The sequence below is a fragment of the Electrophorus electricus genome, chromosome 9 (assembly GCF_041902795.1).
Source record: "Electrophorus electricus isolate QZ-2024a chromosome 9, ASM4190279v1, whole genome shotgun sequence".
Lineage (NCBI taxonomy): Eukaryota > Metazoa > Chordata > Actinopteri > Gymnotiformes > Gymnotidae > Electrophorus > Electrophorus electricus.
The window spans coordinates 12867931-12940019 of record NC_137505.1 but is presented as its reverse complement, the minus strand read 5'-3'; the positions used below and the strand labels follow the sequence as shown (position 1 = coordinate 12940019).

Here is a 72089-nt window from a genome sequence, read left to right as displayed (position 1 = left end):
GCATGATGTTTTCGGGCTTGAGGTCGGTGTGGATCAGGCCCAGGCTCTTCAGCTTCATGAGCGTCGTGGCGACCTGCTGCAGCACGGGCCAGATGCACTTAAACAGAAGCGGGCTGAACATGCTGTCCTTCAGGAAGTCATAGAGGCTCTGCCCCAGCATCTCGAACACCAGGCACATGTGCTTCTTGTGCTGGAAGCACTCGTACGCGCGCACGAAGTTGAACTCGTCTGCGTTTTCCCTGCTCAGGCGTCTCAGGATTTAATTTTTCTGCATGTTTTTTTTTTTATACACATCCAAACAGGCATGGCAATTGTAGCTAAGCCTTCTTTTTATAGTAAGCTTCAAGCTGTCCATGTGTTATCTGAACTAGTTCCTACTGATGCTTTGAAAATTAGAACTAGTGTGCTGATACCAAACACAAGTGTTTTTGTGCTACCCTGGCTGAATACAGATTCCACAGTGTGAGTTAGCACATCTGATACCAACAAACAGAATCGGGGCTACAGCTGATTCCATATCAAAAGCTCTAAAAAAGCAGGCAAAACTTTCCCACCTCGATCTGACCCTGTCGAGCAAAGAATGGATGGTTTTGCAGGATCTTGATGGCAACCATTTCATTGGTGTCCTTCTTGGAGCATTTGGCCACATGGCCAAAACTTCCACAACCAAGAAAGTGCAGCACCTCGTAGCTGTTGGAGGCAGAGCAGAGGATCCCATTCTGCCCCAGCTGGTATTCGCAATCGCCTACGGATTTTCTATCTGCGGTACAACCGGAGTACGCAATGGACTGGGTGGAAGAGGTGGTTGTTCCGCTCCTGGCCACGCGCTTGGACAACGAAGGAGTGTAGAGATCCTCCAGGATCTGTACGCTGTCGCTGCTGTGTTCCCCTTCTCTCTTCCTCTTCAGGCTGCACCGCTTCTGACGGGCGTCTTCTCCCCGCTGGCTGGACGACGACGCAGCCTTGTCTGAGGCTCCAGAGGGGGAAAAGACCAGGGCAGGTAAGCCATCGGTTGAACTGAACCCTGGATCCGAGGACCAGGACTCCGCAGGTAGTAATTGCTCTCGAATTTTACTTTCTTGGCGATCCCACTGGAGGAATCTGAAGGGGAAGAGAATATACCTTTAGGGAAAGATGAAAACAGGGCCACTAACCAAAGGAATGCTATGCGGATCTAGTTAGGGGCTATATTCAAAATTAAAACTAAAACAGCAGATTAAAACAACAACAAAAACACGATCTATGATTTAGCTAACGCTAGCTAGCTAACGCTAACGCTAACTGCTAGTTAACTTCATAACTTACCCTGAGTGTTGATTATTTTCCCACCTTTAACCTTACGGAAAGAAGGCTCATGAAAACCGAACGGATTTATTTCATGATCATCCATGTTGTTTTGCGGTTCTTAATTTAAATAATTGATATTATTAGCACGCTATATCGACCGGAGTGAGAAGATTTCCACCAAATATCAATTCGCTACTCTACGGACTCTTCGTTCCATGGCAACAAGGTGACATGGACAGGTGTAACGTCATAAAATGGAATTTCAAGTGCACGTATTGAACCTCGCCAGTAGATAAGATAAAAGCTCACATTTATTTTACTCTTTGTCCAGACATAATCAAAACTAGTGTCTGCTTGTCCGCCTGCTGCACCTACGGGCCCAAACTGGCAGGCTCATATAAATCACTTGATAACATCGAATATTAAATACTACATTTATCAACATAACATTTCTTAGGACTAATACATGTACCTGCTTACCGATTTCAGCCGTCTACATGCATCCGTTCTCCAGAATCCCACGCTAAATATTTCGTGCTTTGCTGGTAAATTTCCACAACAATCGTGCCTGTCCTTTTAAATGGCCTTTTAAAACATGCTTCCAGTATAAGATGACCAGATTTTGTCAAAGAAAATTCAATTACATAAAACGTGGGGTGGGTGACTATTATTTACTACATATGTTTCCTGGGCAAGTGGCGTGAAAGGCAGCTGTTTCAACAAATGGAGGAGGTTTAGATGAAAACGTAGACCCTTCACTTGTCTTATTTAGCTCTCCCTTTAACCGTTTAAAGGTCTGCGTGCTGCCAACCAGCTTCCCATTCGTTTGACGCTGTTCGGCGAAACTCATGCAGCCATAAGAATGATTTGAACGCCAATACTTTTGGACATCATGGAAAGGAAGAGGCTTATTTGAGCTGAAGTTTATGTGGAGTTGTTTGGGAGCTTCTAGCATGGACTAGCTACAATGTATAAAGTATACTATTTCTTTACAGTATTATGGTATAGATTCTGTGGATTCCATATATACATTAAATGTAAAATGTTGCCCAGTTATGTCAGAAATAGCAAAGCAAAAACCATATGCTCCAAGTTATTGAAAGAGAAGTATTCAATGAGGTCCTGGTAGAGCATACGTGCAGGTTTGTCAGACATGTTCATGAGGAGTTTAACTGAAGCAAAATCCTCATCACACACCCAAGGAGTCAAAGCCTGCAAAATCCCCAAGTAGCAAGACTGCATCCAGGTAGCACTTGCTGATGGAAAGCAAAAAATAGTGCTGTATCCTGCTCTGTGCCTCATCCACTGTACCAGTCTCTTAGTATTGGACTTAGTGTGGTTAATCAATCTTTGACTGTGCTGATTACATTTATGTCATTTAGCTGACACTTTTATTCAAAGCGACAATTATGACTGAGTATGATTTGAGCAATTGAGGGTTAAGGGTTTTGCGCGGGGGCCCAACGGTGGCAACGTGGCAGTGAACCAGCAACCTTCCGAGAACAAGTCAAGTACCTTAACCGCTGAACTACCACTGCCCATGTTGATATATTGTACTATTTAAAGATTTTGCAGTTACTTGGATTTTGTCAGTATAGCAACATGCCCTCAGTCCAGCAGAACAGGAAATCCAAAACCTGATAAATTACCCGTTTTAATTTTTGTTTTCTATTTTAAACACACACAATCCCAAAAGGTTTTCCCTGTAGTAATACTAGTTCACTACTATAGTTGTAGAATTAGCTCCAATTAGCCCACAATATCCCTTTAAATTAAGCCAAAATTCAAAGTCTGAGGGGAAGATCCTATAAAGGTTACATAAGAGCTTGATGTTGCATGTGTTTTGAACACATACTGCCGCTAAGTGCCAAAGAACTATTTTTTTATAGTTACACCTCCCATGGAATTCAAAATACGACAATCAACTTGTTAAACACATTAATCACACATTGCATTTGAGATACATTTAATACAGTTTGTTAGTCTGTTTGTAAAAAACACTATTTTTAAAAAAAAATGAAGGCATTAAAACAAACAATAAGCCCAGAAACTACAATAATCAAGTTCAATAATCGAGCTGATGTTCAATGTCCGAATCCCTCATGTCTCTCCGTGTTCCTCTTCCTCTCACAGGTAAGGATACAGGCTTTCCTCTGGCCGAGCGAGTAGGCCACGGGCCAATGGTAGGGCTGGTCAGGGAGCTGGTGACGAAGGGAGCTGCTTCCTGATCTATCGTGGGATGACATCACAGACTGCTGGACCTGTAGGAGGAGCCAAAGCAAAAAAAAAGGGCACCAAGATATCGATAGTTTGTCAATATTCCCAGCACCCAGCTGAACTACGGCCCAACATGGGACTGTTGGAAACCTATTATAGCGTGTGATTATTATAAACCTATTATAGGGTCTAGATTCCATTATTACTGCCTTGTAGTAGCAGGGCTCTGCTGTACTATAAATGTGTTTCTGTCTTCTACTAAAAGTCTCTTTTGGCAGTGTAATTTATTTTGGTCAAATGGCTGCATGACCGTTTTCAACACACATTTATAGAGGTGTTGGTGAGGTGATCCTTCCTGAGTTCCCCGGCCAGCAGAGCATGAATGACCTGAGTGGGCGAGCAGCTCTGCACCATGGCACCGAGCGCAAGGTCCTTGTCCTCCCTGATGAAGAGGTTGCTTTCGCCCGCCTTGTGCGGCAGCATGCAGGCAACCAATTCCGCCTTGGCGTCCATGGCCCTCCACAGGTCAGTGGACATGTGCGCCAGGGTTGTCATGGAAGCACGCGACACCATGGAGCTCAGATTCTTCAACTGAGACAGTGGACATGGGGCTCAGGTGTTCAGGCACTCCATGGGGACTCATCCGATATGTGGCAGATTTAGTTGGTGTGTCAGAGAAGGAAAAGCATCAGTTTGTACTACCATGTTTAAGGACAAGATCTTCCTCGCTAGAACATTCCAAATTGACTCTTCATCAGGTTAGAACCATTTTGGTCACAAAACAGAGCAATTCCAGCTCGGACAGCAAAATGCGAAGCTCCTTTTTGGGCCATTGTTTATATGATTTGATTAGAGAATCTTTTGTCCCTGAGAGGGCCCCTCTGGACCACAGTCAGGCACACATCGTGGAGCTTGGGAAGCAGGATGTCGGTGTGGTTCTGGGCCAGAGACTGCACCAGAGTCAAGCTCCCCTTCTTCTTCTCCCTAAAACAGCGTTAGAACATGGTGTACATACCTGGTGTTATGATATCGGTAATGCTAAACAGGTTTCATTAATAAAATCAACTTTTAAAAACACAGAAACAAATGTATTCGCTGTCAGGGTGACCCTCACTAATTTTTATATTTATTTTTCCAAAGCATGCCATTTGTGTATTTTTAGGTATGCTCTGTAATTATAGCTCTTTGCCACCTGCCTGAAGTGGGGCCGCTCTTCTCTGACAGCAGCCTGTGGGCCGCGGATCCTTCGCTCTCTCTGGGGCTCATCCAGTGGTGGGAAATGGCTCACAGAGGAAGCATCTGCCTCAGAGTGGGAGCTACTCTGGCTTTTCCTCAGGGGATCAAATCAAAAATCAAAATCAAAAGTTATTTATATAGCGCTTTTTAGAACAGATGTCACAAAGCACCTTTACAAATGTCCAAGTCCAAGCCACCAGTGAGCAAGCCAAGGCTGACAGTGGCAAGAAAAAACCCCACTAGAGCATGAGGAAGAAACCTTGAGAGGAACTAAAACTAAACGGTGGGCCCATCCTCCTCTGGCCGACAACAGTCACCACAATAATAACAATTTAAAGAGAAAAATATAATTATAAAATGAAAAAACAAGTAAAGTGTCTTGGTACAAGTAAAGAACCTGCACCTTTCGATCTAAGCAGACATGGTGGTTTATAATGAACTAAGAGTTCTCTAAGGAACTGTGGGGCAAGACCATTCAATGCTTTGTAGGTAATTAGAAGTATTTTATAACCAATATGAAATTTTATTGGGAGCCAATGTAAAGTATCTTAGATAGCCGTGATGGATTCAGATTTTGTCGTTCTAGTGAGCACTCTGCCTGCTGCATTTTGAACTAGCTGGAGCTTGTTTAACCACTTAGTAGTACAGCCTAATAGTAGGGCATTACAATAGTCCAATCTTGAAGTAATAAATGCATGGACTAGCTTTTCTGCATCATGTGAGGAGAGCATGTTTCTAATCTTAGAAATGTTCCTAAGGTGGAGAAAGGCCTTCCTAGAAATATTATTTACATGAGCTTCGAACGAGAGACTGGGATCCATGATACCTCCAAGATCTTTATCTGTTAGGGAAGATGTGACTGTGATTTCACTGAGGTTCATTGAGTAATTAGAGGATCTAGCTGTCTCTGTGTCTAATAGAAGCACCTCTGTTTTGTCAGGATTAAGTGAGAGAAAGTTTCTCAACATCCTTTATGCATTCGGTTCTGATTCAGATATGCGCTTAGCTGCTGAACTACAGCTTTTTCTAGGATCTTGGAAATAAATGGTAGGTTTGAGATCGGTCTGTAGTTTGACAGCTGACATGGGTTGAGGTTAGATTTTTTGAGAAGTGGTCTGATTACTTCAAATTTGAATGATTTAGTAACGTAGCCAATATTTAAGGATTAGTTTATTAAATTTAGTAAAGGTTCAATTACTTCAGGTAGAATTTCTTTAAGAAAGTGTGTGGGCAGTGAATCTAGTAAGCACTGGAGGACTTTGAGCGCGACATCAGATATGCAATTTCTGGCTCTTGGATAGGTGTAAAGGATTCAAAAGTCATTTTTGGCTTGGTTGTTCGTGGTTGTACCTAAGTAGTTGCCCGATGTCATATTAATGCTCTTAACGTTATCTGTAATGTGCTTTATTTTCTCATTGTAGAAATTCATGAACTCCTTACTACTATGGTGGTGATGTAATCTGAGCATTGGTGTCAATCTTATTCTTAGTTAGATGGGCAATTGTACTAAAAAGAAATCTAGGATTATTTTTTTCTTTTTCTATTAGGTTTGAGAGATAAGCTGTTCGAGCGGTAATAAGTGCTTTTCTAAACTTGAGAAGGTTCTCCTTCCATGCAAGCCGGAAGACTACAAGCTGTGTGGCGCCATTTACGTTCAATTTTTTATTTAAAATGTGAAAGTGTTTTGATTTAAATTGCAAATGTGGTCATTATACCAAGGTACCAATTTTTTGTCCCTAATGTTTTTATTCTTAAGTGGGGCAACATCATTAAGTGTGCAGCAGAATACTGATTCTAAGCATTCAGTTATTTGACCAAGTTCTGTAGGGTCTGAGGGCATCCTAGTCGCAAATGATATGTCTGGTAGATTGCCAATAAAACCAGGTGCAGTGGCTGATGTGATTGTGCGTACATAGTTCATATGAAATTAAGGAATGGTCTGAGATGGAGTAGTATAACTACATCTACAACATAGCTCAGTACTAAGTCAGGCGTATGTCCACCAGAGTGTATGGGTTCTGTTATACATTGGGTAAAACGAACTGATTCTAATATAGAACTAAAGGCCCATCAGAGGGTCTTGACCACTATCAAAGTGAATATTGTTGAAATCACCAACAAAAATGTAAAGGAAATCTGCAAATTCCTTAATAAATTCTGAGTAGCGTCCTGGTGGCCTGTAGATGCCAATTACTGGAAGAGGCTGGGTGGGCTTTTTATCGCTGGCTACATGATTTATGCTAGTAAAAATAATTTCAAAGGCTTTCTGGTTTATGCTTAATGTGTCAATAGAAATAACTGCAATGTCACCTCCACGGCTAGTTAGACGAGGGTGGTGTACATAGCTGTAGCCAGAAGGACACGCTGCATTTAAAGCTATGTACTCGTTTGGCTTGATCCAGGTTTCTGTTAGGAAAAGTACATTACATCTATGATCTGTTAGTATTTCAGTTATCATGAGCATTTTAGACGCTGATGATCTAACATTTAGTAAACCCAGCTTTAGATAAAAGGAGTTTTCTGTGAATCAGTTACTTTAATACTAATTATGTTATTAAGCGCATACTACAGCATCGGACATCGCCTTCGCTAATTGACACACCTCTTCAATATTATTTTCAGTAATCTCTGACTGACGAAGGCGTATATCGTTAGCTCCTACGTGAATAACTATCTTAGAAAACCCATGCTTGCCTAAAACCTTAACACTACCTGCAACATCCGGCGCCCTGGCACCTGCTATACAGCTAACTGTTGCTGCTGGTCTCCCTAAAGGCCTGCTAATTTCACGTGTCGCAAAATAAAGTCCCCTATAACCAGAGCACTTCTAGCGCTTGAGTCTTCTCCGTCAGACTAGCAATTCAACTACACTTCTCACAGATAAAACTATCGCTAGCGACGAAGAACAAACATGTTGCAAAAAGCAAAATGTTAACGTTACTTACGTTTCTGGTAGTTCCTTAGATGTAGTTTGTGATGATAAAGTAGTTTTCGATGGAAGTTGCCACCATACCTGGTATGGTATTATTCCACAAAATAGCACATCAAATCGAATTATTTGGCCAGTACAGGGTTATGCAATATTCCCTCACCTCAGAAAAATGCAACAGCTTGAATTCCTTAACTGATTAATAATTAAAAAAATATTTTATAACTATAAAAATATAGCTTACCCATTAGAAAGATTAAACATCCAGTGTGTGTACCCTGGCATGTTAATGTAAAAGGCAGCTCCGACTGGAATACGTTTAAGCGGTCTCGGGCGCCATCTGGTGGCGACTTGGAGTCCTTATCACGCTCTCATTTCTTTTATATGGCGGGACAAGTGTTTTGTTATCCTACCTATCGAGCAGTCCTACCTAGATTTAATGCACTTATGTACATTAGTATTCGTCCAGGCTTCTGGTGTTTATTTTGGATGTATATATTATAATTAGGCTACTGTGGACATTTTCTATTTTGTAAAGCTACAGCACCTGTACTTCACACACGTGTAATAATCGGATCTAGAAAGTTGCCAGCCCTGTTAAAATATTAGGTTTATAGTATAATAGTTTAATTAAACAGACAAAGCGTTAATCACAATCATTTGCATGATGATTAATCTTGAACCAAAAATCTCACCGGGAACTGTAGTTCTCTTTCCAGACACACACCCAATAAAACTGTGCTTGATCATTTCTTGTTGATAGCCACTGACTATAGGATCAATAGAATAGTACAACCAAATAATCTTTAATCTTTGGTTTACTGTAATACAATTTAGAATTGCGATGTTACCCTTTCAAGAAGAACTGAACACACTGTAATAAGAGCAACTGGATGTAGCTTTATTGACATGCTGGTCAAGGACTCACATCTAATATGTTTAAAATACATTAATTGAGGCCAAATGCAGCATAAAAACTTTTTTAATTTATACAGAACCAAAACAATCAACATTAAAATATATAAAATATATAATGTATAAAAATATGGGTATTGTTAAAAAAAAAAAAAAAAAAAAAAAAACTACCCTAACCAAACCCTAATCCTAACCCTAAACCAGTAGCACAGACGTGTGTCCCAATTTGTCTGGGACAGCAAGAGAGAGGGAGAATGATAGATAGATAGATAGATAGATAGATAGATAGATAGATAGATAGATAGATAGATAGATAGATAGATAGATAGATAGAGAGATAGAGAGATAGAGAGAGAGATAGAGAGAGAGAGAGCTACTTGAAAAGAAATGTGAGCTATGTCCTATTTTCCTTTCTTTACTGCAACACTGTCATGGGACCCAATGTTAATGCCTTTCTTTTGTTCCACTTTCCCACTGTTCACTTTACTATGTTATGAGATGCTATGAAAGGAAAAATTAAACATGCCACAACTACTGTACGCATAATAAAGCACAAATAGAACATGAAAGTCCAAGCTATTGTGATCTTTGGCGTCCAAGAGCTCGTCTGCGACTGCCTCTTGCCGTAGTTGTGACAAGTCACCACAAGAGGTCTCTGTTAAAGCAAACACACAAAAAAGACAGGTCTTATGTGACCCACGGCATTAATTCTGCTTACTCCAGATACAAAAACAAGTATACAATTTTGCAAAAGGTGCAGTCTTGTATGTGAGATTTGTTTATAGATCTGGGAAATGTCAAAGTATATGTATCCATACCCTGCCTGTTCAGACACAGAACAAATGTGTAAATATAATAGATACATGCATTTATTATAATAATTTTAACAGAATTCAATACATATATTTTGCATAATTGATGAGAGAAACATTATCAAATAAAACCAAGACAAACAGCTGGAAAAGAATCGCGAGGATCCCTTTTTTAAGTGCACACTGTTCAAGTTCAAGTTTGGTTTATTCGTCACATACATAGTCATACACAGTATAACTGTTTGCACAGACAGCAGTGCGAGCCACTGCTAACCAGACTGGATCTGCTTCTCCAGAAAGTTGGTTATTTCATTGATCAGTAACATATCATTTTCTAATTTAAGGCATATGTTTTGAACAGTTTGCATACTTTTAGGGCACGCACACTTTGAAAATTACGTGAACTGGCTTTGATGTGGTATGAATGAACAAACAGAAATAAAATGGATCATTAACAATGGATTGGTCAAGGAATGTGCAGTCATGCAACCCGCAGTCCCTCGCTCGCCCTTGGCCAAAACTAGTCGAGGAATAGCAAACCCATTCCTGATACGGTAGGCTTGAACAAAACTCCAATTGTTTCTGCACAGTCCGAGTTCGCTACGTCTCAGCGCCACCGAACCAGAGACAGTAAATCCCCTGGCACTGCAGGTACACGGGCATCTCGTCGTTCACGGAAAAAGCAGGATGTGGTTACTTTACAAGTTTTATCACACTAGGTTCTTGTCCGTTATCACACTTTGGGCCCTTAACACTTTTCAGTGCATTCCACATCTGAGAGTGGTGTTGGGGAGGGGTGGATTGTAATTTACAGCTTTTATCTGAAAACCATTTCTTTTTTTCCCACCTACACTTCTTTCTTAAAGCCGTGTTTTACGGTACTTCACTCCTTTAGTTCACAGTCGTAATTGTAAGCGATACATCTAAAAACTTTTGTGAACACCTCTGAATGAACATGGACATGGCTCATCCGTTTTGAACAGGTAAGCAATTCAGTAATGCTTAACTAATTCATGCTATACTTTATATTAGTATAAGTTACTAAAAAGGCTAAAGTGTATCTAGTTATTTATTTAGCTAATGGTTGAAATAATTTATCATGCACTGTATGATTTAACTCGGTAGGGCTTAGCGTCATAATTAATTTTTAGGTCTAGATAAAACATACATCTTAACAAACGATCATTACATATTATGTACATTATGTACGTATCTATTCTTTTTGCGAGCTAGGAAAGGATATTATCTTTATTCTGATTATTTTTGATCAATATCAAATATGACCATTGTGTTTTAGAGTACGTGAAACATTTTGATTGACTGAAACTCGATGGCTATTCTTATTCTCATGGCTAGCTATACAGAAAAACTTGAACTTCGAAGTAGGTAATTCTATTTCCTTAAATGAATCATTAAATGATGTAACATCTATTTGTTCTGGTAAAGAAGATACCATCATGATGATCTTTTTATGCTCACGGTTTATAATTCTATTTTATGTATCTCCGTAGGTTCACACGATCACGAGTTCCTTGTTCCTGATAACATTGTATGGTGTTATACATGTTGGCAACCTCTGTATGATGAGCTGATGAACAAAATAAACCCGAGTTACAATTTTTTTTCAGTTTTAAAGGCCACTAAAGTCTTTTGCAGCTCCTCTTCATAAAAGATCCCATCTATATTTTCCCCATCAAAATCCCGTAATTTGTATACAGGAGGGTCTCTCCTTAGACATTCAGAAACAGTAAAATATTCATCCATAAAGTGATTCATCCTGCTCGTGCCCTTTCTCAAAATGTCTTTTTAATCGTGACATTCTGATGGTATCACCGACTCTAAACTTCAATCTTAGTTTTTCCACCTTTTTCAGTTGAAACAACTTCACGGTTTTAAACACCGTGAAGGAATTTCCTTCGTTCACTTCAACGGCTTTCATTTGAATGCTTCTGTGAAAGCTGTTGTTATAAGCATGAACCAAGTCTTGTACCACATCGATGTATTTTCTCGTATTGATAGCTGTGAAGTATCTCCACATTCTGGTTTTCAACATCCTGTTGAACCGTTCACACACTGATGCTTTTTGTCCCGTCCCAGTAGCAAATTGATTGACGTTGTTTTTTTCATTAATGTTTTGAAACTTTTATTAAAAAATTCTTTCCCTTCATCAGTCTGAAGTTTTTTAGGAACTCTGCCTTCTTTTAGAATTGAAACAAAGGCTTTGGTAACCTCAGCACCTGTCTTGTTTTTCATCATGCATACCCAAGCATACTTGGAAAGTATATCTATACACGTTAGCATAAATTTCATGGTCCCATTATGTTGGTCTTGTCCACCAAATCGGCCTGCCATTGTTCATCTGTGTTTTTTTACAATGACTCTGTTTCTTTTAAATTTCACAGAGATTGGTTTATGTAGCATGTATGCATCCTGAGCTGCTAACCAGTTTTTGATTTCCTTATCATCAACCCGTTTACCGATTTCATCCACCACGGACCTTTGCAGACTCTTGACCCCTCCATAGGATCCTGGGTTTGAAGGAGTGTAGTAAATATTTTTCAGCAGACGTTCAGTCATGGCGAAATGATTGAAACACAATGAAAAGAGTGCTAGATTGGATTATGGTTTTATTAGCATCTTTTCAGCAAAAGAGGTTATGTTTATGTTACATTCAATTAAAAATGAAAGCATGCAATCAAAGGTTTTATATACATCAACCTTTTCATCGTTACTTAGTTTCAAAACACATACATCTATTACATATGTGAATATATATATAATATATGCCCGTTTTTACATTCATCGGGTTTTCAAACATATGTGAAATAACATGACATATATATATATACATATACATATGTGTAAAGGATAACATGTATTATTGGCTTCCGATACTAGAGAACTCCACTGACTAGACTCACATACTACACACATCAGCTTTTCCAAATTATATGCGGATTTGATATTATCGGTTTACGGTTCTGACTCTATTTTCAAGGGTTTTACAGAACAGCGTGATCAACTTCGTCCTCAGCACTCTTTTTTTTTTCTCGGTTAAAGGACCAGCGCTGGTGTCCATGCAGATTCCCATTTGGCTCAAGCACCAGGGTTCAGGCTTTTGTGTAGCTTCCAGTAGTACTCGACATCGCCGTGTACCTGCTCCCCGCACGCTATCGTTTTCATTGTTCAGGTTTTCATGCAGCTTCCAGTAGTCCATGACGTCGTCATGTACCTGCTCCATGCACATGCTATCGTTTTTTTCATTCAGGTTTTCGTGCAGCTTCTAATAGTCCACAACGGCGTCTTGTACCTGCTCCCCGCAAACGCTATTGTTTTTTACTATGAACTCTTTGAGAGTGGATTTGATATTCTGTTCTTCCTGCAGGTCGGTTACCACTACCTCAGCGATTGCCTGAATCTTGCTAGAGGATGGAGGTATCTGAATACCGCACAGCTTCAAAGCTCTGGCTAGAGTATGTATGAGCCACGGCTTGAACAGTTTATTGTATCAGCTTAGGTGCGTTGAGGCTGAAATAGGATTCATCCGGAACGTACAGGCATGTGTGCTGACGCTGACTAGGATGGCCAATAGCACACTTTGGGCCCTTAACACTTTTCAGTGCATTCCACATCTGAGAGTGGTGTTGGGGAGGGGTGGATTGTAATTTACAGCTTTTCTTTTTTCCAACTACACTTCTTCCTTAAAGCTGTGTTTTACGGTATTTCACTACTTTAGTTCACAGTCGTAATTGTACTGAGTAGTGTCCTCGTTGCCTGTAGATTGGCAATTAGTGGAAGAGGCTGGGTGGACTACATTATGCTAGTAAAAATAATTTCAAAGGACTCGAAAATCATAACCAGCTTTCTGGTTTTCCTTAGTCACTTAATGGTTTCTACTGCACATGTATGAATAATATCAGATTACTCTCCATGGTCAAGGCTGTCACCTAAATGAGAAACCACAGCCAGGAGTCTGTGGGTGCCGGTGGGTGCACATTCCTGCAACCAACAACTACATCTGTTTTTTTCATACGATTAACTGAAAATGCATCATGGATCGTTGAAACCCCATCTCTGTATTAACAGGCCTCTTTCATTGTCTCTCATTCTGTCTCTGTGTCTCTCTCAGCCTGTATCTCTCTTCTTTTTGGTCTCTCTCTCCTCACCGGTGGGCTTACGTGCTGTCCTCTAGCTCCCTGTCCTTCTCCTCTCTCATTTACTACTGATGGGTTAAAAGAACTTAGTCATTATGGCAGATACTTATACACAGCTGTATTATCACTCCACTGAAAGAAAATGGCACAACTCTACCTGGCTGGGGACTGGAGTTTTCCCCCAGTTTATCGTTTTGCTTTTCTTTTCATTCAGTCAGCATTTTGTAGCTAAAGGGGAATGGGTGGACAGAGAAGTATGTGGGCACGGGTTGATGGTACGAGCTCACCTCGACTGCTGCCTGAGAGAAGCCACCCCAGGAAGGGCAGAGAGATCCAGCTCGGACGGGACGTCCATCACGTCTGAGAGCTTTTGGCCTAGCATGTCAAACCGCTTAATGTGGAGGATGTGAATACTGTTCCAAGAGGAAAAGTGACTTAAGGACTGGAAGTGTGTTTGAGTGGAGGAGGGTGTGTGTGTTGGACTGGTTTAAAACTCATTCTTTAAGGTCATCTACGTCAGACGAGACTCACTGTGGCAGTGTGAAAAACTCCACCTCTTCAGTTGCCTTGCAGCCTACTTCACACACAAAAACGCTCAAGTAGTGTTGGCTGAAAAAAGAAAGAGACCCTTTCATTGAGAGTGATAAAATCAAAATGGCAGCATGTCATAACTGTATTCTCTCCTTTACAACACAGTAATGAAGCGTTATCCAAAGAGGGTGTGTGACGTGACAGACCTTAAAGTAAGTGTGTAGACTGTCGGTCATAGTAGGGCTCAGATTAACAGAGAGGTAGTTGTAGACATCCACTCTGCAGCTCTGCTGTCCACAGCTTTCACAAAATGGAGAACAGAAATATTAAAACATTTGCACAGAAATAACTTGCTGCATCCCTTATACAGTGTGTGAGTTATCACATGCTAATATGCTTGTGTATGTTTTACTAGTAGATAACAGCTTATCTAATGTGGAGCATCAAAACAGTAAACATGTACACTAATGCAAAGCCAGCAGAGCACGTAGAATGCTCAGTCCATGTCAGTTATGTTTTCCCAAACTCACACACTCTGGGATTTGAAAGTTATGTGATGAATAGAAGCTGAACTGGTGAGCATTTTAAATGTTCACATTTAAGTTATGTATGTTATGAAACTTTCATGAACACTTTAAACAGATGTCCGGAGAAAGCGCCTGCTCTCGGTGAGAAAATGTACACTTTAAACAAACACGTTAAGACTGGTTAAGACCAGTCCATTAACACAAATGAGATATGGAACAGTGATACATAATTACCTGGTGCATGTGAGCACAGACTTGATATGAAACTCAAAAGTTTTCCGCAGGGCAGATGTAAGAGAAGAAAGAGGCCCCGAGCCTCTCTTCCTCCTCTTTCAGCTGCAGTAACTCAGGAACTCATGGGCATCCTTTGGAGGACAGCACAGGAGAACATCAGAGGAGGCTTTGCTCCTGGACTTCAACAGCAGTGAAAAAACAAAGGTGCCCGTGTTCAGTTCCTGCAGGGTACTGCGTGAGGTTCTGAGGTGTTCTGAATGGCTGAGGGGGCCGTTTAACTGGACATGATCATAATCTTCTTCAAATGCAGGGCAGCGGGCTGAAACACACTCAAGCAGGGCTCCCAGGAGCTGAACCTTCTGCTTTGTGCTCCGACTGGTGAGGCGGGCCTGCTGCAGATCTGCAAAACATCTACACCCAGCAACAGGGAGACCAAGTGGTTTATATCTCTGAGCTTCACAGCACCTCCTTAAGCACTCATGATTAAACTGTTCATTTAGACCCATGTGAAGCCTCTGGTTCTGAACGGACATGTGTGCTGGTGTGTGTAGACATGCCTGGAAGAGCAGGATGTTCAAATATATGGCACAGAAATCCAACCGGAGGGCTCTCGATTGGAAGAATGTGGTTGGACCAAATCCATATAAGAGTCTGAAAGTGTGTGAGTAAAGCGCACTTTTGCGGCAATTAAAGTGTGTAAGGCTCACTCTAGCAATGATGAAAGTGTGTAAAGTGCACTCTAGTGACGATGGTGCGCTTTAGCAGGCCCGTCCAGAGCGCTCTGTATTTGTCCATGACGTCTGCAGTGTGGATCAGCGCTCAAGGAACAGCTCACATCACACCTAACCTCAGCAGAAAACACCAGACTCCACATGCTGATTGCCTTGCGAAAGCACAGACTGCCTGCATGATCCCAGCAATGTTCCTCTTTAGGACTTTGGGAGCAAGTCCCTCCTACCACACAGTAAGTCCAGTGCTCCCAAATTATATAATCATTTCTGCATTAACCTTTGAGTTTTAATTGGGTTTTTCAGCAAAACATATTTACTGAGCTTTTGCTGAAATTTAGGATATTCTATTAGTCATATAATGCTAATGTTCTTCTTGCTGTCCTGGGTGCCATGCTGGTTGCCATGCTGGTTGCTCTTCTTGTTGCCATGCTGTTGGCCGTTCTTGTTGCCATGCTGGTTGCTTTTCTTGTTGCCATGCTTGGCGCTGTTCTTGTTGCTGTGCTGGTCGATGTGCTGGTTGCCATTCCTGTTGCCGTGCTGGTTGCCATTGTTGTTGCTGTCCTGGTTGGAGTGCTGGTTGCCGTGCTGGTTGTGGTTCTGCAGAACTGAGTCTTTGCTCCTCCATTTCCTGTACCATGTAGGTATGCTCAGAGATTGCCCTGTATGCACTCTCAACATCATTTGGTCTTTGCAGCCTTACAGCTACTTCCAATTCATTCCTCATGATTGGTGTTGTGTATTTTGAATACGCTATGTCTGCTTTTTCCCTGGCAATTTTCTTCATTTCCTGCAACAAAATGCTGTTGGTTGTCTCAGAGAGGAGTGTATCGTAGTGCTGCTTGTAGCTGTTCCATTCACAATTGCATTTAAAGCAAACCTAAAGGCAAAATGAGTCGTGAGTAACACCACAGCTGCTTAAGAGGTACCATAGAAACAATCCACCAGCCATGAGGATCAAGCCATACGTCTACATTTTCTCTTTCATGAGCATCATTTCTTTCTCTGTTTATAAACAGTATAATTACAGGAGGTAAAAGCAGATACAGTACTCCATTTACATGTACACCAGGTTTGCAGGAGCAATGAAATTCCATTTCAAAGATGCTCTGGAGGATGTAGAAACTATGAAGATGAGAAAAGCGTTGGCAGCCGTTGAGAGGAGGCTGAATAGTTTCTGTGGTACATGAGGTTACTTCACTCAATTCACTCAGTTCAACTTCAGATGAAGAAAAATTGTGAGAATAAGTTGATGTCCAGCTGCCCAAAAGCCCTGCATCCCGTCTTTAACTTGTGTGATCGGTTTAGAGGTGTCAGCAGTCCAAACAGAGTCTGATTCCAAAGGCGAATCCCTCGGAATGCTTCAATTATGGAATGTATCATGAGGAGGACATTGGGTATCCACAGGTTCCTCTTGGAAATATTTCCAACCACATTAGCAAGTTTCAGTATAAGTAACATATGTTAGAGACTTATTGTTAATTTCATATTGATGTGTAAAATTTCTTTTTGTTTTCAGTACCTATGAAAGATTTTGTCTGTTTTCTTGCTTTTTTTTTACCAAGTTTATTTTTTTGTATGTCATGTTGTTATTAATTCCATTCTTTTCTAGGCTTATTTACATTTCCATTCACGATATTTAGCAGATTTTTTTTATCCAGAGTGACTTACAAAAGTGCTTTATCATTTACTCAAGGAATGAATACATCCTAGCCAGTGCAGTAAGTTAGAGTCCAAGATACCATTGAACTAGAATACTGTTGAAATACAGGGATCAGTGCTGATGCCTAGAAGTGCAAAATACTCTATAACAGATATCGATAAGTTCGGAAAACAATACTCTAGAATAAGTACCAGAGGTTCAGTTACTCAACATAGGTGTAGGATCAGTGCTCATTTAAATATTCCACAAATAGATGGGTCTTCAGTCTGCATTTGAAGACCACAAGGGACTCTGCTGTCCAGACAGTAAGCAGACATTTGTTCCACCATCTAGGATCCAAGATAGAGAATACTCTCGATACTTGTCTTCCATGAGACTTGAAGCATGGTGTTTCAAGCCAAGCCATACTTGAGGTTCGACGTACTCAAGGTACAGATCGGGCTTTTACCATTGACATCAAATATTGAGGGACATTTTTGGCTTTGTAGGCAAACATTCAGGTTTTAATCTGATGTGTGCAGCTATTGGAAGCCAATAAAGGGAAACCAGTCGAGACCAGTCTTGCTGATGTGTTTTGGACAAATTGTAGAGGTCTGATGTCTCGGAGGAAGACCAGCAAGTAGCGAGTTGCATTAGTCTAGCCTTGAGATTACAAGAGACTGCACAAGCACCTGGGTAGCTTCCTGTGAGAGAACGGGCCGAATCCTTCGTATGTTACAAAGGAGAAATCTGCAAGACCGTGTTAGATTAGAGAAGAATGTCAAAGGCTGCTGAAAGGACTAGAAGAATCAAAACACATGACAGTTTGGCAGCTTTAGCAGCAAGTTTTTCCGTCACATGCTATGAGGGCCATTTCTGTAGAATGTGCCGGTTTGTAGCCAGACCGATTGATCACTTTATGCAAGTGCATGTACAACCAATGTTTCAGGAACTGCTTAAATATTAGGTTTCATACCTCAAATGTTAATCAAAATGAAGATTTTGAGGAAAATAAGTTTAATATGTAACTTTTCTCTGAAATATACCACCACTTTACTGGATAATATTGTTACTGACTTGTTCACAAACAGTAAATGTCATTCTTTGCAGTACAAATCTTTGTAAACTTTGCAGAGAATTAATTTATTATGATTATTCTTTATGTCTTTGGTTTGGACTTTTTGGGGGCAAATATTGTTCGAAACTGGATGTTTGACAAATCACATTATTTTTTGTTACACACAAAAGGGTCTCTATACGAAAAAAAAGTTGAAAGTCATATAAGGCTTCTTTTGAAGAAAGATGTACCCATCTATCAGTACCCATCTATCAGCTACTTACTCGGCTGCTGCTAAAAATAGGGATTTCAAATATTTTTTGAACTATTGACTTATTTTCCCAATAACCAAAATGTCAGTGCAGCATTCTAGAAATGTCACAATTGTCACAATGTCACAATGATTATTCTTTATGTCTTTGGTTTGGCCTTTTTTGGGGCAAATATTGTTTGAAACTGGATGTTTGACAAATCACATTATTTTTTGTTACACACAAAAGGGTCTCTATACGAAAAAAAAGTTGAAAGTCATATAAGGGTTCTTTTGAAGAAAGATGTACCCATCTACCAGTACCCATCTATCAGCTACTTACTCGGCTGCTGCTAAAAATAGGGATTTCAAATATTTTTTGAACTATTGACTTATTTTCCCAATAACCAAAATGTCAGTGCAGCATTCTAGAAATGTCACAATGCATATGACATCACAACAGCTTTGACGTCACTACAAGTATATAAAGGTGAGCGCAAGCATTTATATGTCATTTCACTTGACAGATTTCAGCAGTTATAAAGTTGGAAGACAATAGAGTGAATTAAACCTAATCGTAGGTCAACTTTCCAGAACAAGGTACGGTTGAATAAGTCAATTTTGTAATTACAGAAGGCTATTTTCCATCTAATTGTATGTGTATGTATCTGTCTGTCTGTCTAAATGTCCGCTTAGCTACTATAGCTAGAGCTTTTCTAATTTTATGATGAACGGTCTGTCTGCTGTAGTTTTATATAGTTATGGAATGCATTGACGTTCCACCTGTTTTCTCACACAAGGCTTTATGTCAAGCATAAGCGACTGCTTTTTATGCTATTTAGATTTTGCTGTTTTAAAGGTACAAGACAAGTAATATAAGTGATTAAACCAAATTTCATCACCATACCTGCCCTTTCTCGTCTGCCCACAATTGGTGACGAATTTCGTTGTGATACGTCCACACTGCAGGTGCGGTCTGTCTGCTGTAGTTTTATATAGTTATGGAATGCATTGACGTTCCACCTGTTTTCTCACACAAGGCTTTATGTCAAGCATAAGCGACTGCTTTTTATGCTATTTAGATTTTGCTGTTTTAAAGGTACAAGACAAGTAATATAAGTGATTAAACCAAATTTCATCACCATACCCGCCCTTTCTCGTCTGCCCACAATTGGTGACGTATTTCGATGTGGTACGTCCACGCTGCAGGTGCGTATAACGTTCCTAAGTGCGGGCAGTTTGAGACGAACAGCTCTACTTAGCAGAGAAGAGTCGGTCCACAGTAGCGCCCCTCTCTCTGCGTCTACCTCTGTTCACTCACTAGAGAGAATCTGCTTAATATAAACAATTTAATTTGATAATTTTGACCATTACCACTTTGTGCGCTGTGTGAGCAAAAACAATGTATGTATTCTTTGCTTTCTAACTTTCACAGCAGTTGTCGGTTATGTGTTGATTTTGTCAGATGCCCTCACGGTTATAAAATCATTTTAGCGTGGCCGAGCCACAGGTTGAATATTTGGAAGTGACTGTTGGTTAACACGTAAGCTAGTGTTAATGGGTGCGTTTCAGTCGCTGTCATACTCGTCCCGTTGTCTGAAACGGAAAAAAATATATGTAATAGAATTATCAAAAAAAAAGGACTTATTGCTTGAAGCAGTGAAGCGAAAACGGGTTTTATGTTATGAGCAAATTTTTGGCCCTTAACTCAAAAGAGAGTTCCATTTGAGAGTTCCAAAGTCTAGAGTTTAAAAGTAACTTGTTAATGGCTATAAATGAACAGTTTAAATGCGTAAAAAGAGCAGCTGACCTGTTGCTTGCCATATGGGCTAGTTAGCTCACCTTCATATGTACTGCTAACCTGACTGGTTACTTATCTTAGTTGGCCTTCTCCAACAGTCACCATTACGTGGGGTCAGATATTTGTTAGCTAATAAGTTACTTCCATATACCCACCAACACATTCTACAGGTCAACACATTCCTGCTGCCCCTTTTGTGTATGTGTCATGACTGTTTACTTAATGATGTTTAAGTTGTTTGTGACCTAATTATTAACCACTAATAAAATCAGTTTAAACCATTCATAAACTTTTTGTATTCAATGCAGTAAGATTTAGCCTTTGGAACTAATGGTTTAGGGATATGCATACCCAGCTGCTTGCCTGTTGAAATTTGCCTGTAAAGGTGTGCTGCCATTCTGATTGCTTTCTTGCCTGTTTTCTGTCCTCCATGAGTGTTGGTCTGCATACTGACAGTCTTTCTGAACTGACTGCCATTCACATGTATAACTGTCTGCCTTCTGATCCTCAAGCCTGCCTGCTTACATGTTAGATTGCTGTCTGTCCACCAAACTGTAAAAATGATTTATGCTTTTGACTTCATATTGCCTTTTCAGAACAAAGTATTCCAGGAGAGTCCTAAGAAAACTTGGACCAGGACAAATGGAGAAACAGAAGCGTCTTTTTGGCAGGAAGATGTAAGGCCTTTGCACTACAATGTTAAAAAATCTTAGAATAACAATATTAATTTAAAATGATTCTTATTTATATAGCATATTCCTTATAGAACCCAAAATCTCAAGGTGCTTTACACTGCAATGAACGAACAGTATTCAGTAATAAAACATTGATCAAATAAAACAGTTAAAAGTCACAAAATATAAATGTAGAAAATGAAATTAATTGAAACAGAATTTAAATTAAACCGGCTAAACAAGCTGAACAATTAGATCAAGCTAAACAAGCCACTATTTAATCTGTATTAAACACCAATAGAGCTTGCACTCTAAATACTTTCTGGACTATTCCAAAGTATCGGAACGATGAAACATGAAACAGATGAAACATGTTTCATCAGCCTTGTTATTTTAAAAGATTAGGAAGTAATGTTAAAGGAATTAGTCTTATTTTCCTTATAATGTGCTAAAGTAGAATAAAATAATTTTGATTGTATTGTGCAATTAACAAAATACAACATGGACCTGAGCTCTATGAGTGATTCATCCATTAAATAGAGAATAAGAATAACAATCTATAAACTTAGACACAAGCTCTCTCAAAATAATTTGATCATGGATTTTAGTTCAGGCTGTTGATGTTTGAAGAATGACAAACAAACAACATTTCCTTATATATTTTTTTTGTTTCCATAGTAAAATTCCTTCACCTCCAAAAGTGGCACGGGCTTCTTCAGTATTTAAAAAGGTGAGTTTAAAATGACCAAATTTGTTATTCATCATAAAATCGAATTGTTGCTAATAAGTGAGATGTCAGCACAGTTGTTATGTTATCCTGATATTTAATTTCTTTTTATTCAACCTCTTCTATGGTTCTCAAAACAAGAGCAAGTCAAAAAGCACAAGACAAGACGAGAATAAACCTGTGAGGAATGACAGCAAAATGCTCCTTGATAGAGCCAAAAAAATCATCCCAGACTTGGAGAAGCTCGATATTGCACCAATCTTGACCCATTTTGTGATGGATCTGACTAATGAGTATGCCATTTTTAAACCTTTTCTTCTTCTTCTTCTTCTTCTTCTTCTTCTTCTTCTTCTTCTTCTTCTTCTTCTTCTTCTTCTTCTTCTTCTTCTTCTGCTTTTTCAATTTATCATTTTTATTTTTGGTATACTTTTGAATGTATGAGATTTTTAGAATAAATATTAATTATAGTTCTAAAGAATGCTTTTATTCACATTCTTTTAGGCAGTGGACATCTATCCGGAAAGCAATCCCTAGTCCAGTAAGTCATACTACATTGCTTACACATCAACATATTTTAAATGGGATTCATATTAATTCTAAACCAAACAACCAAAACCATTTTGGAGCAATTTTCAATGTTCGCCTTTCTATGTTATCTCTCCTTTCTTTCACAGGAGACAAAGGTCATGATCTCTCATATGGGTTCATTCATTGCGGACATTGTCACTGAAGTAACTGTGATGGGTCTTCTTTCATCTCTGGAAGAAATGTTAGATGTTGATCTAAAATCAGTGTTGCTTTCAAATTCCAAGAAGGAAACTGCAGATTTGCTGAATGCTTTCCGTACCAGATCTTGTGAGATAAATCATTCAGCTTCAGTCCACGTGAAGGAGGGGACAGCTCATATAGACTCTCTAAGCAGAGATGTTAGGACTGCAGTTATTGATACGCATCGCAGTTGCCTGGATGACCATGAGAGAGACCAAATTGTGATGAAATTCCACTCGACTATGGAAGATACAAATTCAGAAGCAATGAGTGAGCTTCTGATAGGAGATACTGAGAGTTTGACATCGTTATCCTCAGATGTCCATGACGATGGTACATCTAGACCTATAAGTACCATTCCTATAGCTGGCTCTCCGGTTTCGGATATGCTTCAGCGCTTTGATGATGAGATGGAGGAATTTGCTGAACTGTCGCAAGACATCAATCCCCACATAAAAGGAAGGACACATTTTTTGTCCCGTCATTTAATAAATCCTGACCTTGAAGGGGTCTCATCTTGTGAGCTCTGTGGTATGGTCATACCAATCTACCTAGAGCAGGATGACTTGAAATCATCACAGGCATCATCAGAGCTATGCACAGATAGTAGGAACACCTCCTCCGACGTCATGGCAAGCCAAGTTATGGAGTTGGTTGTCCCACCCTCTGTGAAGAAGGCTCAAGAGTCCCCCAGTGTACAAAATGACTGGTCTTCCCTGTTCAGCATCGATATACATAGCTCTCCATCACTACAGTCTGAGATGTCTGCTAGGTCACCATGTACTGAGCCTGCTCTGGACAATCAGAGCAAAACCATGAAAGCCCAGAAGGGGAGATTGCATTTCCTATTCCCCTTCAGTAAGGTCTCAAAGGACTTAAAGGTAAAACATTTGACTTATTTCTTATTTAGATTTTGTTACATTATTAATTTTTAAAGTAGTGCATATTTGAATTTCATTTCACACTGAATGTGTATATATCACTTTGCATAAATGACATAATTTGTTCTAAATTATATTCTGTTGCATTATTACTGGTTTGTATCTGTACTTTTAGTTATAAATTTACTTATGCTCTGATATTTTTCTACTAAATCATTGTTTTGTTTTTGTTAGAAACTCAAAAAGAAAAGCAAGGAGCACCCTAACACTGTAGCTGCTGCTGCAACTACAGGTAAGAACATATTGCTAGAAACACATATGACAATTTAGTTGTTAGACAGAATATCACAGTTATATCCATTTTTTAAAAATCAATAACTTTTTTGTCTTATGATAGGTAGTGAAGATGTTTCCCCCATCTCGTCACGTTTCACGAGGATGTTATCGTTCTTTACAAGGCAACGCTCAAATCATCAATAAAGCCTGAAACATCAATTTGCTGAAAATGTGCAAAAATGGCTGGTTTTTGATTACATTTACATTTACATTTACAGCATTTAGCAGATGCTCTTATCCAGAGCGTCTTACAAAAGTGAATTGTCCTTTACTCATAGAATATCTTAGTACAGTACAGTAGGTTAGAGTCCCACATACCAATGAACTAGAATACTGTAGAATACAGGGATCAATGCTGATACCTAGAAGTACAAAATACATAAGGTCAATCTTAAACAATGATAAGTGCAATAAACAATAAGTGCTAGAGTTTTTTAAACAACATAAACAATACCCTACAATAAGTACAAATTTAGTCAGTCAATATGGGAGCAATGTCAGTTGTCCTTTAACTAGTCTGCAAATAGATGGGTCTTCAGTCTGCATTTGAAGACTGCAAGGGACTCTGCTGACCGGACAGCAAGTGGGAGTTCATTTCACCATCTTGGAGCCAGGACAGAAAATAGTCTCGATGCTTGTCGTCAATGAGAACCGAAGCAAGGAATTTCAAGCCGTGCCGTACTTGAGGTTCAAAGTGCTCAAGCAACGGATCGGGCTTTGACCATTGACTTTATGTATGAAGGGGATTATCCATTTTTGGCTTTTGTAGGCAAGCATCAAGGTTTTAAATCTGATGTGTGCAGCTACTGGGAGCCAGTGAAGGGAGTGCAGCAGTGGAGTAACGTGTAAACTTCGGAAGATTGAAGACCAGTCGTGCGGCTGCATTCTGGACAAGTTGTAGAGGGCTGATGGCTCTTAGAGGAAGACCAGCAAGTAGCGAGTTGCAGTAGTCTAGCTTTGAGATCACAAAAGACTACACAAGCACCTGGGTAGCGTCCTGCGAGAGATAGGGCAGAATCTTTCATATGTTACAAAGGAGAAATCTGCAAGACCGTGTTAGATTAGAGAAGAATGTCAAAGGCTGCTGAAAGGACTAGAAGAATCAAAACAGATGACTGTTTGGCAGCTTTACCAGCATGACGTTTTTTCGTCACATGCTATGAGGGCCGTTTCTGTAGAATGTGCCGGTTTGTAGCCAGACCGATTGATCACTTTATGCAAGTGCATGTACAACCAATGTTTCAGGAACTTCTTACTTATTAGGTTTCATACCTCAAATGTTAATCAAAATGAAGATTTTGAGGAAAATAAGTTTAATATGTAACTTTTCTCCAAAATATACCCACCACTTTACTGGATATTATTGATCCTGATTTGTTCACAAACAGTAAATGTCATGCTTTACAGTACAAATCTTTGTAAATTTTGCAGATAATTAATCTCTTATTAGTATTCTTTAAGTCTTTGGTTTGGTCTTTTTTGGGGCATATTTTGTTGTTTGACAAATCACATTATTTTTTTGTTACACATAAAAGGGTCTCTTTACATGAAGAAAAAAAAATAGAAAGTCATAAAAAGGTACTTTTGAATAGAATGCAGAACTGCGTGAGGATGCTGGTGTCAAAGGTGTGTTTCTCTATATATCCAGACTCCTATGCAGGGCACACAATAAAATACGTGAAAGGTTGCCAGAGCATACATTGGGACATGCACTCACATGGGCAGCATATCCACTGCGTGTGCCTGGGTGTGCCCATGCATGCACGATTGGGCATCATTCACGCTGTTACACTGGTTGGAGCAGGACGACGTGGAGTCGCTCTTGTCACTGGAGTTCTTCTTGCCGCTCTCCGAGTACAAGTCGCCCGGCACTGCCTCGAACAGCACGGGGTTCAGATGGACAGACTCCCCAGATACCACCTCGATTACTGCAGGGAAACAGAAGAAGGGCACATGGGGATCATATGTACTATGAGCTAGGACAATTTCTGCTGTTTTACAACAGTTTTGCATAGTTACAGATAAACTGTTCATACTATTACATTATTGCAGACTGAAGATAAAAAACTGTTACCTTCCTCATGAAGCCTTTTTAAATCATAAAAAGATAATAAACAAAATATGCTTCAATATATCAGCACTGTATAAAGTACAGACTATACAGTATAAAAATGTAATATTTCAAATGCACAGACAAAGACATGGTATATAATTTTGCCATATCAAACACAGACCATTGTAAATCCGTATGATTCCACTTTAATATCAGATATTAGTATGCGGTGTCCTTACACCTTTGTCTTGTCTGACAGTAATTGACTATGCCATCCAATAATGATAGCTGGAAGAATTTTATCTGTGCTTTACAAATTCCCTGACAATGCAGTTTCATTGCTGCAGCTAACAGAGTGTTCCATGCAAAGAGAACAAGCTTGCTCAGATTTTTGGGTATTGACATTAAGACAGTTATATTGGGTAGAACAGCTACCCTTTGAAATGACAAAGAAGGATTTCTTTTAAACTCAAACGCTATCCTCTATCTGTCACGATACAGCCCCCTCGTCCCAGACGTGTGTGTGTGTGGGTGTGCATGTGTGTGTGTTCGTCTGCATTGCCATGCCCTCCCCATATATCAAACTTCTTCCTCTTTTCGTGTCGTTACGGTTTATGAATGTGAAGTCTTGTGTAGTCATTGGTTGCTTGTGTTTAACCTTACGTGAGCATATGTGCTAAGTTGTCTTCATTGTGTCTGTCAATAAACGTCATTGTCTTCTACACAGCTTGCCTTTGTATCCTGCCAATCGAAACACCAACCGCCAAAGGATGCCAGGAAAGAAGCGCAAAAAGAGGAACTGGAAGAAAAGGCATGACCACTCTTCCACAGCCCCTGTAGGGAAACCGTCCATCTTTATGGGCACACTCCGCAGTTTGTAGAATTCTACAAACCCTCGACAGACTACTGGAACTGGTACGATTACGACCAATATCCAGGTCCTATTATCCGTCTTGGGACTACCGAGAGGGTTATGAGGAAGATGGCAGGAGGAAGGTTTATACCACATCAGCCTCCAGTCAGACTCGGGGGTCGATCGCTTGTAGGATCCAGCAATGAAGGTGGAGGAGGCCCTCCAGGAGGATCCTCCCACTGTTATGGACATCGGGTCCAGAGAAAGCGCCTGCTCTCGGTGAGAAAATTTGCACTTTAAACAAACACGTTAAGACTGGTTAAGACCAGTCCATTAACACAAATGAGATATGGAACAGTGATACATAATTACCTGGTGCATGTGAGCACAGACTTGATATGAAACTCAAAAGTTTTCCACAGGGCAGATGTAAGAGAAGAAAGAGGCCCCGAGCCTCTCTTCCTCCTCTTTCAGCTGCAGTAACTCAGGAAGTCATGGGCATCCTTTGGAGGACAGCACAGGAGAACATCAGAGGGGGCTTTGCTCCTGGACTTCAACAGCAGTGAAAACACAAAGGTGCCTGTGTTCAGTTCCTGCAGGGTACTGCGTGAGGTTCTGAGGTGTTCTGAATGGCTGAGGGGGCCGTTTAACTGGACCTGATCATAGTCTTCTTCAAATGCAGGGCAGCGGGCTGAAACACACTCAAGCAGGGCTCCCAGGAGCTGAACCTTCTGCTTTGTGCTCCGACTGGTGAGGCGGGACTGCTGCAGATTTGCAAAACATCTACACCCAGCAACAGGGAGACCAAGTGGTTTATATCTCTGAGCTTCACAGCACCTCCTTAAGCACTCATGATTAAACTGTTCATTTAGACCCATCTGAAGCCTCTGGTTCTGAACAGACATGTGTGCTGGTGTGTGTAGACATGCCTGGAAGAGCAGGATGTTCAAATTTATGGCACAGAAATCCAACCAGAGGGTTCTCGATTGGAAGAATGTGGTTGGACCAAATCCATATAAGAGTCTGAAAGTGTGTGAGTAAAGCGCACTCTTGCGGCAATGAAAGTGTGTAAGGCTCACTCTAGCAATGATGAAAGTGTGTAAAGTGCACTCTAGTGACGATGGTGCGCATAGCTTTAGCAGGCCCGTCCAGAGCGCTCTGTATTTGTCCATGACGTCTGCAGTGTGGATCAGCCCTCAAGGAACAGCTCACATCACATCTAACCTCAGCAGAAAACACCAGACTCCACATGCTGATTGCCTTGCGAAAGCACAGACTGCCTGCATGATCCCAGCAATGTTCCTCTTTAGGACTTTGGGAGCAAGTCCCTCCTACCACACAGTAAGTCCAGTGCTCCCAAATTATATAATCATTTCTGCATTAACCTTTGAGTTTTAACTGGGTTTTTCAGCAAAACATATTTACTGAGCTTTTGCTGAAATTTAGGATATTCTATTAGTCATATAATGCTAATGTTCTTGTTGCTGTCCTGGTTGCCGTGCTGGTTGCCATGCTGGTTGCTATTCTTCTTGCTGTCCTGGGTGCCATGCTGGTTGCCATGCTGGTTGCTCTTCTTGTTGCCATGCTGTTGGCCGTTCTTGTTGCCATGCTGGTTGCTTTTCTTGTTGCCATGCTTGGCGCTGTTCTTGTTGCTTTGCTGGTTGCTGAGCTGGTCGATGTGCTGGTTGTCATTCCTGTTGCCGTGCTGGTTGCCGTTGTTGTTGCTGTCCTGGTTGGAGTGCTGGTTGCCGTGCTGGTTGTGGTTCTGCAGAACTGAATCTTTGCTCCTCCATTTCCTGTACCATGTAGGTATGCTCAGAGATTGCCCTGTATGCACTTTCAACATCATTTGGTCTTTGCAGCCTTACAGCTACTTCCAATTCATTCCTCCTGATTGGTGTTGTGTATTTTGAATATGCTATGTCTGCTTTTTCCCTGGCAATTTTCTTCATTTCCTGCAACAAAATGCTGTTGGTTGTCTCAGAGAGGAGTGTATCGTAGTGCTGCTTATAGCTGTTCCATTCACAATTGCATTTAAAGCAAACCTAAAGGCAAAATGAGTCGTGAGAAACACCACAGCTGCTTAAGAGGTACCATAGAAACAATCCACCAGCCATGAGGATCAAGCCATACGTCTACATTTTCTCTTTCATGAGCATCATTTCTTTCTCTGTTTATAAACAGTATAATTACAGGAGGTAAAAGCAGATACAGTACTCCATTTACATGTACACCAGGTTTGCAGGAGCAATGAAATTCCATTTCAAAGATGCTCTGGAGGATGTAGAAACTATGAAGATGAGAAAAGCGTTGGCAGCCGTTGAGAGGAGGCTGAATAGTTTCTGTGGTACATGAGGTTACTTCACTCAATTCACTCAGTTCAACTTCAGATGAAGAAAAATTGTGAGAATAAGTTGATGTCCAGCTGCCCAAAAGCCCTGCATCCCGTCTTTAACTTGTGTGATCGGTTTAGAGGTGTCAGCAGTCCAAACAGAGTCTGATTCCAAAGGCGAATCCCTCGGAATGCTTCAATTATGGAATGTATCATGAGGAGGACATTGGGTATCCACAGGTTCCTCTTGGAAATATTTCCAACCACATTAGCAAGTTTCAGTATAAGTAACATATGTTAGAGACTTATTGTTAATTTCATATTGATGTGTAAAATTTCTTTTTGTTTTCAGTACCTATGAAAGATTTTGTCTGTTTTCTTGCTTTTTTTTTACCAAGTTTATTTTTTTGTATGTCATGTTGTTATTAATTCCATTCTTTTCTAGGCTTATTTACATTTCCATTCACGATATTTAGCAGATGTTTTTATCCAGAGTGACTTACAAAAGTGCTTTATCATTTACTCAAGGAATGAATACATCCTAGCCAGTGCAGTACGTTAGAGTCCAAGATACCATTGAACTAGAATACTGTTGAAATACAGGGATCAGTGCTGATGCCTAGAAGTGCAAAATACTCTATAACAGATATCGATAAGTTCGGAAAACAATACTCTATAATAAGTACCAGAGGTTCAGTTACTCAACATAGGTGTAGGATCAGTGCTCATTTAAATATTCCACAAATAGATGGGTCTTCAGTCTGCGTTTGAAGACCACAAGGGACTCTGCTGTCCAGACAGTAAGCAGACATTTGTTCCACCATCTAGGATCCAAGATAGAGAATACTCTCGATACTTGTCTTCCATGAGACTTGAAGCATGGTGTTTCAAGCCAAGCCATACTTGAGGTTCGACGTACTCAAGGTACAGATCGGGCTTTTAACATTGACATCAAATATTGAGGGACATTTTTGGCTTTGTAGGCAAACATTCAGGTTTTAATCTGATGTGTGCAGCTATTGGAAGCCAATAAAGGGAGACCAGTCGAGACCAGTCTTGCTGATGTGTTTTGGACAAATTGTAGAGGTCTGATGTCTCGGAGGAAGACCAGCAAGTAGCGAGTTGCAGTAGTCTAGCCTTGAGATTACAAGAGACTGCACAAGCACCTGGGTAGCTTCCTGTGAGAGAACGGGCCGAATCCTTCGTATGTTACAAAGGAGAAATCTGCAAGACCGTGTTAGATTAGAGAAGAATGTCAAAGGCTGCTGAAAGGACTAGAAGAATCAAAACACATGACAGTTTGGCAGCTTTAGCAGCAAATTTTTCCGTCACTGCTATGAGGGCCGTTTCTGTAGAATGTGCCGGTTTGTAGCCAGACCGATTGATCACTTTATGCAAGTGCATGTACAACCAATGTTTCAGGAACTGCTTAAATATTAGGTTTCATACCTCAAATGTTAATCAAAATGAAGATTTTGAGGAAAATAAGTTTAATATGTAACTTTTCTCTGAAATATACCACCACTTTACTGGATATTATTGTTACTGACTTGTTCACAAACAGTAAATGTCATTCTTTGCAGTACAAATCTTTGTAAACTTTGCAGAGAATTAATTTATTATGATTATTCTTTATGTCTTTGGTTTGGCCTTTTTTGGGGCAAATATTGTTTGAAACTGGATGTTTGACAAATCACATTATTTTTTTTTACACACAAAAGGGTCTCTATACGAAAAAAAAGTTGATAGTCATATAAGGGTTCTTTTGAAGAAAGATGCGCCCATCTACCAGTACCCATCTATCAGCTACTTACTTGGCTGCTGCTAAAAATAGGGATTTCAAATATTTTTTGAACTATTGACTTATTTTCCCAATAACCAAAATGTCAGTGCAGCATTCTAGAAATGTCACAATTGTCACAATGTCACAATGATTATTCTTTATGTCTTTGGTTTGGCCTTTTTTGGGGCAAATATTGTTTGAAACTGGATGTTTGACAAATCACATTATTTTTTGTTACACACAAAAGGGTCTCTATATGAAAAAAAAGTTGAAAGTCATGTAAGGGTTCTTTTGAAGAAAGATGCACCCATCTACCAGTACCCATCTATCAGCTACTTACTCGGCTGCTGCTAAAAATAGGGATTTCAAATATTTTTTGAACTATTGACTTATTTTCCCAATAACCAAAATGTCAGTGCAGCATTCTAGAAATGTCACAATGCATATGACATCACAACAGCTTTGACGTCACTACAAGTATATAAAGGTGAGCGCAAGCATTTATATGTCATTTCACTTGACAGATTTCAGCAGTTATAAAGTTGGAAGACAATAGAGTGAATTAAACCTAACCGTAGGTCAACTTTCCAGAACAAGGTACGGTTGAATAAGTCAATTTTGTAATTACAGAAGGCTATTTTCCATCTAATTGTATGTGTATGTATCTGTCTGTCTGTCTAAATGTCCGCTTAGCTACTATAGCTAGAGCTTTTCTAATTTTATGATGAACGGTCTGTCTGCTGTAGTTTTATATAGTTATGGAATGCATTGACGTTCCACCTGTTTTCTCACACAAGGCTTTATGTCAAGCGTAAGCGACTGCTTTTTATGCTATTTAGATTTTGCTGTTTTAAAGGTACAAGACAAGTAATATAAGTGATTAAACCAAATTTCATCACCATACCCGCCCTTTCTCGTCTGCCCACAATTGGTGACGTATTTCGATGTGGTACGTCCACGCTGCAGGTGCGTATAACGTTCCTAAGTGCGGGCAGTTTGAGACGAACAGCTCTACTTAGCAGAGAAGAGTCGATCCACAGTAGCGCCCCTCTCTCTGCGTCTACCTCTGTTCACTCACTAGAGAGAATCTGCTTAATATAAACAATTTAATTCGATAATTTTGACCATTAACACTTTGTGCGCTGTGTGAGCAAAAACAATGTATGTATTCTGTGCTTTCTAACTTTCACAGCAGTTGTCGGTTATGTGTTGATTGTCAGATGCCCTCACGGTTATAAAATCATTTTAGCGGTGCCGAGCCACAGGTTGAATATTTGGAAGTGACTGTTGGTTAACACATAAGCTAGTGTTAATGGGTGCGTTTCAGTCGCTGTCATACTCGTCCCGTTGTCTGAAACGGAAAAAAAAAATATGTAATAGAATTATCAAAAAAAAAAAGGACTTATTACTTGAAGCAGTGAAGCGAAAACGGGTTTTATGTTATGAGCAAATTTTTTGGCCCTTAACTCAAAAGAGAGTTCCATTTGAGAGTTCCAAAGTCTAGAGTTTAACAGTACCTTGTTAATGGCTATAAATGAACAGTTTAAATGCGTAAAAAGAGCAGCTGACCTGTTGCTTGCCATATGGGCTAGTTAGCTCACCTTCATATGTACCGCTAACCTGACTGGTTACTTATCTTAGTTTGCCTTCTCCAACAGTCACCATTACGTGGGGTCAGATATTTGTTAGCTAATAAGTTACTTCCATATACCCACCAACACATTCTACAGGTCGACACATTCCTGCTGCCCCTTTTGTGTATGTGTCATGACTGTTTACTTAATGATGTTTAAGTTGTTTGTGACCTAATTATTAACCACTAATAAAATCAGTTTAAACCATTCATAAACTTTTTGTATTCAATGCAGTAAGATTTAGCCTTTGGAACTAATGGTTTAGGGATATGCATACCCAGCTGCTTGCCTGTTGAAATTTGCCTGTAAAGGTGTGCTGCCATTCTGATTGCTTTCTTGCCTGTTTTCTGTCCTCCATGAGTGTTGGTCTGCATACTGACAGTCTTTCTGAACTGACTGCCATTCACATGTATAACTGTCTGCCTTCTGATCCTCAAGCCTGCCTGCTTACATGTTAGATTGCTGTCTGTCCACCAAACTGTAAAAATGATTTATGCTTTTGACTTCATATCGCCTTTTCAGAACAAAGTATTCCAGGAGAGTCCTAAGAAAACTTGGACCAGGACAAATGGAGAAACAGAAGCGTCTTTTTGGCAGGAAGATGTAAGGCCTTTGCACTACAATGTTAAAAAATCTTAGAATAACAATATTAATTTAAAATTATTCTTATTTATATAGCATATTCCTTATAGAACCCAAAATCTCAAGGTGCTTTACACTGCAATGAACGAACAGTATTCAGTAATAAAACATTGATCAAATAAAACAGTTAAAAGTCACAAAATATAAATGTAGAAAATGAAATTAATTGAAACAGAATTTAAATTAAACCGGCTAAACAAGCTGAACAATTAGATCAAGCTAAACAAGCCACTCTTTAATCTGTATTAAACACCAATAGAGCTTGCACTCTAAATACTTTCTGGACTATTCCAAAGTATCGGAACGATGAAACATGAAACAGATGAAACATGTTTCATCAGCCTTGTTATTTTAAAAGATTAGGAAGTAATGTTAAAGGAATTAGTCTTATTTTCCTTATAATGTGCTAAAGTAGAATAAAATAATTTTGATTGTATTGTGCAATTAACAAAATACAACATGGACCTGAGCTCTATGAGTGATTCATCCATTAAATAGAGAATAAGAATAACAATCTATAAACTTAGACACAAGCTCTCTCAAAATAATTTGATCATGGATTTTAGTTCAGGCTGTTGATGTTTGAAGAATAACAAACGAACAACATTTCCTTATATATTTTTGTTGTTTCCATAGTAAAATTCCTTCACCTCCAAAAGTGGCACGGGCTTCTTCAGTATTTAAAAAGGTGAGTTTAAAATGGCCAAATTTGTTTTTCATCAGAAAATCGAATTGTTGCTAATAAGTGAGATGTCAGCACAGTTGTTATGTTATCCTGATATTTAATTTCTTTTTATTCAACCTCTTCTATGGTTCTCAAAACAAGAGCAAGTCAAAAAGCACAAGACAAGACCAGAATAAACCTGTGAGGAATGACAGCAAAATGCTCCTTGATAGAGCCAAAAAAATCATCCCAGACTTGGAGAAGCTCGATATTGCACCAATCTTGACCCATTTTGTGATGGATCTGACTAATGAGTATGCCATTTTTAAACCTTTTCTTCTTCTTCTTCTTCTTCTTCTTCTTCTTCTTCTTCTTCTTCTTCTTCAATTTATCATTTTTATTTTTGGTATACTTTTGAATGTATGAGATTTTTAGAATAAATATTAATTGTAGTTCTAAAGAATGCTTTTATTCACATTCTTTTAGGCAGTGGACATCTATCCGGAAAGCAATCCCTAGTCCAGTAAGTCATACTACATTGCTTACACATCATCATATTTTAAATGGGATTCATATTAATTCTAAACCAAACAACCAAAACCATTTTGGAGCAATTTTCAATGTTCGCCTTTCTATGTTATCTCTCCTTTCTTTCACAGGAGACAAAGGTCATGATCTCTCATATGGGTTCATTCATTGCCGACATTGTCAGTGAAGTAACTGTGATGGGTCTTCTTTCATCTCTGGAAGAAATGTTAGATGTTGATCTAAGATCAGTGTTGCTTGCAAATTCCAAGAAGGAAACTGCAGATTTGCTGAATGCTTTCCGTACCAGATCTTGTGAGATAAATCATTCAGCTTCAGTCCACGTGAAGGAGGGGACAGCTCATATAGACTCTCTAAGCAGAGATGTTAGGACTGCAGTTATTGATACGCATTGCAGTTGCCTGGATGACCATGAGAGAGACCAAATTGTGATGAAATTCCACTCGACTATGGAAGATACAAATTCAGAAGCAATGAGTGAGCTTCTGATAGGAGATACTGAGAGTTTGACATCGTTATCCTCAGATGTCCATGACGATGGTACATCTAGACCTATAAGTACCATTCCTATAGCTGGCTCTCCGGTTTCGGATATGCTTCAGCGCTTTGATGATGAGATGGAGGAATTTGCTGAACTGTCGCAAGACATCAATCCCCGCATAAAAGGAAGGACACATTTTTTGTCCCGTCATTTAATAAATCCTGACCTTGAAGGGGTCTCATCTTGTGAGCTCTGTGGTATGGTCATGCCAATCTACCTAGAGCAGGATGACTTGAAATCATCACAGGCATCATCAGAGCTATGCACAGATAGTATGAACACCTCCTCCGACGTCATGGCAAGCCAAGTTATGGAGTTGGTTGTCCCACCCTCTGTGAAGAAGGCTCAAGAGTCCCCCAGTGTACAAAATGACTGGTCTTCCCTGTTCAGCATCGATATACATAGCTCTCCATCACTACAGTCTGAGATGTCTGCTAGGTCACCATGTACTGAGCCTGCTCTGGACAATCAGAGCAAAACCATGAAAGCCCAGAAGGGGAGATTGCATTTCCTATTCCCCTTCAGTAAGGTCTCAAAGGACTTAAAGGTAAAACATTTGACTTATTTCTTATTTAGATTTTGTTACATTATTAATTTTTAAAGTAGTGCATATTTGAATTTCATTTCACACTGAATGTGTATATATCACTTTGCATAAATGACATAATTTGTTCTAAATTATATTCTGTTGCATTATTACTGGTTTGTATCTGTACTTTTAGTTATAAATTTACTTATGCTCTGATATTTTTCTACTAAATCATTGTTTTGTTTTTGTTAGAAACTCAAAAAGAAAAGCAAGGAGCACCCTAACACTGTAGCTGCTGCTGCAACTACAGGTAAGAACATATTGCTAGAAACACATATGACAATTTAGTTGTTAGACAGAATATCACAGTTATATCCATTTTTTAAAAATCAATAACTTTTTTGTCTTATGATAGGTAGTGAAGATGTTTCCCCCATCTCGTCACGTTTCACGAGGATGTTATCGTTCTTTACAAGGCAACGCTCAAATCATCAATAAAGCCTGAAACATCAATTTGCTGAAAATGTGCAAAAATGGCTGGTTTTTGATTACATTTACATTTACATTTACAGCATTTAGCAGATGCTCTTATCCAGAGCGTCTTACAAAAGTGCTTTGTCCTTTACTCATAGAATATATCCTAGTACAGTACAGTAGGTTAGAATCCAACATACCAGTGAACTAGAATACTGTAGAATACAGGGATCAATGCTGATACCTAGAAGTACAAAACACATAAGGTCTATCTTAAACAATGATAAGTGCAATAAACAATAAGTGATAGAGATGTAATGTGGCCATAATTATCATATTTTTACATTTGATATTGCTTTGCAATACAGCAGAAGTTCAAATTTGGTTATGCTGCTGTGTTGGTTACAGATCATCACAGACTGGTCCCAAACAACAAACAACAAATTAGGGCATAGTTCACAACATAATCTACAAATAGTTTTAACGAAAATAAAGCATCTGCAAGTCCTAAATTGTGTTTTATATTTCTGTTGAAACATGAATCATATTAATTGCCAGCCCTTTTAAAGTTTCAGATATTTTTTTTTACTACAATAATCAACTTCAATAATCCATCTGATGTTCAATGCAGGAATCCCTCCTGTCTGTCGCTGTTCCTCTTCCTCTCACAGGTAAGGGTACCAGTTGACTTTCCTCCGGCCGAGCGAGTAGGCTGCGGGCCGGTGGTGAAGAACGGAGCCGCTTCCTGACCTATCGTAGGATGACATCACAGACTGCTGGAACTGTGGCAGGAGCCAAGGCAAAAAAAAAATAGCAACAAGATATCGATAGGCATGTCAATATTCCCAGCACCCAGGTGAACTACTGCCTACCATGGGACTGTTGGAAACCTATTAAGATAGTATTGAGATTTTTATTTTTATTTTTTTACAAATCTATAAACTAAAAACAACATTATCTACTGACATACAACAATGTACAAAACAAGACACAACATATAAGAATTTGAATTTTAAAACATGTAATACATATCGATCTTCTTTCAGCCCTACAAAAGACTTCTTGATGAATCAGAAAAGAAGATCGACGGCCGTGGCCCGACGACGGAGGTGGTCGCAGCAGTGGTGTTGGTTCGGGCGGGCTGAGGACTCACACAGTGGCATGCCCTTGAGGTAATAAGGAGTGTTTACAGGCAAAAGAGACCGAACAATGCATTAGACATATTAATAACATAAAACATAAGGGAGTATAAAGATTCTGTGTCCTTTCAGATTGATTTGCGTACAGGGCAGAGGCATCTGCAGGCTTAAGCAAAGGATCCTAGGTAGGCTTTGGTGGACCTCAGGGTAAGATATATGACCTCTCCACCAGACTCAAGACCATATAGAAAAACAATCTTCTTTAGGATAAGGTCAAGAGAAGCCTTCTCTTGGAATGTGTTGGAACATATTGATTAATGTATGGTTTGTATCTAATAGTGCCGAATGCAAATAACAATATGTAAAAGTAGATTTGGTGAATACATTGTAACATTGGTAGTGGGATGGACAATTCTTTGTGCAAGAATGATGTTATTGGTTCATTTTTCTGCGGTTGCATTTAATATCACTATCCTTATGTATTTATATATCGCTTTTTACTGCAGATGTTGTCACAAAGCAGTTTTACAAATGTCCAAGTCCAAGCCCCCAGTGAGCAAGTCAAGGGCGACAGTGGCGAGGAAGAACTCCCTAGAGCATGAGGAAGAAACCTTGAGAGCAACCAAGACCCAAAGGGGAAGCCCATCCTCCTTTGCCTGGCAACGCTCACCACAATAATATAAATTTTAAGAGAGAAATAAATAAAAAATGAAAAAATAAGCAGTTAATGTCCAGTCCAATTTGCTAGAGGCCCTAGTCTTGACGCGATGGTTTGCATGTGTCCAAAGCCCATCCCACAAGAGAGCATCCATTAAGGGCAAGGGAGAAGCAGTTGGCTAGGGTGGAGCTGTGGTGGCCTACAGCAGGGCACATCAGGGGGTGGTGGGAAGAGCCATGGCAGCTGAGACGGGTTGAGGCTCAGTAACATCATGACATCAGGAGTAGGTGTACCTCGGCAGAAAGAGAGACTAGATTATTAGGCATGTCCAGGTACAAGGGTGTGTAAATTATGGAACTATAATGTGCAAAGATGGGCCCTGGCAGATCTAGCTATGGCAGCACAGCTAAAAGGAAAGAGCCAGAAGGAAACACAGGCACGAGGGCACCCTGGAACATCAGCACTCCGCCGCTCTCAGTCAACACACTCGAGTGACAAAAGAGAGGTGAAGTGACAGCATCATAACATCCCAGTTTATCATAACTCTCAAAACCCATGGACCCCCAAGATGGGAAGTAGTTAATAAAATATCTGACTGTACAGATACTAAAAAGAAATCTAGGATTATTTTTGTTATTTTCTATTGGGCTCAAGAGATAAGCTGTTCGAGCAGTAATAAGTGTTTTTCTATAGGTGAGTAGGCTCTCCTTCCATGCAAGCTGGAAGACTACGAGCTTAGTGCGGTGCCATTTATGTTCTATTCTTTGAGTGTTTTGTTTTAAATTGCGAATGAGATCATTATACCAAGGTACTACATTTTTGTAGCTAATTTTTTTATTCTTAAATGGAGCAACATCATTAGGTGCACAGCAGAATACTGATTCTAAGCATTCAGTAATTTGATCAAGTTCCGTTGGGTTTGAGGGAATCCTAGGCGCAAATTATTAGTCTGGGAGATTCCCAATAAATCCAGGTGCAGTGGACGATGTGATCGTGTGTCTGGTATGATAGCGAGGCGAGGTTACGATAGTGTGGCTCATGCATAGTTTAAATGAAATTAGGGAATGGCCTGAGATGGCACCTGACTGGGGTAGTATAACTACCTTCTCCATGTCTACACCGTATGGCAGTACTAAGTCAAGCGTATGTTTACATTTACATTTACAGCATTTAGCAGTACGCTGTTATCCAGAGCGACTTACAAAAGTGCTTTGTCATTTACTCATAGAATATATCCTAGTACAGTACAGTAGGTTAGAGTCCAACATACCAGTGAACTAGAATACTGGGATCAATGCTGATACCTAGAAGTACAAAACACATAAGGTCTATTTTAAACAATGATAAGTGCAATAAACAATAAGTGATAGAGTTTGTTAATCAACATCATTGTAATAAACAATACCCTACAATAAGTACTAATTTAGTCAGTCAATATGAGAGCAGGGTAAGTATGTCCACCAGAGTGTGTGGGTTCTCTTTGTACATTGAAACCAATTGATTCTAATATAGAACTAAAGGCCAAGTTCAGAGGGTGTTGGGCACTATCAAAGTGAATATTGAAATCACCAACAATAATGGCACTTTCTACTAGAGCAGATCCCTCTCAGTATCTACAGCTAGACAAAACGCACCTGCCACCTTGTGGTCAGTTGAAGTATTTGCTAGTGATTCTAGACAGGTTTTCCAAGTGGACTGAGGCGTTTCCTTGTTCTAAGGAAGATGCCCGCGCTGTGGTTAAAATCCTAGCCAAGGAGATAATACCGAGGTACGGTGCGCCTCGGGTAATAGATTCAGATCAGGGACCCTGTTTCATTTCTATGGTAACTCAGAAACTATGCACCTACCTAACTATTGACTGGAAGTTTCACATCCCTTACCATCCTCAGTCATCTGGCATTGTTGACAAAATGAATTATACATTGAAACAAAGGCCATGATGGAAAACAGGAAAGAAATGGATAGATCTTGTCCTTCCTAGGTCTTCCTAAGTTCAAGACTGTTAACTCAATACACACTTTAAAACACTCAATACACAATTTAATTTTTTAATAATACTTGTTCAGGTTCCACTATTGTTCTCCAAACCATACATTATTCAATGTATGCATATTAATATTCAATACTTACACCAACCGGTTCTTGGTACCATTATGTTCAACCTGAGCTACTTGCATTTTATTTAAAAGGCGATCCTCTTCCATATCACCGGATGCCCATATTGCTTTTATTACCTCAATCTACTGCCAGCAGTGTTGTGTGAGATCAGAATGATGCCCAGTGCCACCACCAAATTGTCACTATTTGAGGTCGTTTTTGGTAGACCATTTACCACCCCATGGGTCAGAGGTAACCCAGGTGTTTCTCAGTCAGGTGACACAGCCATAGCTGATGACTGACAGACAAATCCTCTAAGACTTGGCTTGCGTTGCTTTGGTGTTACAGGAAAGGTTTGAAGCCCTTGTTTTTGTCTGTCTGGCATTCAGATTTCCTGAGCAGCCATGTTGTGGTTCCTAATTAGGAACATGTTCCAGCCTACTCCATGCAAGCTGGAGCACTGGATCCACTCTTTAAATGTGCCTTTTTAAGGTGACGGCTTATAAAAGTCATCTCTGATTATTTTTTTTGTTGTTAGCTTTTTAATCTGTCAAGTCTGTAATTTTCCAGATTTATATCCATTAAAAAAACAGATGCTCTAAAGGGAGGGGGTGGACTCCTTCAGTGGTACAGCAGAAGTTGATAACTTCAAAATCATTTACAGCAGCTTCAACCTTGCCTGAGTGATTTAAGTAATTAGTGAAACTGGCACAGCACCACCAACCGTTTATTAAAGAAAACGTGTATGACACATGATTATCTTAATTCTTTTAATTAAAACAGTCCCTTGCAAGGCATATTATTCAATTATGTTCAAAGAGGTACATAGAGCATGCTGGCAAAACTGAACCGTTGAAGATACTACAGGAAATAAGAAATTTCCATAATGTGAATGAAACATTTATTTAAATGTATTGAATATTGCACATCTCAGAGCCTCCAGAGGTGGAAAAGACCAGGCCAGGTGAGCCATAGGTTGAATTGGACCCCGAATCCGAGGGCCAGGGTGTCCCCACCCGAATCCGAGGGCCAGGGCTCCCGCCAGACGCATGACGCTCGAATTTGATCTTCTTGAAGCAATTAACTAGAGTTAATTGAAAGCGGAAGAGGATGCCTGGAGCTGCGATGCCATACCTTTAGGGAAATATGAAAAAAGGAACACGAATCAAATAAATGAGACTGTTTGTTCTTCGAGGCTCAATAGGATGTGCCATAATAACCTTCAATTACTATATTGGTGTACAAGCTGAAATTCAACTTGATTACAATAGCCGCAAGCCATGCAGATCTAGTTATGGGCTTTATTCAAAATTAAAACTAAAACAGAAGTAGATTTTAAAAAACACAACCACAATTCTGTGATTTATCTAACGCCAGCTAGTTAACTTCATAACTTACTCTCTGTTCATTTTCCCACCCTTAATCTTGCAGAAAGAAGGCTCAAGAAAATCAAGCGGATGTAAATCACAATCATCCATGTTGTTTTGCCTCCACATCACCCTGACAGCGCTTTATTTAAATAATCTAGCTGTGCTGTATCGACAGGTATGAGAAGATTCCCACAGAATATCAATTTACTACTCTATGGATTCTTCATGACTTGGCAGTAAGGTAATAATAACAGGCAGGTGTAGCATCTAAAAGTGGAAAGTCCAAGTGCACGTGTTATTAGCTAGCCAGTAGACAAGATAAAATACAAGGTCACAAATTTTAACCTGCCCTTTATATGGAAAATCTGCAATATTTTATATTTGCCACATCGTTAGTGGATAGGTAGCTAGCTATAGTAATTAACCTGCAAAATGTGTTCTTAATCTGTTGATTGCAACTGTCAAACATTTTTTAAAAATGTGTTGAATATTACCCACTCACAGCCTACAGAGGTGGAAAAGACCAGGCCAGGTGAACCACAGGACAAGTTAAACCCCGAATCCGAGGGCCAGGGCGTCCCTGCCCAAACCCGAGGGCCAGGGCTCCCGCCAGACGCATGACGCTCGAATTTGACCCTATTGAAGCAGACGAGCCCACTAGAGGTAACTTAAGCGGAAGAGGATGCCTGGAGCTGCGATGCCATACCTTTAGGGAAAGATGAAAAAAGGAACACGAATCAAACAAATGAGACTGTTTGTTTTTCGAGGCTGAATGGGATGTGCCATCATAACCTTCAATTACTATATTGGTGTCCAAGCTGAAATTCAACTTGATTACAATAGCCGCAAGCCATGCAGATCTAGTTATGGGCTTTATTCAAAATTAAAACTAAAACAGAAGTAGATTTTAAAAAACACAACCACAATTCTGTGATTTATCTAACGCCAGCTAGTTAACTTCATAACTTACTCTCTGTTGATTTTCCCACCCTTAATCTTGCAGAAAGAAGGCTCAAGAAAATCAAGCGGATGTAAATCACAATCTTCCATGTTGTTTTGCCTCCACATCACCCTGAAAGTGCTTTATTTAAATAATTTAGCTCTGCTCAATTTCAACTTGATTACAATAGCCGCAAGCCATGCAGATCTAGTTATGGGCTTTATTCAAAATTAAAGCTAAAATAGAAGTAGATTTTAAAAAACACTACCACTATAGTAATTAACCTGCAAAATGTGTTCTTAATCTGTTGATTGCAACTGTCAAACATTTTTAAAAATGTGTTGAATATTACCCAAGTCACAGCCTACAGAGGTGGAAAAGACCAGGCCAGGTGAACCATAGAACAAGTTGAACCCTGAACCCGAGGGCCAGGGCGACCCCGCCCGAACCCGAGGGCCAGGGCTCCCGCCAGACGCGTGATTCTCAAATTTGACCTTCTTGGAGAGGGAGATCCCACTGGAAGAAACTGAAGGGGAAGAGAATATACCTTTAGAGAAAGATGAAAACTGACCACTAACCAAACGAATGAGAGAGATTGTTCTTTGAGGCTGAATGTGATGTGTCATAATAACCATCAATTACTATAAAGGTGTCCAAGCTGAAATTCAACTTAATTACAATAGCTAGCCAGCAGCCAAGATAAAAGGTCACATGTCACAATTTTAAGCTTCCCTTTATACGAAAGAACTGCAGTATTTTAAATTTGCCACATCGTTGGCAGACAGGTACCTAGCCATAGTAGCTAATTATCCTAGCTAGTTCACACTTCATTCTCCCCCAAATGATCCCATTATCGACTGGTATCCGTGCTTAGACATGAAGACAGTTCAGCGACCGAGGACTGACACGCAGCTGTCACAGCTCTTTTAGAGCAATCCGACGGTTAGCGAGCCAATGCTAGATAATAACGTTAATCGCAGCTACAGTAAATAGTTGGCAGTTAATCTGCTAGTTAACTAACGTGCTCCATCGCCATGAAAATTAGAGTCTGTTACCGCAAGAGATGTGCATAAGTAATGTGTGAACTAGCTAAGTTAACCATCTCAAATAGACAGCTTGTCTGCTAGCTAACCTAGCTAGAGAGCCCAATGTTACCTGAGTCGTTGAATTCAAGTCCGACTTGACACTTTAGCCTTTCCCATTAGGCCTCATCGTCTTTTTAAACAAAATTAACATACTATTCATAAAATCCATATAGAGCAAGTTTTATGGATGATCTGCTCAGTGAAGCTGCATTATTTCTGTTATAATACGGACACGGCAGCATTTTCACGGCATGTTTTCTTAATCTGTTTATTGCAACTGTCAACACATACGAATGATTAATAATTAAATGTAAACTGTTATGCAGCGAATTAAAGATACTATATTTTCCTGTTTCCCTAGAAATAATCCAAACTGCAGTGTCTGCTTATTTATGCTGAAGCACACTTAAGTGGGTATATTTTTTGTGGATTCCACATATACATTAAAAGGAAAATGTTGCCCAATCATGTCAGAAATAGCAAAACAAAAAAACACAGGCTCCGAGTTACTGAAAGAGAAGTACGCGATGAGGTCCTGGTAGAGCATAGGCACAGGTTGGTCATACGTGTTTATGAGGAGTTTAATTTAAGCAAAATCCTCATCACACACCCAAGAAGTCAAAGCCTGCAAAATCCCCAAGCAGCAAGACTGCATCAAGTTAGCACTGGCTGAAGCAAAAATAGTGCTGTGTCCTGCTCTGTGGCTCATCCACTCTACCAGTCTCTTAGTATTGGGCTTAGTGTGCTTAATTCATCTTGATGTCCTAACTGACATTCAAAAAGAAATGGATGTGAGAAGACAGTGTAGGAGTTCAAATTTGAATTGGCTTGAAATGTAGGTTGAAGTGCTCTTCTGCAGCTGAGCAGCTCATTTTCTGCTGAGCATCTTCACAGCCCTTACAAGGAGAGCATGAAAATGATGGAGGGGACAAGAAAAATCAGAATAATGCTTTAAGGACTGGACACATTTACAGCTTCTCACACTAAACAAAGTACTCCAAGGTAAAAAGTTCATCAAAGTAAAACATGTTTCATCCATCTTTCTGTGAACTGATATTTTAATGACTGACAGACAAATCCTCCAAGACTTGGCTTGGGATGCTTTGGTGTACAGGAGAGGTTTGAACCCCTTTCATTAAAGAAAACGTGTATGACTCAGGTGCTAGGGTATTATCAGAATGTAATTTATTCCAAATGTAAACACATGATTCTCTTAATTAGAGATTCCCTTATAAGGCATATTATTCAATAATGTTCATAGAGGTACAAAAAACAAAACAAAACAACAAAACCCTACTGAGTCTGGAAAAGAACATCTTTATCAATAAAAAGTATCAAATGACCTGAACACAGTTGTACCACCATTACAAACTCCTTGCTTGAGTCTGCATGTATACATGTATGATAGTAACATATCAGCCAATGAATGATGGACTCGAGTTTGTACTCGAGGAAAGAAATAAATTTTCATAATGTCATAAAGAATCAAGTGTTTGGAAAACGTCTAGGAAAAGAAAGAAACATTTATTTAAATGTGCTGAATATTGCACAAGTCGCAACCCTTGAAAAACCAAGAAGAGTTCTCGGTCTGCTTAAGTACTGTGTACTGCAAAAACACAAGTAGAATTGAATTTTCCACAAATACACATACAAGAACCATAGAAGAAAGCATAGTGTTGGTCTTATAGAACGAGAGACACAAAAACCTCAGCTACAATGATCAACAATTACACAATGAAGTTTGGATTCAACGGAATTTCGTTTTGAACTACGGTAGAGGGGCCTCTTTATCGGCTACTCGAATACTAGGCAACAACCTGATTCACCATTTGTGGATCACATTTGAGCAGTAACATGATTTGGTAGAACACTTGCATTTGAAACCATTTTTGTCTTCTTTTATAGGTGGAATCGGAGGCCAGTTTGGTGATGTTTTAAATCTACTTGAAGAATAACAAACAAACAAAAAGCCAACCCTAATGTAACATTTAAAAGAAGCACCAAAGTGGGCATCAGATTTACCATCAAACAGGGTCTTGCTGCTGTCGAAGCCTGTGCACTGCCGCTTGCAGATCTCCATGTTCTGCAAGCAAGATTTCACACTGCAGCGAGAGACACACACACACACACACACACACACACACACACACACACACACACACACACACACACACAGGTGGGGGGGGGGGTTACAGTACTAGCAGAGAAACTCTGATGCTATTTGGATTTCTAAATTAACACGGTGTTCCTTAAAATGTTTTTGAAACACTGACATGTAGATTGGAAGGCCTGGAGCAACTCACTGTGCACTCTGAGGGAAGTGGAGGAGGTGGGTCATGGTCAGAAACAGGTGGTTCACGGTCTTCACTGGCGTGATCCTTTTGTGAGCGTCTAGCGTGAGCATCTTCTTTAGTAGGTCGATGAACTCCCGCCGGTCGGCCTTCTCCGCCAAGACGTCGGTGCCTTTCAGACTGGTCATATTGACCTGCGAGAGAGACCCATGGGTGAGTCATATTATTCACCAGCAGAGGGCGGCAATGCACCCAATACGAACGAAGTTCTGCAGCAAATTTCTACGCACTGCTCTGCCCTTCGCAGATGTCGTTCTCCAGAGCGACTTACATGCGCTACTCATTATGACAGCAGAAACGCTCGACCTTTCAGCTAGCACCTTGTTCTACCTGCTCTATAATGTGAGCTGCGGGAGCCCTTTGTCACGTTCTTCAATTTCACATCGCAACACTAAAAGAAATGCGTATAGTTACGCGCACAAAAGCCCAAATAACCTGCATCATGTCGTCAAGGCAGTTTAAAATGTACTTCCGAGTCTCTTTGGACTTGATGCCACGCTCCGAAGGTGTCTGGAGAAAGGAAAGAAAAAACAAACCATTCAGCTCCACCATTAAGTTACATGAAGTCATTAAGTTGCGTCCCTTATAAAAAACACATGGCATTTGGCATTTGAAGACAGGCAAACCTTGAGTCTCCACAGGGGGTAGCAGTAGAAATAGTGCGTCTTGGTCGCTGCGCTCAACATGCACTCTGCTGGTAGGCCCTGCGTCTCGGAGATGTAACGGATCTGCAGAGACACCATACGGCAAAAGGATTATGACTTTATTTTGAGTTAATCCTTTCATTTTCAAAGTGCATGTCTAAAAAAACAGGCCATAGAAACTCATTTATATTAATCCTAAAAATGAGCGGGCCGACAAAGCAGCTAAAAGGTCAAACTACACACACACAAACACACACACACACACACACACACACACACACACACACACATATATCACTACAGCCACAAAACCACTACAGGTCTGCACCACTGATGCTGTACGGGCGTTAAGGCACAGCTCAAAGGACCATGTGCTTACCTGATCATATTCGGAGGCTCCGGGATACAGGGGCCAGCCCAGGAACAGCTCAGCAATGACACAGCCCAGGGACCACATATCGATGGCCTCACAGAATGGGAGACCCAGGATGATCTCAGGCGATCTGGACCAAAAACACAGAGATCGCCATCATGAAATCAGCCTCGGCTGATAATTCCGTGGGGGGGTGTTTGTGTTCCTAGACATTACACACCCACTATTCTAGTGTAACATGGAACCAACACTACAATGCACCAACACTACAATAATGTTCTGTTTTGCATTAAGTAAATACAGAGTACCAATGCAGTTAAACACCCGTTACTCAGTATATTACACTGTTAATTAACAGTGTAGCTACAATGTAATAGCGGTTTTGTACAGACTCGCTAAATACTGATATTACCAAAGCCTGCAGTTCAGCGCATCCTAACTAATCTCAGACACCGAAGACGGTTCATTAGGTGTTTTTGCTAAATAACAGCACTCACATGACCCAATAAAAATAAACCACTTATAAATCAATCGTGCTCCAGTTAACTGTAATGCTCATCATAGGCTTTTAATGTGTAGCAGGGTTATTACAACTGTCCACAACATGCAGCTCTACTCTAAAGCACACTCGAGTGCAACAAGTGCACACTTATTTCTAACACGCCTCAGCACGTGTCCCTCACCGGTAGTATCTGGACTGCAGGTAGCTGGGGGCCTTGGAGAAGTGGCTAGCTGAGCCGAAGTCGATGACCTTGACGCGGTACGGCTGCCTGACGGGGTCCACCAGCATGATGTTGTCGGGCTTGAGGTCGGTGTGGATCAAGCCCAGGCTCTTCAGTTTCATGAGCGCTTTGGCGACCTGCTGCAGCACGGGCCGGATGCATTTCAGCAGCAGTGGGCTGAACTTGCTGCGCTTGAGGAAGTCGTAGAGGCTCTGCCCCAGCATCTCGAACACCAGGCATATGTGCTTCTTGTGCTGGAAGCAGTCGTACGCGCGCACGAAGTTGAACTCGTCGGCGTTCTCCCTGCTCAGCCGGCTCAGGATGCTCACCTGAGGAGGAGCAAAGGAGGGAAGACGGAATACGCGTTAAGCCGAAGCTACGTGGTCACAGCTTCAAAGTTTGATACTGCTGACAAATAGCCTACTTATTTTCAATAGCATCAAGCACTTTGTGTACTTCCCTTCAACCATTTACTTCTACAGGATTTGGGAGATGCAATTATGGAAGTGGTCCCTTGGAAATGAACCCATGAACTTGCTTTTGGTACTCAAACAATGCAGATTAATGCTCTTTCATAACAATAACATTTTTAATGCACATCCAAACAGGTATGGCTTACACAACTGAAGCTAAATCTTCTTTTTAGAGTAAGCTTCAAGCTGTCCGTGTGTTATCCGAACTAGTTCCTACTGAACTAGTGAAAATTAGAACTAGTGTGCCAAACAAGTATTTCTGTGCTACCCTGGCTGTATACAAATTCCACAGTGTGCGTTAGCACATCTGACACCAACAGAACATATGTTGTAAAAACTGAAACAAACAATAACAGAATCAGGGCTACAGCTGATTCTAGGCCATATCAATAGCTCATTTAAAGCAGGCACAACTTTCCCACCTCGTTCTGGCCCTGTCGAGCATAGGACGGATGACTTTTCAGGATCTTGATTGCGACTACTTCACTGGTGCCCCGCTTCCAGCACTTGGCGACCTGGCCAAAGGTTCCACGGCCCAGGGACTCCAAAACCTCGTAGCTGTTGGAGACGGAGCGGAGGATCTCGTTCTGCACCAGTTGGTACTCGCAATCGCTGCCCCTGGCCACACACTTGGACAACCCAGGGGAGGAGAGCTCCTCCAGGATCTGTACACTGTTGCTGCTGTGTGCCTCCTCTCTCTTCCTCTTGAGGCTGCCCCGCTTCTGATAGCCGTCAGCACGCCGCGAGGTCAATGCCTCGTCTCCGCCCTGCCAGCTGGAAGAGGAGGAAGACGACGACGAAGCCTCGTCCGAGGCTCCAGAGGGGGAAAAGACCATGGCAGGTAAGCCATCGATTGAATTGAACCCCGGATCCGAGGGCCAGGGTGTCCCCGCCCGAATCCGAGGGCCAGGGCTCCCGCCCCGCGCAGGATTCTCAAATTTAACCTTCTTGGAGTGGGAGATCTCACTGAAGGAATCTGAAGGGCAAGAGAATATACCATTATGGAAAGATGAAAACAGGACTACTAACCAAATGAACGAGAGAGATTGTTTGTTCTTTGAGGCTGAATGTGATGTGCCATAATAACCATCAATTAGCTAAATTAGCTAAATCACAGAGCTTTGATTTTTTTTAAAACATCTACTGCTGTTTTAGTTTTAATTTTGAATATTTCTGTCTGAAGCAGAGCAGAGCCCTGATCGATGCCATTGTTTTTTGGGCAGGCTTTAGCAAGTGATTGCTTTCTCTTTACACGCTTCTCAGAAAAGACAAGTTCTTTGTCTTGCGTTACTCAAAGGTGGTTCTGTGTGCTAAAACAACATCTTGACCTTTCAGCGATGCTGCCACACTGAAAAACAGAAGGCCAAGAAAAAAACAGCTTCTATTCTTAGACTCTCTGGCACTCTAAGTGCTTGCTGATACCTTGCTGACTGCAGTATTTCCTACACCTTTCCAACTGAGAGGCTCCTGAACTTGCAGCACCTCTGTCAATTAATCAATTGCATAACAAGAGTTCATCCACTCTATAATTGAGGGAGATACCCCCTCTAATCATTAATGCTCATCATTACAAAGACCATTAGTGTAAGCTGATGAAAAATGTTTCAATGTATTTAAAAGGTAAAGAACAGAGTAGCAATGTAAAGATACCATTTATAATGCATTACATTTTAGTCTTTAACACAATCTCTTGCCCTGAAACAGTGTTTAGGGCGATTACAATGCTGTTTCAATATGTTTAAAAGGTAAAGAACAGAGTAGCAATGTAAAGATTCCATTTATAATGCATTACATTTTAGTCTAAAACACAAACTCTTGCCTTGAAACAGTGTTTAGGGCGATTACAATGCTGTTTCAATGTGTTTAAAAGGTAAAGAACAGAGTAGCAATGTAAAGATTCCATTTATAATGCATTACATTTTAGTCTAAAACACAAACTCTTGCCTTGAAACAGTGTTTAGGGCGATTACAATGCTGTTTCAATGTGTTTAAAAGGTAAAGAACAGAGTAGCAATGTAAAGATTCCATTTATAATGCATTACATTTTAGTCTAAAACACAAACTCTTGCCTTGAAACAGTGTTTAGGGCGATTACAATGCTGTTTCAATGTGTTTAAAAGGTAAAGAACAGAGTAGCAATGTAAAGATACCATTTATAATGCATTACATTTTAGTCTAAAACAAAATCTCTTACCCTGAAACAGTGTTGTTGGGCGATTACAATGCTGTTTCAATGTGTTTAAAAGGTAAAGAACAGAGTAGCAATATAAATATTCCATTTATAATGCATTACATTTTAGTCTAAAACACAATCTCTTGCCCTGAAACAGTGTTTAGCGCGATTACAATGCTTTGAAACGCTGTTTCAATGTGTTTAAAGGTAAAGAAGAGAGTTGCAATGTAAAGATTCTACTTATCATGAATTACATTTTAGTCTAAAACACAATCTGGGTTTGTGTGTATATAAATGATGTAATGTTACTGTTGTGGAACAAATTACTTCCATTTCCATTTTTTAAGGCAAAAATATTAAATGTTGGAATTTATCATTACATATTCATATGAATATGACTTTAATTTGTATACATATTTGTTGACATTAGCTATTTTGATCAGTCATTTTTGTGTCTGGTTGTTCTAGCTCATATTTAGCACGTTGTCCTTGACCATGTCCCTCTGTCCACAGGGTGGTGGTGTTGGACTGTGTTACAGACACGCTGCTGTTTTCCTGCAAGGTGCTAGTGGTCGGATTTGTAGGTGAGAAATATAGAGTGAAGTCATGTGTATATTACCCATACTACACTTCATCACATTCTGACCATGATGGCACATGGCAACACACTTTAATAGGTAACTCTGAGGGTTTTTCTACATTCCCTGTAAGGTCTGCTGGCTTTCTTCTTCTTCTCTGGGAGAATCAGGCTGCCATATGACAATTTCCAGCTTCAGCTGCTGCATTATTACTGGTTGCCCGTTATTGTACGTATTGTAACCTCAGAAAAGCTCAAGTGCTGACACTTGCGTCTGTGTGAGAACAAAACATCAGCATATTCAGTACACTGAAGAAATGGTTCTTTCTTTTTTAGATTCCAAAATGCTTATTGACAGTGATTGTAAAGTCACTTTGTTTGTAAATAACCATGATTTACACATTTATTCTGGACAGCAGTTCCTCTCATAATACTGAAGGCCCAGCATGTATATCTACTACTGCTGTTTTTTTAGACGGTGATTGTGGGAGCTTATTTCATCGCGCAGGGCTTCTTTAGTGTGTACAGCATGTGTGTGGACACCCTTTTCCTCTGCTTCTGTAAGCTGCACACACACACACACACACACACACACACACACACTCTCTCTCTCTTCATTCCAGCAGTTCATAATGACATTGGGCACACACAGTCGAAAGCTTGTATGGTCTCGTCCCTTTACTTCAGGGAGAATAGAATTATAAAAAACATTATTAGCTCACATTTCACTCTCAAGCTACTACACATATGCCAATCATGAGGACTATATTGGTTTTATTTCCACTATGATGTTTCTGTCTCCTCTAGTGGAGGATCTGGAGCGTAACGACGGCACCGTGCAGAGACCATACCTCCGATTTACTCCTCCACATCAGCCGACTTTAAAAAACCATTTAAAGCTCTACACATCATGGATCACAGAATGTCTGTTATTAACGCTATACAAGAACTATACTAAGGCCATAGATCTAGACTAAGACTATAAAGTTATTTCACTTAGCTAAATAACTTTAATACATAATTTAAATCATGCAATGTGTAATAATATTTCTTGTTTTTGTTCAGGAGATGTGCAGACATTATCTGCTGTATTATTTTTGTGGCTGCCATTGTCACCTATATTCTTATTCGCTCCCTGGGTAAGAAACATTTCCAACTACACTTTCATGGGGGAAAAAAAAATCATTATTATTGTGGGCTCAAGCGGAAGGTCTTTTACCCATGTATGGCTTGTGAGATATCCTTCTAACGGAGGTTCTAACACAGCGTGGCTGCTTGGAGACTCTCGTCATGTCGTGTTGCCCCAGAACTCCACTGGGATGTTTTGTGGAGCTGGAGTCAATGTGTAAGTCCCTCACATACTGGATAAGTATTTATATCTTCACAGGAATACCAAAACAGCACACCCAGTATGTAAGGAACACCGTCAGTATTCTTTCGAATGGACTTTAGTGAGTCGGACTAGGGTTACAATGGAGCTGTGCAGGTGCAAATCATGTGGAAACATGAAACATCAACAAGACAAGATGGGTTAGACTTTAGCTTTAAGATTTTCATGATTGGCACTGCACAGCAACAAGTGGAACCAATCAAATCACTTGTGTTTAATGATTGTCTCTAAACCAAGGGGTCCAAACTCAGGTCTAGGAGTGTCACAACACTGCAGAGTTTATTGGTTACCCCAGTCCAATTCACCCTCGAAGAAAGAACACTTAGCTGGGTAGTGGTGTGACTCTCCAGCACTGAATCCTGATACACATACTCAAAAAATTGAATAAAAATTGTTTATTTAATTGGCTAATATTCATGTGTCAAGCTGCATTTGTTTCCTGCATCCTCTCGTGTTTCAGTGACAAACCAAACGTCCTCTACTTTGACCTTCTGAAGTGTGCCAGAGCAACGACAGAAATGGACGCCATTCTAGAGGGTCTCCAGTGTCCAACCACTCAAGTGAGATTTCCACACAAATGTCCTGTTGACATTGTACAGAAACCAAACACGTATGTCAGTAGCCTTTTAGAAATATGCACATGAGACTCATTTATTACAAAACAGTTTAGCATGTAGTATGTGAATGCCAGTTTGTAAGTCTGGGGGCTTGGGTCTCCTTTTGCTGCTTGGTTTGGGAGCCTTTTGCTCTATCATGCAATGAACAATGTGTAAATAGTGTAGATAGAAATATAAAAAGCAACACTGTGTTTAGCTACTCAAATAAGATCTCCTTCACTCTGTGTGTTTGTGCGTTGGTTTGCAGGTCTGTGTTAAAAAATGCCCTTCAGAGTTCTGGAAGTTGCCCCCAGAGGCGTATGCCCCAAATGCCCTGCCTAAAGACTTCTTTCAGCAGCAGTATTGTGACCCTAGACTTGACCTCGCCCAAACCACATTGGTAAAACCTCACACTGCAAATAAGCAATGTAACCAGCTTCATCTCTGAGAAATAAACCCTCACCTCACTCTTGACAGAACAGAATTTGTCGTATCAAAAGTCTTTGCAATATGCAACTCTTTGTACATGTAATTCATGCATTGGCTTAGCCACTCACGCATACATAGCATTTGTGCATACATAGCATTCTGCATGTTAATGAGATTTTCACATGCATTTCCACTACAGAGTGTCCAAGACATCCTCAATCAAGAGCTTTGTCCATATTTCTACACGCCAAGTAAACCAGGTAAAGACAGCAGGATTACACAACTACCTGTTAATTTGTCCATTCTGTTTTGTAACAGTTTGACTATGCTATGTACCAAAACATAACCAAACCACCAGGAAAGTACTTATACCTGCAGTGATAAGTCAGCAGGTTTAATTGTTAGTCATATTATTTTCTGTCTCTCCCTCCACCCAGAACTAGGGAGATGTCTGCCTAGCTTTGACTGGCAGGACGTTCCTCCAGACTTCTCTCTCCCTGGATTCGCTTCCGTTAATGAAACAGTCGAGCACATAAAGGGATATATGGAGTAATCCTTCACACACACTCACACACACATTTCACTCTCAAGCTACTACACATATGCCAATCATCAGGACTATATTGTTTTTATTTCCACTGTGATGTTTCTGTCTCCTCTAGTGGAGGGTCTGGAGCGTAATGACGGCACCGTGCAGAGACCATACCACATGCCCAGGTCTCTGTGGCAAATCCTCCACAAGAGAGACAGCTTTCTCCCTTAATGAATAAACCATCCAGCATATATTTGAGTCTTTTTTCTGTTGTTGTAACTGTAAAACTGTTCTCAACAGCATTTCGACCACTGTTTTGTTCAAAAGAGATCTGACGGGGCGGCCTCTGGACTGATCCAGTTTTGACCGAACGGCAGACACACACTGGATGTTCTGGCAAACATTTACATATCTGGCTGGACCTTAACCATGTTGCTCTGTTTATTTGATACGCCTACTCTTTTCATATACCGCACTGCTTATTGTGTAGGAGTAGGCTTGCTCCTAAATGTGGAGTATATGAGAGGCTTAAGGGGAAGTTGATATATTTAATTGAGTTTTAGTTCTTTGCCAACCTCTCTCATTATGTGTGAAAGATCACATTTCATGGGATGCTACAATATATTTTTTTTAATTCCTGAGTGTAATAATGTCAAGATTGGCCACCCTCCTGGACTCCCTCTTTCCGTGGTTTCACGTCTTGCGCTGCAGGCCGCTCCCCCCTGCAAGCGTTGGTCAAGACGGGTAGACGCTTACCTGGGATCTCGTCGTTATCAAAATAAACGTGAGCCTGCTTCTTCCGGGAACGACGAGATGCCCGTGTACAGGCAGCCACGACCAAGGCACACAGCAGGGTTTAAATACATGAACTAGAAACGAGGGACAGGTGTACGCAATCAGTGTGAGGACAAAATGAAACCGTGGAACGGAACAAAACACAAGACATGGAAAACACGGAACATGGAAGGGACTGATCGTGACAATCAGCATAGATTATTTAACACAAAGATTCAGAACTGCTGGTGCTGTGTATTTAATCATCTAATATAGACACCAGTACCTCCACTAAAGCCTGCCATAATGATATCAACATCAAATGCAAAAAAAGTAATTTTGTTTCCAATAGTAAAACCAAAAAAAAAAGCCAAACAAATAAAACGTGATGATGGACATGCGCCTCTTTAAAGGATTTTCTCAATAAATATATGTAGAATTTATGACTATAACAGAAAACAGCAAAGAGAAAAATGCAAGAATGCATATGGCGAAGGACGTATGGCAAGTATGGCAAATTCCTCCTAAATGTCTATATGGTTCCATCAATGCAATATTTGAAGCTCTATGAAATAAACAAACCAAATTGTTATCAGAACACTCCACTATATTCATGAAAAACACTTTCTCATGTACTCATGGTATAACTCATTTTTACTGTAGGAATTTGGAATAATAGGATGGCAAAATCCTGTTCATGCCTATTCTGTTCCATATATGCAATAGTTGAAGCACTATAAAATACACAATTCATATTGTTATCAAATCCTTCCAATATATTCTTGAAATACACTTTCTTGTGTATCCATACTATTACGTTCCAATGTTTTTACTTTAATTTGGAGTAAAAGGATGGCAAAATCCTCATAAACATGTATTCGTTCCACTATATAATCAGTTTTTGAAACTCTAGAAAACAAACTAGTCAAATTGTTATCAGATCCCTCCACAATATTCATGAAATCCACTTTCTCATGTACCCATGGTATGACTTTCAAGTGTTTTACTGTAGGAAGCTTGAGTAATAGGATGGCAAAATCCTCTTAAACATCTGTTCAGTTCAACATATATCACTACTCGAAGATCTATAAAATACACAATTCAAATTGTTATAAAATCACTCCACTACGTACTTGAAATAAACTTCCTCCTGTACCCATGATATGACTTTCAGTCATTTTTACTGCAGGAATTTGGAATAATGGAGTAGCAAAATTCTGTCGAATGTCTATTCAGTTCCATATATGTAATAATTGAAGCTCTATAAATAAATCAAATCAAATTGTTATCAGATCACTCCACTAAATTCTTGATATACACTATCTTATGTACCTGTGGTATGACTTTCAGTCATTTTTACAGTAGGAATTTAGAGTAATAGGATGGCAATATCCTGTGAAATGTCTATTCAGTTCACTATATATCACTACATGAAGCTGAGTGAAATGCACAAATCAAATTGTTATCAAATCACTTCATTAAATTCTTGAAATACAGTTTCTCTTGTACTCATGAATGACTTTCAGTCATTTTTACTGTAGGAATTTGGAGTAATAGGATGGCAAAAGCCTGTTAAATATCTATTTGGTTCACTACATATCACTTTTCCTTGTACCCATAATATAATGTTGAATATATTTACTGTAAAAATTTAAAGTATTGGGATGGCAAACTCATGTAAATTGCCTGTTTGGTTATATACATGCAACTTTAGAAAGTCTTTAAAATAAACAAATCAAATTGTTATCACATATCACTACTATACTCTTGAACTACTATACTATACTACTATTCTCATAGTCAGTGTAGACGTAGTTTAGGTAGGGGACGGGAGACGTTGTCACTTAGCCTCACAGGTTACATCTTGGCGATAAGCCTAAGGTTACATTATTATGTAAAGATTATTTTATTATTTGTGTAGCTTTTTTTGTACGTTAAAAGCACAGTAACCACGGACAGTTTAATCGTATAGGCCTAAATATTCGATACAGGACATGGAAAATTGAGCGCGAGCATCCCATAGCATGGAAAGCAGGTGCTCGTGACCAAGCTGCCTTTGTTGATGAGCTAAGAACGAGAACGTGCTGTGACTTCCAACATCACAATGTGTCAATAACCTGGAATGATGCGTCATAAGAATAGATTATCGAATGCAAGATTATTTTTTACTGAAACATTACACATTGCGGACTCTGTGTGATGGCGCTTATCGAAAGTGCAAGGGAGTGTACTGTAGTCAGCATGCCAGATTATTGCGGTGAGTTTTGTTGTTGTTGTTTTTTCCAGATATAGCCATATGCCAAAGATTTTATGAGAACCCATACGTCAAATACAATGGTTAAAAAAGAAAAAAAATGTACAAAACTAGCTTGTACATTTCATGTTAAAATAATAAATGTTCTTACGTACTTGGTAGGTCTACCTTATATTAAAAACATTTATATAGTGTACGATCTGTAACTGTGTATCAGATCGAAAGCGTATGTGTGCAGAAGGTGTCATAAAAAAAAAAGAAAAGTGTTGTAACGGCCCTAGTGTCGCTGGACAAGGAGCAGGACGGACAGACGTGTATTAACACACGATAAAGACACCGGCGCTCATATGCAACATAAACAGTGAACATAAAACACGAATACAGATAACGAACTATGTGAACACGAACATGGGCATTGACCGACTAAGATGCACACTCCCACAGCGGTTTAAACACACAGACGTTACAAGACTAAACCATGTGCAGTTGCGCGTTAATTACACAGGCGTGGTTACAAACAAGACTATGAACTCCCACTGCACGCGGCGGGCCGTACCACATGGCTAGTGTGAAGGGGAGCGTTCCATGACAACTGTATATAAAATGTGTTAGACAAAATATAGCGTACCGGTCAAAGGTTCAGACACGCGTGACTGAATATATGTTTTTCAAAGGTTTAAATTCATTCTAATGTAATGGTATATACTTAGAATTTATAGAATATATATATTCTTCAATTCTATCTTCTCAGGGGAACCTCCTCCGTATGAGCCCATTTTCAGGCGACCAGTTAACAAGAGGCGAGTCCGGCAATCTCTCAGTGCTTCTCCGATTTACTCCTCCACATCAGCTGACTTTAAAAAACCATTTAAAGCTCTACACATCATGGATCACAGAATGTCTGTTATTAACGCTATACAAGAACTATACTAAGGCCATAGATCTAGACTAAGACTATAAAGTTATTTCACTTAGCTAAATAACTTTAATACATAATTTAAATCATGCAATGTGTAATAATATTTCTTGTTTTTGTTCAGGAGATGTGCAGACATTATCTGCTGTATTATTTTTGTGGCTGCCATTGTCACCTATATTCTTATTCGCTCCCTGGGTAAGAAACATTTCCAACTACACTTTCATGGGGGAAAAAAAAATCATTATTATTGTGGGCTCAAGCGGAAGGTCTTTTACCCATGTATGGCTTGTGAGATATCCTTCTAACGGAGGTTCTAACACAGCGTGGCTGCTTGGAGACTCTCGTCATGTCGTGTTGCCCCAGAACTCCACTGGGATGTTTTGTGGAGCTGGAGTCAATGTGTAAGTCCCTCACATACTGGATAAGTATTTATATCTTCACAGGAATACCAAAACAGCACACCCAGTATGTAAGGAACACCGTCAGTATTCTTTCGAATGGACTTTAGTGAGTCGGACTAGGGTTACAATGGAGCTGTGCAGGTGCAAATCATGTGGAAACATGAAACATCAACAAGACAAGATGGGTTAGACTTTAGCTTTAAGATTTTCATGATTGGCACTGCACAGCAACAAGTGGAACCAATCAAATCACTTGTGTTTAATGATTGTCTCTAAACCAAGGGGTCCAAACTCAGGTCTAGGAGTGTCACAACACTGCAGAGTTTATTGGTTACCCCAGTCCAATTCACCCTCGAAGAAAGAACACTTAGCTGGGTAGTGGTGTGACTCTCCAGCACTGAATCCTGATACACATACTCAAAAAATTGAATAAAAATTGTTTATTTAATTGGCTAATATTCATGTGTCAAGCTGCATTTGTTTCCTGCATCCTCTCGTGTTTCAGTGACAAACCAAACGTCCTCTACTTTGACCTTCTGAAGTGTGCCAGAGCAACGACAGAAATGGACGCCATTCTAGAGGGTCTCCAGTGTCCAACCACTCAAGTGAGATTTCCACACAAATGTCCTGTTGACATTGTACAGAAACCAAACACGTATGTCAGTAGCCTTTTAGAAATATGCACATGAGACTCATTTATTACAAAACAGTTTAGCATGTAGTATGTGAATGCCAGTTTGTAAGTCTGGGGGCTTGGGTCTCCTTTTGCTGCTTGGTTTGGGAGCCTTTTGCTCTATCATGCAATGAACAATGTGTAAATAGTGTAGATAGAAATATAAAAAGCAACACTGTGTTTAGCTACTCAAATAAGATCTCCTTCACTCTGTGTGTTTGTGCGTTGGTTTGCAGGTCTGTGTTAAAAAATGCCCTTCAGAGTTCTGGAAGTTGCCCCCAGAGGCGTATGCCCCAAATGCCCTGCCTAAAGACTTCTTTCAGCAGCAGTATTGTGACCCTAGACTTGACCTCGCCCAAACCACATTGGTAAAACCTCACACTGCAAATAAGCAATGTAACCAGCTTCATCTCTGAGAAATAAACCCTCACCTCACTCTTGACAGAACAGAATTTGTCGTATCAAAAGTCTTTGCAATATGCAACTCTTTGTACATGTAATTCATGCATTGGCTTAGCCACTCACGCATACATAGCATTTGTGCATACATAGCATTCTGCATGTTAATGAGATTTTCACATGCATTTCCACTACAGAGTGTCCAAGACATCCTCAATCAAGAGCTTTGTCCATATTTCTACACGCCAAGTAAACCAGGTAAAGACAGCAGGATTACACAACTACCTGTTAATTTGTCCATTCTGTTTTGTAACAGTTTGACTATGCTATGTACCAAAACATAACCAAACCACCAGGAAAGTACTTATACCTGCAGTGATAAGTCAGCAGGTTTAATTGTTAGTCATATTATTTTCTGTCTCTCCCTCCACCCAGAACTAGGGAGATGTCTGCCTAGCTTTGACTGGCAGGACGTTCCTCCAGACTTCTCTCTCCCTGGATTCGCTTCCGTTAATGAAACAGTCGAGCACATAAAGGGATATATGGAGTAATCCTTCACACACACTCACACACACATTTCACTCTCAAGCTACTACACATATGCCAATCATCAGGACTATATTGTTTTTATTTCCACTGTGATGTTTCTGTCTCCTCTAGTGGAGGGTCTGGAGCGTAATGACGGCACCGTGCAGAGACCATACCACATGCCCAGGTCTCTGTGGCAAATCCTCCACAAGAGAGACAGCTTTCTCCCTTAATGAATAAACCATCCAGCATATATTTGAGTCTTTTTTCTGTTGTTGTAACTGCAAAACTGTTCTCAACAGCATTTCGACCACTGTTTTGTTCAAAAGAGATCTGACGGGGCGGCCTCTGGACTGATCCAGTTTTGACCGAACGGCAGACACACACTGGATGTTCTGGCAAACATTTACATATCTGGCTGGACCTTAACCATGTTGCTCTGTTTATTTGATACGCCTACTCTTTTCATATACCGCACTGCTTATTGTGTAGGAGTAGGCTTGCTCCTAAATGTGGAGTATATGAGAGGCTTAAGGGGAAGTTGATATATTTAATTGAGTTTTAGTTCTTTGCCAACCTCTCTCATTATGTGTGAAAGATCACATTTCATGGGATGCTACAATATATTTTTTTTAATTCCTGAGTGTAATAATGTCAAGATTGGCCACCCTCCTGGACTCCCTCTTTCCGTGGTTGCACGTCTTGCGCTGCAGGCCGCTCCCCCCTGCAAGCGTTGGTCAAGACGGGTAGACGCTTACCTGGGATCTCGTCGTTATCAAAATAAACGTGAGCCTGCTTCTTCCGGGAACGACGAGATGCCCGTGTACAGGCAGCCACGACCAAGGCACACAGCAGGGTTTAAATACATGAACTAGAAACGAGGGACAGGTGTACGCAATCAGTGTGAGGACAAAATGAAACCGTGGAACGGAACAAAACACAAGACATGGAAAACACGGAACATGGAAGGGACTGATCGTGACAATCAGCATAGATTATTTAACACAAAGATTCAGAACTGCTGGTGCTGTGTATTTAATCATCTAATATAGACACCAGTACCTCCACTAAAGCCTGCCATAATGATATCAACATCAAATGCAAAAAAAGTAATTTTGTTTCCAATAGTAAAACCCAAAAAAAAAGCCAAACAAATAAAACGTGATGATGGACATGCGCCTCTTTAAAGGATTTTCTCAATAAATATATGTAGAATTTATGACTATAACAGAAAACAGCAAAGAGAAAAATGCAAGAATGCATATGGCGAAGGACGTATGGCAAGTATGGCAAATTCCTCCTAAATGTCTATATGGTTCCATCAATGCAATATTTGAAGCTCTATGAAATAAACAAACCAAATTGTTATCAGAACACTCCACTATATTCATGAAAAACACTTTCTCATGTACTCATGGTATAACTCATTTTTACTGTAGGAATTTGGAATAATAGGATGGCAAAATCCTGTTCATGCCTATTCTGTTCCATATATGCAATAGTTGAAGCACTATAAAATACACAATTCATATTGTTATCAAATCCTTCCAATATATTCTTGAAATACACTTTCTTGTGTATCCATACTATTACGTTCCAATGTTTTTACTTTAATTTGGAGTAAAAGGATGGCAAAATCCTCATAAACATGTATTCGTTCCACTATATAATCAGTTTTTGAAACTCTAGAAAACAAACTAGTCAAATTGTTATCAGATCCCTCCACAATATTCATGAAATCCACTTTCTCATGTACCCATGGTATGACTTTCAAGTGTTTTACTGTAGGAAGCTTGAGTAATAGGATGGCAAAATCCTCTTAAACATCTGTTCAGTTCAACATATATCACTACTCGAAGATCTATAAAATACACAATTCAAATTGTTATAAAATCACTCCACTACGTACTTGAAATAAACTTCCTCCTGTACCCATGATATGACTTTCAGTCATTTTTACTGCAGGAATTTGGAATAATGGAGTAGCAAAATTCTGTCGAATGTCTATTCAGTTCCATATATGTAATAATTGAAGCTCTATAAATAAATCAAATCAAATTGTTATCAGATCACTCCACTAAATTCTTGATATACACTATCTTATGTACCTGTGGTATGACTTTCAGTCATTTTTACAGTAGGAATTTAGAGTAATAGGATGGCAATATCCTGTGAAATGTCTATTCAGTTCACTATATATCACTACATGAAGCTGAGTGAAATGCACAAATCAAATTGTTATCAAATCACTTCATTAAATTCTTGAAATACAGTTTCTCTTGTACTCATGAATGACTTTCAGTCATTTTTACTGTAGGAATTTGGAGTAATAGGATGGCAAAAGCCTGTTAAATATCTATTTGGTTCACTACATATCACTTTTCCTTGTACCCATAATATAATGTTGAATATATTTACTGTAAAAATTTAAAGTATTGGGATGGCAAACTCATGTAAATTGCCTGTTTGGTTATATACATGCAACTTTAGAAAGTCTTTAAAATAAACAAATCAAATTGTTATCACATATCACTACTATACTCTTGAACTACTATACTATACTACTATTCTCATAGTCAGTGTAGACGTAGTTTAGGTAGGGGACGGGAGACGTTGTCACTTAGCCTCACAGGTTACATCTTGGCGATAAGCCTAAGGTTACATTATTATGTAAAGATTATTTTATTATTTGTGTAGCTTTTTTTGTACGTTAAAAGCACAGTAACCACGGACAGTTTAATCGTATAGGCCTAAATATTCGATACAGGACATGGAAAATTGAGCGCGAGCATCCCATAGCATGGAAAGCAGGTGCTCGTGACCAAGCTGCCTTTGTTGATGAGCTAAGAACGAGAACGTGCTGTGACTTCCAACATCACAATGTGTCAATAACCTGGAATGATGCGTCATAAGAATAGATTATCGAATGCAAGATTATTTTTTACTGAAACATTACACATTGCGGACTCTGTGTGATGGCGCTTATCGAAAGTGCAAGGGAGTGTACTGTAGTCAGCATGCCACATTATTGCGGTGAGTTTTGTTGTTGTTGTTTTTTCCAGATATAGCCATATGCCAAAGATTTTATGAGAACCCATACGTCAAATACAATGGTTAAAAAAGAAAAAAAATGTACAAAACTAGCTTGTACATTTCATGTTAAAATAATAAATGTTCTTACGTACTTGGTAGGTCTACCTTATATTAAAAACATTTATATAGTGTACGATCTGTAACTGTGTATCAGATCGAAAGCGTATGTGTGCAGAAGGTGTCATAAAAAAAAAAAAGAAAAGTGTTGTAACGGCCCTAGTGTCGCTGGACAAGGAGCAGGACGGACAGACGTGTATTAACACACGATAAAGACACCGGCGCTCATATGCAACATAAACAGTGAACATAAAACACGAATACAGATAACGAACTATGTGAACACGAACATGGGCATTGACCGACTAAGATGCACACTCCCACAGCGGTTTAAACACACAGACGTTACAAGACTAAACCATGTGCAGTTGCGCGTTAATTACACAGGCGTGGTTACAAACAAGACTATGAACTCCCACTGCACGCGGCGGGCCGTACCACATGGCTAGTGTGAAGGGGAGCGTTCCATGACAACTGTATATAAAATGTGTTAGACAAAATATAGCGTACCGGTCAAAGGTTCAGACACGCGTGACTGAATATATGTTTTTCAAAGGTTTAAATTCATTCTAATGTAATGGTATATACTTAGAATTTATAGAATATATATATTCTTCAATTCTATCTTCTCAGGGGAACCTCCTCCGTATGAGCCCATTTTCAGGCGACCAGTTAACAAGAGGCGAGTCCGGCAATCTCTCAGTGCTTCTCCGATTTACTCCTCCACATCAGCTGACTTTAAAAAACCATTTAAAGCTCTACACATCATGGATCACAGAATGTCTGTTATTAACGCTATACAAGAACTATACTAAGGCCATAGATCTAGACTAAGACTATAAAGTTATTTCACTTAGCTAAATAACTTTAATACATAATTTAAATCATGCAATGTGTAATAATATTTCTTGTTTTTGTTCAGGAGATGTGCAGACATTATCTGCTGTATTATTTTTGTGGCTGCCATTGTCACCTATATTCTTATTCGCTCCCTGGGTAAGAAACATTTCCAACTACACTTTCATGGGGGAAAAAAAAATCATTATTATTGTGGGCTCAAGCGGAAGGTCTTTTACCCATGTATGGCTTGTGAGATATCCTTCTAACGGAGGTTCTAACACAGCGTGGCTGCTTGGAGACTCTCGTCATGTCGTGTTGCCCCAGAACTCCACTGGGATGTTTTGTGGAGCTGGAGTCAATGTGTAAGTCCCTCACATACTGGATAAGTATTTATATCTTCACAGGAATACCAAAACAGCACACCCAGTATGTAAGGAACACCGTCAGTATTCTTTCGAATGGACTTTAGTGAGTCGGACTAGGGTTACAATGGAGCTGTGCAGGTGCAAATCATGTGGAAACATGAAACATCAACAAGACAAGATGGGTTAGACTTTAGCTTTAAGATTTTCATGATTGGCACTGCACAGCAACAAGTGGAACCAATCAAATCACTTGTGTTTAATGATTGTCTCTAAACCAAGGGGTCCAAACTCAGGTCTAGGAGTGTCACAACACTGCAGAGTTTATTGGTTACCCCAGTCCAATTCACCCTCGAAGAAAGAACACTTAGCTGGGTAGTGGTGTGACTCTCCAGCACTGAATCCTGATACACATACTCAAAAAATTGAATAAAAATTGTTTATTTAATTGGCTAATATTCATGTGTCAAGCTGCATTTGTTTCCTGCATCCTCTCGTGTTTCAGTGACAAACCAAACGTCCTCTACTTTGACCTTCTGAAGTGTGCCAGAGCAACGACAGAAATGGACGCCATTCTAGAGGGTCTCCAGTGTCCAACCACTCAAGTGAGATTTCCACACAAATGTCCTGTTGACATTGTACAGAAACCAAACACGTATGTCAGTAGCCTTTTAGAAATATGCACATGAGACTCATTTATTACAAAACAGTTTAGCATGTAGTATGTGAATGCCAGTTTGTAAGTCTGGGGGCTTGGGTCTCCTTTTGCTGCTTGGTTTGGGAGCCTTTTGCTCTATCATGCAATGAACAATGTGTAAATAGTGTAGATAGAAATATAAAAAGCAACACTGTGTTTAGCTACTCAAATAAGATCTCCTTCACTCTGTGTGTTTGTGCGTTGGTTTGCAGGTCTGTGTTAAAAAATGCCCTTCAGAGTTCTGGAAGTTGCCCCCAGAGGCGTATGCCCCAAATGCCCTGCCTAAAGACTTCTTTCAGCAGCAGTATTGTGACCCTAGACTTGACCTCGCCCAAACCACATTGGTAAAACCTCACACTGCAAATAAGCAATGTAACCAGCTTCATCTCTGAGAAATAAACCCTCACCTCACTCTTGACAGAACAGAATTTGTCGTATCAAAAGTCTTTGCAATATGCAACTCTTTGTACATGTAATTCATGCATTGGCTTAGCCACTCACGCATACATAGCATTTGTGCATACATAGCATTCTGCATGTTAATGAGATTTTCACATGCATTTCCACTACAGAGTGTCCAAGACATCCTCAATCAAGAGCTTTGTCCATATTTCTACACGCCAAGTAAACCAGGTAAAGACAGCAGGATTACACAACTACCTGTTAATTTGTCCATTCTGTTTTGTAACAGTTTGACTATGCTATGTACCAAAACATAACCAAACCACCAGGAAAGTACTTATACCTGCAGTGATAAGTCAGCAGGTTTAATTGTTAGTCATATTATTTTCTGTCTCTCCCTCCACCCAGAACTAGGGAGATGTCTGCCTAGCTTTGACTGGCAGGACGTTCCTCCAGACTTCTCTCTCCCTGGATTCGCTTCCGTTAATGAAACAGTCGAGCACATAAAGGGATATATGGAGTAATCCTTCACACACACTCACACACACATTTCACTCTCAAGCTACTACACATATGCCAATCATCAGGACTATATTGTTTTTATTTCCACTGTGATGTTTCTGTCTCCTCTAGTGGAGGGTCTGGAGCGTAATGACGGCACCGTGCAGAGACCATACCACATGCCCAGGTCTCTGTGGCAAATCCTCCACAAGAGAGACAGCTTTCTCCCTTAATGAATAAACCATCCAGCATATATTTGAGTCTTTTTTCTGTTGTTGTAACTGCAAAACTGTTCTCAACAGCATTTCGACCACTGTTTTGTTCAAAAGAGATCTGACGGGGCGGCCTCTGGACTGATCCAGTTTTGACCGAACGGCAGACACACACTGGATGTTCTGGCAAACATTTACATATCTGGCTGGACCTTAACCATGTTGCTCTGTTTATTTGATACGCCTACTCTTTTCATATACCGCACTGCTTATTGTGTAGGAGTAGGCTTGCTCCTAAATGTGGAGTATATGAGAGGCTTAAGGGGAAGTTGATATATTTAATTGAGTTTTAGTTCTTTGCCAACCTCTCTCATTATGTGTGAAAGATCACATTTCATGGGATGCTACAATATATTTTTTTTAATTCCTGAGTGTAATAATGTCAAGATTGGCCACCCTCCTGGACTCCCTCTTTCCGTGGTTGCACGTCTTGCGCTGCAGGCCGCTCCCCCCTGCAAGCGTTGGTCAAGACGGGTAGACGCTTACCTGGGATCTCGTCGTTATCAAAATAAACGTGAGCCTGCTTCTTCCGGGAACGACGAGATGCCCGTGTACAGGCAGCCACGACCAAGGCACACAGCAGGGTTTAAATACATGAACTAGAAACGAGGGACAGGTGTACGCAATCAGTGTGAGGACAAAATGAAACCGTGGAACGGAACAAAACACAAGACATGGAAAACACGGAACATGGAAGGGACTGATCGTGACAATCAGCATAGATTATTTAACACAAAGATTCAGAACTGCTGGTGCTGTGTATTTAATCATCTAATATAGACACCAGTACCTCCACTAAAGCCTGCCATAATGATATCAACATCAAATGCAAAAAAAGTAATTTTGTTTCCAATAGTAAAACCCAAAAAAAAAGCCAAACAAATAAAACGTGATGATGGACATGCGCCTCTTTAAAGGATTTTCTCAATAAATATATGTAGAATTTATGACTATAACAGAAAACAGCAAAGAGAAAAATGCAAGAATGCATATGGCGAAGGACGTATGGCAAGTATGGCAAATTCCTCCTAAATGTCTATATGGTTCCATCAATGCAATATTTGAAGCTCTATGAAATAAACAAACCAAATTGTTATCAGAACACTCCACTATATTCATGAAAAACACTTTCTCATGTACTCATGGTATAACTCACTTTTACTGTAGGAATTTGGAATAATAGGATGGCAAAATCCTGTTCATGCCTATTCTGTTCCATATATGCAATAGTTGAAGCACTATAAAATACACAATTCATATTGTTATCAAATCCTTCCAATATATTCTTGAAATACACTTTCTTGTGTATCCATACTATTACGTTCCAATGTTTTTACTTTAATTTGGAGTAAAAGGATGGCAAAATCCTCATAAACATGTATTCGTTCCACTATATAATCAGTTTTTGAAACTCTAGAAAACAAACTAGTCAAATTGTTATCAGATCCCTCCACAATATTCATGAAATCCACTTTCTCATGTACCCATGGTATGACTTTCAAGTGTTTTACTGTAGGAAGCTTGAGTAATAGGATGGCAAAATCCTCTTAAACATCTGTTCAGTTCAACATATATCACTACTCGAAGATCTATAAAATACACAATTCAAATTGTTATAAAATCACTCCACTACGTACTTGAAATAAACTTCCTCCTGTACCCATGATATGACTTTCAGTCATTTTTACTGCAGGAATTTGGAATAATGGAGTAGCAAAATTCTGTCGAATGTCTATTCAGTTCCATATATGTAATAATTGAAGCTCTATAAATAAATCAAATCAAATTGTTATCAGATCACTCCACTAAATTCTTGATATACACTATCTTATGTACCTGTGGTATGACTTTCAGTCATTTTTACAGTAGGAATTTAGAGTAATAGGATGGCAATATCCTGTGAAATGTCTATTCAGTTCACTATATATCACTACATGAAGCTGAGTGAAATGCACAAATCAAATTGTTATCAAATCACTTCATTAAATTCTTGAAATACAGTTTCTCTTGTACTCATGAATGACTTTCAGTCATTTTTACTGTAGGAATTTGGAGTAATAGGATGGCAAAAGCCTGTTAAATATCTATTTGGTTCACTACATATCACTTTTCCTTGTACCCATAATATAATGTTGAATATATTTACTGTAAAAATTTAAAGTATTGGGATGGCAAACTCATGTAAATTGCCTGTTTGGTTATATACATGCAACTTTAGAAAGTCTTTAAAATAAACAAATCAAATTGTTATCACATATCACTACTATACTCTTGAACTACTATACTATACTACTATTCTCATAGTCAGTGTAGACGTAGTTTAGGTAGGGGACGGGAGACGTTGTCACTTAGCCTCACAGGTTACATCTTGGCGATAAGCCTAAGGTTACATTATTATGTAAAGATTATTTTATTATTTGTGTAGCTTTTTTTGTACGTTAAAAGCACAGTAACCACGGACAGTTTAATCGTATAGGCCTAAATATTCGATACAGGACATGGAAAATTGAGCGCGAGCATCCCATAGCATGGAAAGCAGGTGCTCGTGACCAAGCTGCCTTTGTTGATGAGCTAAGAACGAGAACGTGCTGTGACTTCCAACATCACAATGTGTCAATAACCTGGAATGATGCGTCATAAGAATAGATTATCGAATGCAAGATTATTTTTTACTGAAACATTACACATTGCGGACTCTGTGTGATGGCGCTTATCGAAAGTGCAAGGGAGTGTACTGTAGTCAGCATGCCAGATTATTGCGGTGAGTTTTGTTGTTGTTGTTTTTTCCTAGATATAGCCATATGCCAAAGATTTTATGAGAACCCATACGTCAAATACAATGGTTAAAAAAGAAAAAAAAATGTACAAAACTAGCTTGTACATTTCATGTTAAAATAATAAATGTTCTTACGTACTTGGTAGATCTACCTTATATTAAAAACATTTATATAGTGTACGATCTGTAACTGTGTATCAGATCGAAAGCGTATGTGTGCAGAAGGTGTCATAAAAAAAAAAGAAAAGTGTTGTAACGGCCCTAGTGTCGCTGGACAAGGAGCAGGACGGACAGACGTGTATTAACACACGATAAAGACACCGGCGCTCATATGCAACATAAACAGTGAACATAAAACACGAATACAGATAACGAACTATGTGAACACGAACATGGGCATTGACCGACTAAGATGCACACTCCCACAGCGGTTTAAACACACAGACGTTACAAGACTAAACCATGTGCAGTTGCGCGTTAATTACACAGGCGTGGTTACAAACAAGACTATGAACTCCCACTGCACGCGGCGGGCCGTACCACATGGCTAGTGTGAAGGGGAGCGTTCCATGACAACTGTATATAAAATGTGTTAGACAAAATATAGCGTACCGGTCAAAGGTTCAGACACGCGTGACTGAATATATGTTTTTCAAAGGTTTAAATTCATTCTAATGTAATGGTATATACTTAGAATTTATAGAATATATATATTCTTCAATTCTATCTTCTCAGGGGAACCTCCTCCGTATGAGCCCATTTTCAGGCGACCAGTTAACAAGAGGCGAGTCCGGCAATCTCTCAGTGCTTCTCCGATTTATTCCTCCACATCAGCTGACTTTAAAAAACCATTTAAAGCTCTACACATCATGGATCACAGAATGTCTGTTATTAACGCTATACAAGAACTATACTAAGGCCATAGATCTAGACTAAGACTATAAAGTTATTTCACTTAGCTAAATAACTTTAATACATAATTTAAATCATGCAATGTGTAATAATATTTCTTGTTTTTGTTCAGGAGATGTGCAGACATTATCTGCTGTATTATTTTTGTGGCTGCCATTGTCACCTATATTCTTATTCGCTCCCTGGGTAAGAAACATTTCCAACTACACTTTCATGGGGGGAAAAAAAATCATTATTATTGTGGGCTCAAGCGGAAGGTCTTTTACCCATGTATGGCTTGTGAGATATCCTTCTAACGGAGGTTCTAACACAGCGTGGCTGCTTGGAGACTCTCGTCATGTCGTGTTGCCCCAGAACTCCACTGGGATGTTTTGTGGAGCTGGAGTCAATGTGTAAGTCCCTCACATATTGGATAAGTATTTATATCTTCACAGGAATACCAAAACAGCACACCCAGTATGTAAGGAACACCGTCAGTATTCTTTCGAATGGACTTTAGTGAGTCGGACTAGGGTTACAATGGAGCTGTGCAGGTGCAAATCATGTGGAAACATGAAACATCAACAAGACAAGATGGGTTAGACTTTAGCTTTAAGATTTTCATGATTGGCACTGCACAGCAACAAGTGGAACCAATCAAATCACTTGTGTTTAATGATTGTCTCTAAACCAAGGGGTCCAAACTCAGGTCTAGGAGTGTCACAACACTGCAGAGTTTATTGGTTACCCCAGTCCAATTCACCCTCGAAGAAAGAACACTTAGCTGGGTAGTGGTGTGACTCTCCAGCACTGAATCCTGATACACATACTCAAAAAATTGAATAAAAATTGTTTATTTAATTGGCTAATATTCATGTGTCAAGCTGCATTTGTTTCCTGCATCCTCTCGTGTTTCAGTGACAAACCAAACGTCCTCTACTTTGACCTTCTGAAGTGTGCCAGAGCAACGACAGAAATGGACGCCATTCTAGAGGGTCTCCAGTGTCCAACCACTCAAGTGAGATTTCCACACAAATGTCCTGTTGACATTGTACAGAAACCAAACACGTATGTCAGTAGCCTTTTAGAAATATGCACATGAGACTCATTTATTACAAAACAGTTTAGCATGTAGTATGTGAATGCCAGTTTGTAAGTCTGGGGGCTTGGGTCTCCTTTTGCTGCTTGGTTTGGGAGCCTTTTGCTCTATCATGCAATGAACAATGTGTAAATAGTGTAGATAGAAATATAAAAAGCAACACTGTGTTTAGCTACTCAAATAAGATCTCCTTCACTCTGTGTGTTTGTGCGTTGGTTTGCAGGTCTGTGTTAAAAAATGCCCTTCAGAGTTCTGGAAGTTGCCCCCAGAGGCGTATGCCCCAAATGCCCTGCCTAAAGACTTCTTTCAGCAGCAGTATTGTGACCCTAGACTTGACCTCGCCCAAACCACATTGGTAAAACCTCACACTGCAAATAAGCAATGTAACCAGCTTCATCTCTGAGAAATAAACCCTCACCTCACTCTTGACAGAACAGAATTTGTCGTATCAAAAGTCTTTGCAATATGCAACTCTTTGTACATGTAATTCATGCATTGGCTTAGCCACTCACGCATACATAGCATTTGTGCATACATAGCATTCTGCATGTTAATGAGATTTTCACATGCATTTCCACTACAGTGTCCAAGACATCCTCAATCAAGAGCTTTGTCCATATTTCTACACGCCAAGTAAACCAGGTAAAGACAGCAGGATTACACAACTACCTGTTAATTTGTCCATTCTGTTTTGTAACAGTTTGACTATGCTATGTACCAAAACATAACCAAACCACCAGGAAAGTACTTATACCTGCAGTGATAAGTCAGCAGGTTTAATTGTTAGTCATATTATTTTCTGTCTCTCCCTCCACCCAGAACTAGGGAGATGTCTGCCTAGCTTTGACTGGCAGGACGTTCCTCCAGACTTCTCTCTCCCTGGATTCGCTTCCGTTTATGAAACAGTCGAGCACATAAAGGGATATATGGAGTAATCCTTCACACACACTCACACACACATTTCACTCTCAAGCTACTACACATATGCCAATCATCAGGACTATATTGTTTTTATTTCCACTGTGATGTTTCTGTCTCCTCTAGTGGAGGGTCTGGAGCGTAATGACGGCACCGTGCAGAGACCATACCACATGCCCAGGTCTCTGTGGCAAATCCTCCACAAGAGAGACAGCTTTCTCCCTTAATGAATAAACCATCCAGCATATATTTGAGTCTTTTTTCTGTTGTTGTAACTGTAAAACTGTTCTCAACAGCATTTCGACCACTGTTTTGTTCAAAAGAGATCTGACGGGGCGGCCTCTGGACTGATCCAGTTTTGACCGAACGGCAGACACACACTGGATGTTCTGGCAAACATTTACATATCTGGCTGGACCTTAACCATGTTACTCTGTTTATTTGATACGCCTACTCTTTTCATATACCGCACTGCTTATTGTGTAGGAGTAGGCTTGCTCCTAAATGTGGAGTATATGAGAGGCTTAAGGGGAAGTTGATATATTTAATTGAGTTTTAGTTCTTTGCCAACCTCTCTCATTATGTGTGAAAGATCACATTTCATGGGATGCTACAATATATTTTTTTTTAATTCCTGAGTGTAATAATGTCAAGATTGGCCACCCTCCTGGACTCCCTCTTTCCGTGGTTTCACGTCTTGCGCTGCAGGCCGCTCCCCCCTGCAAGCGTTGGTCAAGACGGGTAGACGCTTACCTGGGATCTCGTCGTTATCAAAATAAACGTGAGCCTGCTTCTTCCGGGAACGACGAGATGCCCGTGTACAGGCAGCCACGACCAAGGCACACAGCAGGGTTTAAATACATGAACTAGAAACGAGGGACAGGTGTACGCAATCAGTGTGAGGACAAAATGAAACCGTGGAACGGA

The 72089-nt window shown here is 39.9% G+C and overlaps 1 protein-coding gene across 1 annotated transcript; it reads right to left on the bottom strand.

Moving 5' to 3' along the window:
* Window positions 1-13317: 13317 nt before the first annotated feature.
* Window positions 13318-46083, bottom strand: LOC145659183 (homeodomain-interacting protein kinase 2-like). Its single transcript, XM_081720328.1, has 7 exons — window positions 46024-46083; window positions 45833-45907; window positions 45350-45531; window positions 45069-45148; window positions 42359-42487; window positions 25497-25634; window positions 13318-13343 (listed from the first exon to the last, which is right to left on the bottom strand). Exons 1-7 carry the CDS (start codon window positions 46081-46083, stop codon window positions 13318-13320), a joined length of 690 nt encoding a protein of 229 aa, XP_081576454.1.
* Window positions 46084-72089: the final 26006 nt, after the last annotated feature.

Bases quoted from the DNA above. Each gene is read 5' to 3' on its own strand.
- LOC145659183 (XM_081720328.1), bottom strand. From the start codon at position 46,083: ATGTTGAGCGCAGCGACCAAGACGCACTATTTCTACTGCTACCCCCTG. The intron at 42,488-45,068 runs GTAAATCTGATG...CTTCCCCTTCAG, and splicing joins CAGCAAGACCCTGTTTGATG to TTTCTTCCAGTGGGATCTCC. The intron at 25,635-42,358 runs GTTCACCTGGCC...GTTTCCCTGCAG, and splicing joins AGGGTTCAACTTGTTCTATG to TAATCGAGGTGGTATCTGGG.